The sequence below is a fragment of the Schistocerca cancellata genome, chromosome 3, assembly GCF_023864275.1.
Source record: "Schistocerca cancellata isolate TAMUIC-IGC-003103 chromosome 3, iqSchCanc2.1, whole genome shotgun sequence".
Classification (NCBI taxonomy): domain Eukaryota; kingdom Metazoa; phylum Arthropoda; class Insecta; order Orthoptera; family Acrididae; genus Schistocerca; species Schistocerca cancellata.
The window spans coordinates 80,920,613-80,992,701 of NC_064628.1; positions in this window are offsets into that span (position 1 = coordinate 80,920,613).

Below are 72,089 nucleotides of genomic sequence, written 5' to 3' on the forward strand. Positions count from 1 at the left end.
GGCTTCCCATCGCTTTCGTGTAACACACAGAAGTAGGGTAGTGGTAACGAGTTTAAGCGGTCTACGAAACTCTGCGGGCTCTTGTTTATACACTGTGCTTCCTTGTTTTTATCATACTTAATAGATCTAAGTGTATCGTTATTCTTTAATCACAATCTCTGTCTTCCCGTCTGGCGGCGCCACCAACTACGTTGTCGGTGACTTTGATTCATAGCTCTGTAGTAGGAGCCGCAAACGTGTGCGATAAGGACACGCAGTACATGTACACCTGGCCTATGTTGTAAACGTGCCTTGCGTTGTTTTAGGAGTTAATACGCGTAGCACGGGTGCCGTGTGGCTCTTGCTCGATTTAATTCTTTATACAGGGTGAGTCACCTAACATTACCGCTGGATATATTTCGTAAACCACATCAAATACTGACGAATCGATTCCACAGACCGAACGTGAGGAGAGGGGCTAGTGTAATTGGTTAATACAAACCATACAAAAATGCACGGAAGTATGTTTTTTAACACAAACCTACGTTTTTTTTAATGGAACCCCGTTAGTTTTTTAGCAAATCTGAACATATAAACAAATACGTAATCAGTGCCGTTTGTTGCATTGTAAAATCTTAATTACATCCGGAGATATTGTAACCTAAAGTTGACGCTTGAGTACCACTCCTCCGCTGTTCGATCGTGTGTATCGGAGAGTACCGGATTACGTAGGGATCCAAAGGGAACGGTGATGGACCTTAGGTACAGAAGAGACTGGAACAGCACATTACGTCCACATGCTAACACCTTTTTATTGGTCTTTTTCACTGACGCACATGTAAATTACCATGAGGGGTGAGGTACACGTTCGACGGGCGTTTCATAGGACGTGGAGGACGCATACATTGGCCAGCCCGTTCTCCTGATCTTACACCTCTGGACTTCTTTCTGTGGGGTACGTTAAAGGAGAATGTGTACCGTGATGTGCTTACAACCCCAGAAGATATGAAACAACGTATTGTGGCAGCCTGCGGCAACATTACACCAGATGTACTGCGGCGTGTACGACATTCATTACGCCAGAGATTGCAATTGTGTGCAGCAAATGATGGCCACCACATTGAACATCTATTGGCCTGACATGTCGGGACACACTCTATTCCACTCCGTCATTGAAAACGGAAACCACGTGTGTACGTGTACCTCACCCCTCATGGTAATGTACATGTGCGTCAGTGAAAAAGACCAATAAAAAGGTGTTAGCATGTCGACGTAATGTGCTGTTCCAGTCTCTTCTTTACCTAAGGTCCATCACCGTTCCCTTTGGATCCCGACGTAATTCGGTGCTCTCCGATACACACGATCGAACAGCGGAGGAGTGGTACTCAAGCGTCAACTTTAGGTTACAATATCTCCGGATGTAATTAACATTTTACAATGCAACAAACGGCACTGATTACGTATTTGTTTATATGTTCAGATGTGCTAACAAAACTAACGGGGTTCTGTTTAAAAAAACGTAGGTTTGTGTTAAAAAACATACTTCCGTGCATTTTTTTATGGTTTGTATTAACTAATTACACTAGCCCCTCTCCTCACGTTCGGTCTGTGGAATCGATTCGTCAGTATTTGATGTGGTTTACGAAATATATCCAGCGGTAAAGTTAGGTGACTCACCCTGTATTACTCATATACTCCGTGAGCCAAGGCCTCTTAGCCCTCAATATTTGTTCTTTTATCTCCACCCTTATTTAATGGTTTCTTATGTTTGCTCCGCCTACTACTCTTCACCTTGAAACATATGCTTATTTATTTCAGTGGGTGGATGTCTCTGGTATGTTTTTTGTATGTTTTATTGGACGACGTGCCATTTTTGGCGACTGCGGCACGTTCTGTACTCTTGCCAGTAATCCTAGAGTGGTTTTACCCGGTGTATGTAATGTGTAAATTTAATTCTGTGAAATGTCAGTTTTAGTGACTGCAGGACTTTTTGTACACTTATCAGTGGTCCTCGAGTGTTTTTGCCTGGTGGGTTTGTCTTTGTTTACGCTCTTTCCACAACTCAGATCGTGGTTTCGCAGTGTTTAATTCCACAGGCAATGTAGCTTTGTAGCTAATTCCTGGCCCGTAAATTTGTACCAGGCAACCTGTTTTCTCCCAGATGTCTGATGATGCTCCTGTGAGAGTGAAACCTCGTCAGAAATTAAATAAATAAAAAACCATTTTGCATCTGAGACTTCCTATTCTTTCTTAAAATGAGGTACAGCCGTAGACAATTTATGTCCAAGTTCTCAAATATCAGATTTACAAGTTCGCATATCATATATGTAGCTAAAAACATGTTCTTTAGATGTTGTTTCATGTCAGGTTCTCTGATATCGAGGAATGATCGATCGCTGAATGTTGGAGTAATTTCGCCGCGCGGGATTAGCCGATCGGTCTAGGGCGCTGCAGTCATGGATTGTGCGGCTGGTCTCGGTGGAGGTTCGAGTCCTCCCTCGGGCATGGGTGTGTGTGTTTGTCCTTAGGATAATTTAGGTTAAGTAGTGTACAAGCTTAGGGACTGATGACCTTAGCAGTTAAGTCACATAAGGTTTCACATACATTTGGAGTAATTTCAACTATTGATATCATATCTAACACAGACTGACGAATGCTTAGAATATAGTTCCCTACATAATACACCACTCATACTGCCCTGCACATCTTGTTTCACGAATGTTTAATTCTCCAAAGAGTGCTGAAAGTCATTAGTGCCGTACTTGGATGCAGAGACTGTGTCAAGATTAATAATTTTCGATTCATGTCAACTCTGCTGCTCACGTCCCAGAAGGATCCGTTTCGTGGTTTTCGAGAGGCAGCTAATGAAGCAACTTTGAAAGGCAGTGGCGAGGATCGCGCAGCGCAAGAGACCCGCCGGTAACGAGATCGTTAGTATTACGGCAAGCCTCAGACTCTACAAGAGCCACGTGAAGAAGAAACGGATAGCCGCTCATCACCAGACAGGATACTGCTGCAAGTATGCGTTGTGGCTTCCTGAATCACATCTACGCTGTTTGCATCCGGTAGCAATAGTTTTCTAGTTTCTTCTCGTGTGTAAGACCTTATTAAAGGTATGTAGACGGTATCGACTACAGAAGCTAATATACGAGGTGCATTCAAGTTCTAAGGCCTCCGATTTTTTTTCTCCGGACTGGAAAGAGATAGAAACATGCACATTGTTTTAAAATGAGGCCGCGTTAATTGTCAATACGTCCCAGAGATGGCAGCACCGTACGGCAGATGGAATTTTACCGCCAGCGGCGACAATGAGAACTGTTTTAAATACTTAAAATGGCGACGTTTTCCTTACTTGAACAGCGTGCAATCATTCGTTTTCTGAATTTGCGTGGTGTGAAACCAATTGAAATTCATCGACAGTTGAAGGAGACATGTGGTGATGGAGTTATGGGTGTGTCGAAAGTGCGTTCGCGGGTGCGACAGTTTAATGAAGGCAGAACGTCGTGTGACAACAAACCAAAACAACCTCGGGCTCGCACAAGCCAGTCTGACGACATGATCGAGAATGTGGAGAGAATTGTTTTGGGGGATCGCCGAATGACTGTTGAACAGATCGCCTCCAGAGTTGGCATTTCTGTGGTTTCTGTGCACACAATCCTGCATGACGACCTGAAAATGCGAAAAGTGTCATCCAGGTGGTTGCCAAGAATGCTGACGGACGACCACATGGCTGCCTGTGTGGCATGTTGCCAAGCAATGTTGACGCGCAACAACAGCATGAATGGGACTTTCTTGTCGTCAGTTGTGACAATGGTTGAGACGTGGATTCCATTTTTCAATCCAGAAACAAAGCGCCAGTCAGCTCAATGGAAGCACACAGATTCACCGCCACCAAAAAAATTTCGGGTAACCGCCGGTGCTGAAAAAATGATGGTGTTCATGTTCTGGGACAGCGAGGGCTTAATCCTTACCCATTGCGTTCCAAAGGGCTCTACGGTAACAGGTGCATCCTACGAAAATGTTTTGACGAACAAATTCTTTCCTGCACTGCAACAAAAGCGCCCGGGAAGGGCTGCGCGTGTTCTGTTTCACCAAGTAACGCACCCGCACATCGAGCTAACGTTACACAACAGTTTCTTCGTGATAATAACTTTGAAGTGATTCCTCACGCTCCCTACTCACCTGATCTGGCTCCTAGTGACTTTTGGCTTTTTACAACAATGAAAGACACTCTCCGTGGCCGCACATTCACCAGCCATGCTGCTATTGCCTCAGCGATTGTTCAGTGGTCAAAACAGACTCCTAAAGAAGCCTTCGCCGCTGCCATGGGATCATGGCGTCAGCGTTATGAAAAATGTGTACGTCTGCAGGGCGATTACGTCGAGAAGTAACGCCAGTTTCATCGATTTCGAGTAAGTAGTTAATTAGAAAAAAAATCGGAGGCCTTAGAACTTGAATGCAACTCGTATGTACTACATAATATTATGTAGCGTGTTAGCTTCTTGTGAATTCAGTTGCACTACTCATTGGCATAAAACAGAATTTTGGAAATTATTTACTATTCTGAAAATATCACGATCTACTAATCAGTTCTCAAATCGATATGACTTACAGCGCACAGATAGCACAGTTCCTGCTAAGTTACAAAAGACGTCTCTTTGATTGCGGATCACTAGTATCAGTATTATGCAACACCATGCTAAATACATACACACACACATATAAACACACAACACGTATGAACGTTTTTTAGTTTTTCATTGAGGTGAGATTGATTTCCACTGTATTTAACCCTTCCGCTACGAAGTCTTTCCGACATTTTTACGAGTGGAGGATATTAATGTGTGGTCATTTTAATTAATATCGTAGTCAGAATTAAGAATATGAAAAAAAACTACTTCCCCCCGTTTCGTTTTCGAACTTGAGGAGAGGTAGGACATACAAAGTTATTCTTAAATATCGCCAGAGTTTCAGAAGACAACTGCGTAAAAACTACAGGACACACAAAAACAGACATACGTCGGTGGTCAGGGCTCCTCTCAAAGTTTTTAACTCACGTTATAGGTTCTCAGTATGGGCATCGTTTTTAAGTCGGAAACCGCCAGTACATGCACGCGATTCACTGACAGGAATTAGTCTGAGAAGGCGTGACAGCGACCCACTTTGCTCGTGTGTGCAATGTATTACCTACCTATAGGCGCCATCTAATTAAATGCGACAATACGGAGCAGAGTGTCAACAATGAAGCTGGGAGACAGTAAAACGCACTGTCGCTGACTGTAACTATTCTAAGTAGGCTGTTTATGTTTTCTCATTGGTAACGCCACGTAGCGCTCTGCATGAAAATCACTAGCTGTGCTGTGTGTAGTCTGCGGCTAGTTTGCATTGTTGTCTGCCATTGTAGTGTTGGGCAGCTGGATGTGAACAGCGCGTAGCGTTGCGCAGTTGGTGATCCGCCAGTAGTGGTGGATGTGGGGAAGTGAGATGGCGGATTTTTGAGAGCGGATGATCTGGACGTGTGTCCAAAAGAAACAGTACATTTGTAATAATGGAGCCGGCCGCGGTGGTCTAGCGGTTCTGGAGCTGCAGTCCGGAACCGCGGGACTGCTACGGTCGCAGGTTAGAATCCTGCCTCGGGCATGGGTGTGTGTGATGTCCTTAGGTTAGTTAGGTTTAAGTAGTTCTAAGTTCTAGGGGACTTATGACCTAAGATGTTGAGTCCCATAGTGCTCAGAGCCATTTGAACCATTTTTTTGTAAGAATGGATGTCATGAACTGCTATATATATTATGACTTTTGAACACTATTAAGGCAAATACATTGTTTGTTCTCTATCAAAATCTTTCATTGGCTAACTATGCCTATCAGTAGTTAGTGCCTTCAGTAATTGGAATCTTTTATTTAGCTGGCAGTAGTGGCGCTCGCTGTATTGCAGTAGTTCGAGTAATGAAGATTTTTGTAAGGTAAGTGATTTGTGAAACGTATAGGTTAATTTAGTCAGGGCCATTCTCTTGTATGGATTATTGAAAGTCAGATTGCGTTGCGCTAAAAAATATTGTGTGTCAGTTTAGTGTTGATCAGAATAGGTAAAGAGCGAAATGTCTGGTTACGTTCAGTTTTGCTCAGCTGTTTGAAAATCAAATAATGTAAGAGATTTATCAGCACAGTAATTCAATAATTTTTCTAAGGGGACGTTTCATACTATAACAGTTCTGTATACAATTAGAGGCTTCCCTTTATCAGTGAGACACTGTCACACAGCAATAACACGCAGAAAATCACCACTGATTCTCTGATAATCATTCGTGAGGCACATACATCACTGTGGCAGTGCAAGGGTTAAGACAACTTATCATATTTTAATAATGGTTACTGTAAAAGAATAAATTATCCAAAATAATCTTAAAAATTCCTTTAAAAAGTATAGAAAATGAATGAAAATATTTCAAGGCCCCATTATCTGTATTCACTTTCCTTTATCAGGGAACACAAGCAGTTTCTCACCAATGTAGGTAGAGCTGAAAAAAGAAATGATTTTATAAAATGCTGTTAATATATATTGTGCAGACACTAGAAAAAGGAACATGCTCTTAGTTGCAAATTTCCATTTCATAAGGCTTGAGGGAATGTACTATGTCCCAAAGTTCAAGCTGTAAACCGACGAATTGCGTAATATCTTAAAAGATTGATCATGGAATGGCTAACCTTGGAAGGCGGACGTCGAAAGGGTCAAAACATATGCTCCAAAAAATGCGAAAGCTGTGTTATATCATATTTAGTGCTTAAATAATTGACCCCTTATGAAACGTAACTCTAAAATGCAGTCCACATTAACAGAGGAGTGCAATTACGCAGGATCCCTGCCCAATGGATAAAACCACAGTTCATCTAAATCACCAATAAAACTTCAATAAGACAGTGGTGAAGCAGTTATGAATGCTATACAGATAATGCAGCCTTCGAATATTTTCATTTACTTTCAAAAGCTTTTTAAACAATTTTTAAGATTATTTCCGAAAATTTATGAATTTCTTTGCAGTAAAAATGTATAATCTAAGATGTAGTTGGCCTAACTACAAAATAGTCTACATTTTTAACAGTTGTTACATAATCAAATGCTTCAAATGGCTCTAAGCACTATGGATCTGAGGACGTCCCCTAGACTTAGAACTACTTAAACCTGACCAACATAAGGACGTCACACACATCCATGCTACCGCAGAAGCAGCGCCGTGCCGTCCAGAGTGGCCGAGCGGTTCTAGGCGCTACAGTCTGGACCCCGCGACCGCTACCGTCGCAGGTTCGAATCCTGCCTCGGGCATGGTTGTGTGTGATGTTCTTAGGTTAGTTAGGTTTAAGTAGTTCTAAGTTCTAGGGGAGTGATGACCTCAGAAGTTAAGTCCCATAGTGCTCAGAGCCATTTGAACCATTTTTTGAAGCAGCGCCGTTCCGGACTGAAGCGCCTACAACCGCTCGGCCACAGCGGCCGGCAGCAGTTCTTCTTTCACGAATAGTAAATACATAGAGTGAACATCAATAAAACGGACAAATTGCAATGACGGTTTCCTGACTGGAAATGGAGGAAGAAAGGCATATGAACTAGTGTCCGGAAATGCATCGTTACCATGACAGACGGCGTTGACGAACAACAGATTCTCCAACCACGTACCGTGTGTTCCTTATGTGTTGTTGGCTGATTGACGCAGCGCACTGTTAGCAGCAGAACGGCCTGGTATTCAAGTCGGTAAAGAAGCCGAGATGGTGTTTGCGTACGTCCAGGCAGATGGAAACAGCAGAGAGACAGTACCAAAATAAGTACCCTCACAGACAATAACCACATCGCACAACATTTGAAGCCCTTTTTGGGTGATTCTGTGATTATGTGTCCTTTCAGACAGACTAACATGCAGGAAGGTGGCGGATTGTGCATACAACAGATTTGAGGACCGGCTTCTACAGTACACTGAGATGAACCCTAGTACAAGTTCCAGGCAAGATAACCGCCAGCACAGTATAAGACAAAGTATGATTATTCGTATCATGCTTGACCACCGCTACCATCCGTATCACTCACAATCTCATGAAATGTTACCATGCATATAGAGTACTTTCATAAATATGTGAGTGGTTGGTTGGTTGACTGGTTTGGGGGAGGGGGCCAAACAGCGAGGTCATCGGATCCATCGGATTAGAGAAGGATGGGGAAAGGCAGTCGGCCGTGCCCTATCAAGTGAACCATCCCAGCATTTGTCTGAAGCGATTTAGGGAAAGCACAGAAAACCTAAATGAGGATGCCCTGAGACGGTTCACGTCATCCACCCGAATACGAGTCCAACGTTATGTGAGAGGCTCGAAGACTTATTAAGTAACAAATATTCACCAGAGACATGGGTATCGTAAGGAGGACCGCAGGGAAGTATGATAGTACCACTGTTGTTGTCTATATACACAAATGACTTATCGCACAGGGGGGCAACTATCTGCCGTTGTTTGCTGATGATGCCGTGGTGTACGGTAAGGCGTCGAAATTGAGTGACTATAGGAAGATACCAGTCGACGTAGACAAAATTTCTAGTTGGTGTGATGAATGGCAGCTAGCTGTAAATGTGGAAAAATATAAGTTAATGTGGACGAGTGGGAAGAACGTACCTGTAATGTTCGGTTACAGTGTTACTAGTGGCCTGCATCAGACAGTTAAGTCGTTTAAATATCAGGACGTAACGTTGCAAAGCGATATGAAATGAAACGAGAATGGCTGGGAACGCGAATGGTTGACTTCGGTTAATCGGTAGCTGAGTGGTCAGCGCGACAGAATGTCAGTCCTAGGGGCCCAGGTTCGATTCCCGGCTGGGTCGGAGATTTTTCTCCGCTCAGCGACTGGGTGCTGTGTTTTCCTGTTGTTGTTGTGGTCTTCAGTCCTGAGACTGGTTTGATGAAGCTCTCCATGCTGTGTTTTCCTAATCATCATCATTTCATCTCCATCGACGCACAGGTAACCGAAGTGGTGTCAACTCGAAAGACTTGCACCCGGTGAACCGTCTACCCAACGGGAGGCCCTAGTCACACGACCTACTACTACTACTTCGCTTAAGTCGGTGAATTTTAGGAAAGAGTCATGGACCTGTAAAGAAGACCGCATATAGGACGCTGGTGCGACAAATTCTTGCATGTCCATCGAGTAGTTGGTTTGCGTACCAGGTCGGATTCAAGGAAGATATCGAAGCAGTATAGGGACAGGTCGCTATGTTTATTACCGGTGGGTTTGAACAACATGTAAGTGTTCCGGAGATGCTTCGGAAACTCAAAAGGGAAGAGCACGTTCTTTTCGAGAAATACTACTGAGAAAACTTAACGAACCGATGCTTGAATCTGACTGTCCAACGATTCTACTGCTGCCAACATACATTATGTGTAAGGACAACGAAGACAGCCGGCCGGAGTGGCCGAGCGGTTCTAGGCGCTACAGTCTGGAACCGCGCAACCGCTACGGTCACAGGCTCGTATCCTGCCTCGGGCATGGATGTTTATGATGTCCATAGGTTAGTTAGGTTTAAGTAGTTCTAAGTTCTAGGGGACTGATGACCTCAGAAGTTAAGTCCCATAGCACACAGAGCCATTGAACCATTTTGTGAAGTCTGCCCAGGTTGGCGACCCTGAAATTGATGGTGCGCTGTTCTCTGACACCCTGACATATGACGAAGCGACGACCTTCCCATCGCACAGTCAATCGTTTCTTCCTCGCGCTGTTTGAGAGTGGAATAGGAAAGGAGCGAACTAGTAGTGGTACAGGGTACCCTCCGCCTGCACCGTATAGTGGCTTGAGGAGTATCTACGTAGATGTAGATTTCCATTTGTTTCGCGCAGTGTTGATTACCTGTTAACAGTGACACCACCACGCAAACGTCGCTTGGTCGTTACGTGCAGGTCGTCGGCCACTGCGTTGTCTGTATTCAGAGACAACGCCTGAAATTTGGTATTCTCACAAGGGAACCTCCCCATCGCACCCTCCTCAGATTTAGTTATAAGGTGGCACAGTGGATAGGCCTTGGAAAACTGAACACAGATCAATCGAGAAAACTGGAAGAAGTTGTGTGGAACTATGAAAAAAATAAACAAAATATACAAACTGAGTAGTCCATGCGCAAGATAGGCAAATCACGGACAATGTGAGCTCAGGAGCGCCGTGGTCCCGTGGTTAGCGTGAGCAGCTGCGGAATGAAAAGTCCTAGGTTCAAGTCTTCCCTCCATTGAAAATTTTAATTTTTTATTTTCAGTTTATGTGAAAAACTCTTATGTTTTCATCACTTTCTTGGGAGTGTTATCACATCCACAATAAAACCTAAATCGGACAAGGTAGATGAATCTTTTTACCCATTCGCTAAGTGTACAAGTTAGGTGGGTTGACAACATATTCCTGTCATGTGACGCACATGCCGTCACCAGTGGCGTATAGAATATATGAGACGTGTTTTCCTGTGGAGGAATCGGTTGACTTTGCGATCAAATGTTTTCGGTTTCCATTGGAGAGGAACGTCCTTTCGTCTACTAATCGCACGGTTTTGCGGTGCGGTCGCAAAACACAGACACTAAACTTATTGCAGTGAACAGAGACGTCAATGAACGAACGGACGGATCAAAACTTTGCGAAAATAAAGAAAGTAAAATTTTCAGTCGAGGGAAGACTTGAACCAAGGACTTCTTGTTTCGCAGCTACTCATGCTAAGCACGGGACCACGACGCTGCTGAGGTTACATTCTCCTTGATGTTGCCTATGTTGCGCATGGACTACTCAATTTATATATTTTACTAAGTTTTTTCATAGTTCCACATAACTTCTTCCTGTTTTTTGATTGATCTGTGTTCAGTTTTTCAAGGCCTGTCCACTGTGCCAACTTATAACTAAATCTGAGGGAGGTGCAATGGGGAGGTTCCCTTGTCAGTAGGCTCGTTATATAGTGTGGATCTCGGAATACTGGATTCCCTAGAGATTTCCGAAATGGAAATGCTTCAGCTACCACCCCTCGTTAAAAACGGTTAAATCCCGTCGTGCGGCCAAAATCATTTCCCAAATGGAATGCCCTACACATCTGTCTACAACTATAGCCCCTCGTTCAAAGTCTGTTAAGTCGTGTGGCCAAAACCACGTCGGAAAGCTTTTCACATGAACCACAGTTCAAATGACAACTCCACCAGTGCAGTGCCTTTTGACACCTCGTGTTTGCAATACTACCACCAATTGTATACGTGGATATCGCTACCCAACGACATTTTTCACCTCAGAGTACACTTCTCGAACAGAAATCTAGCTTTAAATCTTCATAACGCCGTTTTAAGTTTTCCAGCAATAAGGTATCGCTTGCATATTTGACACATTCTGTCACAAGTTCCAATGTTCATCAATCACGCTGGTTGCGTTTCAGATCCATGCACCACAGTCTAGGCCTGTGACCTTACTGACAATTGACAGTCTCTCGCCACAGTACTGGCCACCACGCCTCCTGTCGCAGAGTACCCACCCTGTCTTCTGTCTGTGAGTGTAGAGGGAGGACTAGTCTTACAGTGGCATGCTCTCTCTGGATGACCCCAGTCACATCCAAAGCTTCACTTCTTCCTGACTACCGGTCTCTACCTCACTCTGTGACTGTCCTTCCGCTCTACTCTGTCTAGCGATTATGTACACCCCCTTCCCAACAGACGAGGGTTATTCGGAAAGTAAGGAACTATCGGATGCGAAATGGAAACCACAGTGAAAGTTTTGCACAGGTGTGTTGGCAAGTGTCTCCAGTATGCCCGTCGATCGCATTACGTCGTTCTTTTTAGTTCTGAGCACACAGGGCCTGGTGCGAAATTTCGCCTGAAGCTACGCAGCCAACATTACATGAGTGTCGTGCGTTTTCTTCTTCGAGACAATTCTCAGCCACATTCTGCAGGGTCAATGAAGATGCTCCTGCATCGTTTTTAATTGGAAATGTTTGATTACCCACAATACAGCCAGTAATTGTCTCCCTCTGAGTTTCATCTCTGCTCACATGAACCACTGGCTATGAAGACAACATTTTGGCACAGACAACGAGCTGTAGGCCAGAGCAGAGAATTGGCGGAAAGCACTGGCGGCTGCCTTCTATAACGAGGGTATTGGAAAGTTGGTACAATACTAGGACAAACGTCTAGTCGGATCGGCAACAATGCAGATAAGTAGCTGGAAGTTGTAGCTAACTGCTGCAAATAAAACAGTTTTGATTTTCACTGTGGTTTCCATTTCGCGACCTATCGTTCCTTACTTTCCGAATAGCCCTCGTAGTTCAGTTCTTTGATAACAGCCGAATGATAGTTCGATGAGAACCTATCATAATCGATATTGTGACAGGTCTCAGACACCTCGGTTTGTGGTCTTCCTTTCAGACTCTTTCTCCCACAAGTAAATTTTAAATTGAATGTCAGTTGCTAATAATTTTAAAAAATTTCAGCCTTTATTGAAGCCCACCTATTCAAAGATAGTCAAGCAAAAGGCAACGCTCTACTCTCTATCCCTGACGGACAATTAGGACCAACTCACCTCCAATCGTCCCATTCTATTTGCTTCATCCGATGTACTGTGGAGAAGTGTGGGTTCAACACATCACTTCCAGCTATTGTCAGCAACTGCTCGTTGTACTAGCTACTTAAATGGCATCAAGATGACGAGTGACACCAGTTCAGTCGTCCTGCCAAGGAAAATTCCTTGACAGTACCAGGAATCGAAACCTGGTCCTCCGCATAGCAGCCAGACACGCTGAACAGTGTGCTGCAGACACGGGCCACAGAAAAACTCTCTGAAAACTTTCTAAATTATCCGTATTTCTAAAATGTTAAGTATTTATTTCAAGTTCTTCGAATGTCCAAATTGGTAAATTTATGTTACTAAAATTATGATGCAAAAAAAAGTTCGGAAACGGTTCACCAACAGCGTTTGCTCACAATAGAACCCAGTCTTCCATTCCCCATCATCACTAGTTTCTCTGTTAAATACTGCTAAATATTTTGGGTAATGCTATCAGCTCGTAGCACGAAACACCAGCTATATTGTGGGATTCATTACCCTTTGAAAACAGCAGTGTCACCTCAGACTACCTCCCACTACTTCCAGGCTGGAGAATTGTTCTCGTGCCCCAGGAAACCAGAAAAACGGCGCTGGAGTCCACAATTCACGACAGCGGCACCACTAGCCGGCGGGAACAGCCAGGAACTGGCAAGCTACAAGCTGTAAGAGAAATACAATCGTACTTACTGTGTAGCGTCGAAATACGTTTTTACCCTAGCCTCAAAGGACACGATGTTTCCTTCTTTAAAGGGTAAGTAGCTTCGATCTGGGAGCGCTGTCGTGCTGAGGAAAGAGTGTAATAATGTGTACTTGTCGAAAAGACAGTTTACCATTGACAAGTGAATAAGTGAAAACAGGCGTTATAACAGCTACTCATTAATAATTTCAAGAATGAAAATGGCCCAACATTTCTCAAAAACTTTAAGGCCTTTACACATGACTGTCTGGTGTCATAACAATAACAGAATCAATGTTAACAACTTAAGAAGTTTCAAAATAATAAACCACGAAAGCTCTGCAAACAAAGTCATTTGATTGCCAATGATGCGTTAGCATAAGGTGCCAAATTCAAGTAGCTCAGATATCGTTCGGTACATTCAAATATAAAACACATAAACAGTAAAAATTAAGAACACGTCACCATAAATCGCACGCCGAAGATCTTACGGGGCCCTGACAGCTTTAGTTATACAGTAGAAGTTTGCGTACCACAACGTAGTAGCGTTGATTCAACAAATAATTTCTGTAACAATTTATAGGTAAGCAAACACCGTAAAATCATTGCCGATTTTAATAAATGTGCCGTTATAGGAAGAGACTTATCTTAAAAAGTTACTTTCTTGTAAATGAATCGATACAAAAATTAAACCTCCTCAAGGCAAACAATATTAAAACACAATAATGGAGAAAAAAATCGCAACAGCAAAAACGGCCTGCTCGACATAAACGGAAATTGGTAGGCTTGTTTCTACGGTAGATCATGTCTGAATAATTAAAAAAAGAAATTCTTCATCAAATTTGAGAATTTGTGTACCTAGAGGAATTGAGCCGCGCGTGGTTAGAATCGATTTCTGCCGCTCATGAAACTTCTCGGTGTTTCCAAGCCCTGGAAAGGTCGGTGTCTCGCAAGATGGTGCAGAAGGGCACCCCCAGCTCACTTAACCGCCTGTGCGCTCATGGCTTGTCTCAGCGTTTGTCTGGCGTCGTGCTTGGCAACTGGGATCGTTCACCAACGGCGGAGGTCCAGTTCGTCGCGTTATGGTGGATGTCAAAATAGTGTGTACACGACAATTGGAGAATTATTTCTTCTCTATGCCTGGGTGGCAGTTTTTGCCTTCCGAATCGGGATGTTTCTGCTTTCTTGCTGTCTCGGTTGTCGATGCTCTGCGTCGGTATTTATTTTGAACGAAACAGGGGCGTTCCATGAGATTGGTGACCACTTTTTGTTACGTGTAATTTAAAGTCAAAAGGGCTGTTGGCATTCGTGACATCCCTCGTTCGAAGAGCGAAATTCAGTTTGGGTCCTCACTTATAACGCTGCTTAGCTTTGGACGGTGGCAGTTGTCTTAGGCCTCTATGTGAAGAGGCATTCCGTATTAATAGTAGTAGTCCGAATTAATTTACATCACTTGTTAAAGGCATAAAGAGTATTATACACTGACGGAAAAAAACTGCTACACCAATATGTCATTAACGTAGAGTAATGAAATTTCTCGAATACATTTGTCTAGGAAATGTATTTAAGTAATTAACATTGCAAAACCAGAGGTTAATGTCCGCACGAGATAAGCAATTCCAACTGTGAAATGCTGGTTCATTAATAAACGGTGTAACCACCAATATTTTGAACGCATGCATGCAAACGTGCATGCTTTCAGTCGTACGGGTGGCGGATGTCAGTTTGTGGGACGGAGTTTCGTGCCTCTGGCACTCCGTCGATCAATACCTGGGCGGTTATGCTGTTTGTGGATTTGCTGACGTTGTCGGCAGATGATGTCCCATATGTGCTCGTCTGGAGACAGGCGTAGTGATCGAGAAGATGAAGGCAATATGTTGACACTACGTAAAGCATGTTGCGTTACAGCAGTGATATGAGGTCAAGCGTTATCCTGTTGGAAAATAACACGCTGAATGCTGATCATAATCGCAGCACACAACAAGTGGAATCACAAGAATGCCTTAAAAATTTGCCTTCAGGGTGTGTGGGATAACGACAAGACTGATCCTGCTGTCATACGAAATCGCACCTTGGACTACAGGTGGATGTCCATTGTATGTAAAACGCAGACATGCATGCAGGCCCTCAATTAGCCTCCTCCTACTCCTGCCAACACACGGCCATTCCTGAAACTGAGGCAGAACCCGTTTTCATCAGAAAACACAAGTTACCTCCACCCTGCCTCCAAAGAACTCTCGAATGACACCACTAAAGCCGCAAATAACGACGATTTGGGATAGTGAAATCCACACTACAGGGCATCTGACTCGCTGCTGTCACTGTCACTATGGTGCCAACAGCTGCTCAAATTGCTGCTGCAGAAGCAATATGATGCACCGGAGCCGTACACCGATCACAATGGTCTACTCTCACAGTGGTACCATGTGACCGTCTGGAGCCTGGTGCTATTGGGACCGTACAGTCTCGTAACGACCGCTGCCAGCAGTCATCTACAGCGGCTAAATTCCTCGCAAATCTTTCAGTAGTATCGCAGAAGGAAAATTTAGCTTCTCGTAGCCATATTACACGACCTCGTACTACATCAGTCAGACGTCTATAATGAAGTATGCTTGAAATGCAACTCTAGTCTCGAAGATAACTAATGCTCACGACCGTTACGGAGTGAATTTGAAGCAAATCTGATTTACATGCATATAGCGGCGCTTCGAACGTACTCTTATGCGACGAGTACAAAATTTGGATAGACATCATCTTTCAGATGTAGTAACAGACCGATCAGCTTTCATTTATGTCACACAACTCCTTGCTGTTGCGATTATTTTCCGTCAGTGTGTTTTAATGTTGTTTGTAGTGTGGAAGTCCCATTTCTATACTTATATACAGGAAATTATTTTTTTAAAAGAAGTCGCTTCGTTTAAGGGAACATTTATTAAAACCGGCAAAGATATTCCAGTGTTTCCTTTCCTTTAAATTGTTAAAGAAATTATTTGTTAATTCAAGGCTACTGTGGTGAGGGGTACCAATTCGTACTGTTTAGTTAAAGTTCTCAGAGTCCCTTACGATCTTCGGGGTGCGATTTACGGTTGTGTTTTTTAACTTATACTGTTTATGTGTTTTATATTTCAATGGACAGAACGATCTCTGAGCTAGTTCAATCTGGCACCTGATGCTAACGTACCATTTGTAATCAAATAACTTTGTTCTCATAGCTTTCGTGGTTTATTATTTTGAAGCTTCTTAAATTGTTAACATTGATTCTGTTATTGTCATGATACTTGAAAGTCATGTGTATAGACCTTAGAGTTTTTGGGAAATGTGCCATTTTCATTCTTGAAATAATTAATGAGTAGCTAGTATAACGCCTGTTTTGACTTATTCACTTGTCTATGGTAAACTGCCTTTTCGACATGTATATGTTATTACGATGTGACAGACGAGAAAATTACTGAACTCTCAGTTTAATAAATCACGGCTGCAAAATACTAACGCAAATTCTTTACAGACGAATGGAAAAACTAGTAGAAGCCGACCTCGGGGAAGATCAGTTTGGATTCCTTAGAAATATTGGAACACGAGAGGCAATATTGACCCTACGACTGATCTTGGAAGCTAGATTAAGGAAAGGCAAACCTACGTTTCTAGCATTTGTAGACTTAGAGAAAGTTTTTGACAATGTTGACTGGAATACTCTCTTTCAGATTCTGAAGGTGGCAGGGGTAAAATACAGGGAACGAAAGGCTATTTGCAATTTGTATAGAAACCAAATGGCAGTTATAAGAGTTGAGGGGCATGAAAGGGAAGCAGTGGTGGGGAAGGAAGTGAGACAGGTTTGTAGCCCCAATGTTATTCAATCTGTATACTGAGCTAGCAGTAAGCGAAACAAAAGAAATCTTTGGAGTAGAAATTAAAATCCATGGTGAAGAAATAAAAACTTTGAGGTTCGCCGATGACATTGTAATTCTGTCAGAGACGTTGAACAAAATGGGCAGCGCCTGGAAAGGAGGACGTAAAATGATCAGCAACAAAAGCAAAATGAGGATAATGGAATGTAGTCGAAATAAAGCAGGTGACGCTTAGGGAATTAGATTAGGAAATGAGACACTTAAGACAGTAGATGAGTTTTGCTATTTGGGCAGCAAAATAACTGATGATCGTCAGAGTAGAGAGGATATAAAACGTAGACACGCAATGACAAGGAAAGCGTTTCTGAAGAAGAGAAATTTATTAACATCGAGTATAGATTAAGTATCAGGAACTCCTTCCTGAAAGTATTTGTGTAGAGTGTAGCCATGTATGGAAGCGAAACATGGGCGATAAATAGTTTGGATAAGAAGAGAATAGAAACTTTCGAAAGGTGGTGCTACAGAAGAATGATGAAGATCACATGGATAGATCACGTACCTAATGAGGTGGCACTGAATAGAATTGGGGAGAAGAGGAATTTGTGGCACAACTTGACTAGAAGAAAGGATCGGTTGGTGAAAAAGGTTCTGAGGTATCAAGGGATTGCCGATTTTGTACTGGAGGTAAGCGTGGAGGGCCGGCCGGTGTGGCCTAGCGGTTCTAGGCGCTTCAGTCTGGAACCGCGCGACCGCTACGGTCGCAGGTTCGAATCCTGCCTCGGTCATGGATGTGTGTGATGTTCTTCGGTTAGTTAGGTTTAAGTAGTTCTAAGTTCTAGGGGGCTGACTACCACAGATGTTAAGTCCCATAGTGCTCAGAACCATTTGAAACATTTGAAGCGTTGAGGGTAAAAATCGTAGAGTAGGACGTACGGATGAATACACTAAGCAGATTCAGAAGAATGTGGGTTGCAGTAGTTACCCGTAGATGAAGAGGCTTGCACAGAATAGCGTAGTGTGGAAAGTTGCATCAAACCAGTCTCTCGACTGAAGTTTATACAACAACAATCATCTTCGATGTCGTTTTGGTATTGTAATAATATCCACCAGTCCACAGTCGAAGATTCCAGCTCAGGAAAGAATAGTTTATCACTCAAGTTGTATTATCCTCCTGCAATAAATCTAAGTATTCTTTTGTTTTCTTTATAATCGCCTAGCTCTGATGGAGCTAATTCACTTTGCCCTATATAAATTGAATTCAGGATAGTTAGTGGATTTTAACTCCACTTTCAATATAGAAGTTACCATTTTTTCAATATAGAAGTTACCATTCGCGTTCGTACACAAGAGGTGAAACAATCATTTATAATTTTCTGTACCACTTAATGGAAATGGTTTTCTTTAGCTAGAATATAGCTTTCAGTAATACTTTGAGGTTAATGCAGCAAAATAATTAGTTAAGATAGAACTGAATACCAAAGCGACCAGTTAACTCGACTAAAATCTCCATTCTCCCTGAGTGAATTTGCACAATTACTTCAGCTGTCTTAATTTTATTGTTTTCGTTTCTTTTAAATTATGGAACACTATATTTTAAAAGAAACATTTCAATTAGTTACAAAAGTGACTTGGATTCAGGAGAGTGAAGTGATTTATACTGAATTTAACACTGTGTTTAAGAATTTTAAATATATAATTTGCCGTACATTACATAATCGAAAATTCTTCCAAGCTGCCATACAGTTCTAATCTCTGAGGGAATTAATTGCAGAGTCTCGCCTGATCATGTCGTGGCATTCGTTGCTGTCGTGTGCATTGTTAGACGGGCAAACGAAGACTTCACTTCTTCTTCGCGCGTCTGATTCGTTAGTTACTCTTCACCAACATGAACCCATTTAGAGCCACTGTTACTTTGGCAGAAATAGCTCCAAAACTTCACAGCGTCGCGAGTGTAGAAGTTCTTTACTAATTTCTGAGGTAATAGCGATCACATTAACACAACACCACTTTACAGGTATTAAAACACACTTTTTACCACAAAACGAACACTTCCATTACCAGGCATAGGCAACATGCGTGCTCACTTCGAAGCCTCGCTATCGCCTCTCTCCTAGCTACTGTGCACGACACCACTGTTCCCCCTCCCAGCAGCTCTGCATCCAATCACGACTACATTCACCCTCGAATTATCGCAATACATTACATTTACAGAATTAATTCTTATAACTCTTTCTCCCCATTAAATAATACATATACATAAGTTTGTTACCTCCCTAAGTTACAAAGTTATTTCCTTCACTTTACTTATTGGTATGTATCGAAATTTATCAGCTGGCCAAAAGACATCGAAAACATTAATGAAAACAATTTAATATCTTTTTCTTTTGGAGTTAAGTGTAGTTGTTCCATTATACATGCCCCATTTCTCTTGTGTTATCCCAGAAAGGATAATCACAAGAAAATGTTATCTCATGACAACTCTACTTATGTGTGATAGTTATGACGCCATTTGCATTACTTACTATTTCACATAACCGCATAAACCGAAACCCCCTTCATCACATATTTACAAAGACACACATTAAACTTTGGTCAGAAAAGCTTTTCATTTAAATACACTCCTGGAAATGGAAAAAAGAACACATTGACACCGGTGTGTCAGACCCACCATACTTGCTCCGGACACTGCGAGAGGGCTGTACAAGCAATGATCACACGCACGGCACAGCGGACACACCAGGAACCGCGGTGTTGGCCGTCGAATGGCGCTAGCTGCGCAGCATTTGTGCACCGCCGCCGTCAGTGTCAGCCAGTTTGCCGTGGCATACGGAGCTCCATCGCAGTCTTTAACACTGGTAGCATGCCGCGACAGCGTGGACGTGAACCGTATGTGCAGTTGACGGACTTTGAGCGAGGGCGTATAGTGGGCATGCGGGAGGCCGGGTGGACGTACCGCCGAATTGCTCAACACGTGGGGCATGAGGTCTCCACAGTACATCGATGTTGTCGCCAGTGGTCGGCGCAAGGTGTACGTGCCCGTCGACCTGGGACCGGACCGTAGCGACGCACGGATGCACGCCAAGACCGTAGGATCCTACGCAGTGCCGTAGGGGACCGCACCGCCACTTCCCAGCAAATTATGGACACTGTTGCTCCTGGGGTATCGGCGAGGACCATTCGCAACCGTCTCCATGAAGCTGGGCTACGGTCCCGCACACCGTTAGGCCGTCTTCCGCTCACGCCCCAACATCGTGCAGCCCGCCTCCAGTGGTGTCGCGACAGGCGTGAATGGAGGGACGAATGGAGACGTGTCGTCTTCAGCGATGAGAGTCGCTTCTGCCTTGGTGCCAATGATGGTCGTATGCGTGTTTGGCGCCGTGCAGGTGAGCGCCACAATCAGGACTGCATACGACCGAGGTACACAGGGCCAACACCCGGCATCATGGTGTGGGGAGCGATCTCCTACACTGGCCGTACACCACTGGTGATCGTCGAGGGGACACTGAATAGTGCACGGTACATCCAAACCGTCATCGAACCCATCGTTCTACCATTCCTAGACCGGCAAGGGAACTTCCTGTTCCAACAGGACAATGCACGTCCGCATGTATCCCGTGCCACCCAACGTGCTCTAGAAGGTGTAAGTCAACTACCCTGGCCAGCAAGATCTCCGGATCTGTCCCCCATTGAGCATGTTTGGGACTGGATGAAGCGTCGTCTCACGCGGTCTGCACGTCCAGCACGAACGCTGGTCCAACTGAGGCGCCAGGTGGAAATGGCATGGCAAGCCGTTCCACAGGACTACATCCAGCATCTCTACGATCGTCTCCATGGGAGAATAGCAGCCTGCATTGCTGCGAAAGGTGGATATACACTGTACTAGTGCCGACATTGTGCATGCTCTGTTGCCTGTGTCTATGTGCCTGTGGTTCTGTCAGTGTGATCATGTGATGTATCTGACCCCAGGAATGTGTCAATAAAGTTTCCCCTTCCTGGGACAATGAATTCAAGGTGTTCTTATTTCAATTTCCAGGAGTGTATGTACGCAGGTATTTGCGCTCTTTTTTTGGAAAGTGTCTCCATTTTCTGCTTAATTTAATCTTACTTACTGCAATTTGATGTCTACTTCTACATCTACATTTATACTCCGCAAGCCACCCAACGGTGTGTGGCGGAGGGCACTTTACGTGCCACCGTCATTACCTCCCTTTTCTGTTCCAGTCGCGTATGGTTCGCGGGAAGAACGACTGTCTGAAAGCCTCCGTGCGCGCTCGAATCTCTCTAATTTTACATTCGTGATCTCCTCGGGAGGTATAAGTAGGGCGAAGCAATATATTCGATACCTCATCCAGAAACGCACCCTTTCGAAACCTGGCGAGCAAGCTACACCGCGATGCAGAGCGCCTCTCTTGCAGAGTCTGCCACTTGAGTGTGCTAAACATCTCCGTAACGCTGTCACGGTTACTAAATAACCCTGTGACGAAACGCGCCGCTCTTCTTTGGATCTTCTCTATCTCCTCCGTCAACCCGATCTGGTGCGGATCCCACACTGATGAGCAATACTCAAGTATAGGTCGAACGAATGTTTCGTAAGCCACCTCCTTTGTTGATGGACTACATTTCCTAAGGACTCTCCCAATGAATCTCTACCTGGTACCCGCCTTACCAACAATTTATTTTATATGATCATTCCACTTCAAATCGTTCCGCACACCTACTCCCAGATAATTTACAGAAATAACTGCCATCAGTGTTTGTTCCCCTATCATATAATCATACAATAATCCTTCTTTCTACGTATTCGCAATACATTACATTTGTCTATGTTAAGGGTCAGTGGCCACTCCCTGCACCAAGTGCCTATCCGCTGCAGATCTTCCTGCATTTCGCTACAATTTTCTAATGCTGCAACTTCTCTGTATACTACAGCATCATCCGCGAAAAGCCGCATGGAACTTCCGACACTATCTACAAGGTCATTTATATGTACTGTGAAAAGCAATGGTCCCATAACACTCCCCTTTTCTATTTACAGAAACACTTAAACTTATATTATACTACATCAACATTTTTCATTATGGCAATGCATCTTTCAGTTTTCTCTTCACTCATTTGTTCTGTAACATTCTTTTAACTTCAAGTTTATTTAACGAGTGCATTTTCGTATTTCCTTTACACCACATAACATTTTGTACTCAGTTTTACATACAACTTATGCACAAAAAACTTTTATGTTACTTGAGTGCCAATTTATGCATTTTCGTTTTGAATAAGCTCCTTCCGTCTTTCCTTCATTAGCTTTTATCTATGAAACTACCTGAAACGTGCAAGAGTCACTTTAGAAACTTAACAGCTACAATATTTACAAACATATTTATAATAACATTCCCACATTTTTTACACACTGTTCTATGTCAAGTCAGAATTACTTCTTTTGTTCATTCTTACATTGGTTTTTCTTCTATCTTTGTTTCTTATCAGTAACTCTTGGTTCATATTTCCATAAATCTGTGATATTTCTTACTCATAAAAGTTTTTCAGAGATCAGAAACTGTATTCGTGTTGGAGTCTCATAATTACTAATGGACCATTATACACAAATTTGAACTTACTTCATGGTCATCTCACTTTGTTTTTCATAGTTCTTAACCAAAGTCGCCAATACTACATTGTGTATCTTTAATTTTTCATGATGCCTACGAATGATTACTTCTGCCTGTTTCATCAGATTTAAACATCTGTTTATTTTCAGCAATAGCACCGGGTGATCAAAAAGTCAGTATAAATTTGTAAACTGAATAAATAACGGAAGATTGTAGATAGTGAGGTACAAATTGACACACATGCTTGGAATTACATGGGGTTTTATTAGAACCACAAAAATACAAAAGTTCAAAAAATGTCCGACAGATGGCGCTTCATCTGATCAGAATAGCAATAACTAGCATAACAAAGTAAGACCAAGCAAAGATGATGTTCAATATGTCCATCATCATTCCTCAACAATAGCTGTAATCGAGGAATAATGTCGGTTCAAATGGCTCTGAGCACTATGCGACTTAACTTCTGAGGTCATTAGTCGCCTAGAATTTAGAACTAATTAAACCTAACTAACCTAAGGACATCACACACATCCATGCCCGAGGCAGGATTCGAACCTGCAACCGTAGCGGTCGCTCGGCTCCAGACTGTAGCGCCTAGAACCGCACGGCCACTCCGGCCGGCAATAATGTTGTGAACAGCACTGTAAAGCATGTCCGGAGTTATGGTGAGGCACTGGCGTCGGACGTTGTCTTTCAGCATCCCTAGAGATGTCGGTCGATCACGATACACTTGCGACTTCAGGTAACCCCACAGCCAATGAACACACGGACTGAGGTCTGGGGACCTAGGAGGCCAAACATGATGAAAGTGGCGGCTGAGCACACGATCATCACGAAACAACGCGCAAGAGATCTTTCATGCGTCTAGCAATATGGGGTGGAGCGCCATCCTGCATAAACATCGTACGTTCCAGCAGGTATTTATCAGCCAGGCTGGGGATGATGCGATTCTGTAACATATCGGGGTACCTTTCACCCGTCACGGTAGCAGTTACAAAGCCAGAATCAAGCATTTCCTGGAAGAAAAAGGCCCGATAACTGCAGATGTGGTAAATCCAACCCATACCGTGACTTTCTCGTCGTGCAATGGAGTTTCCACGACAGTTCTAGGATTTTCGGTAGCCCAAGTTCTGCAGTTGTGGGCACTGACGGACCCTCGGAGCGTGAAATGAGCTTCGTCGGTCCACAACACGTTACTCAACCAATCGTCAACTTCCGCCATCTTTTGAAACGCCCACACCGCAAATGCCCTCTGCTTCACTAAATCACCAGGTAACAGTTCATGATGCCAATGGATTTTGTACGGATAGCATCGGAGGGTACGCCTCAGTGCCAACCAAACAGAAGTCAAGTAATGTATGGAATGCCGGTGCCACGTGCGACTGCACGAGCGCTGACTTCCCCGTGCATAGACGAACCTGCTACAGTCTCCATTTCTTCCTGAACTGTCTCTGCAGCATTACACCTTCTGCTCGGTCGGTCACTACGGGCTCTATCGTCTAAACAACCCGTGGCTTCCAGCTTCGAAATCATTCTCGTCACAGCTGCATTTGTCAACGGATCTTTAACCGTTCGAATCCCCTTCCAATGGCGATAGGATCGTAACGCTGAACTGGCACATTCCCCATTCTGATAATACATCTTCACTAAAAGCACCTTTTGAGGTAACGTCAACATGCTGAGACTGCTGGTGCATCTGATTCTCTCTCTCATTACAGCTCTTTTTATACACGATTTTCATGCGCAGTCACTGACGTTTTGCTGTCCAGCGCCATCTGTCAGACATTTTGTGAACAAACAATTTCTTTGGTTCTGATAAAACCCCATGTCATTTCAAGAATGTGTGTCAATTTTTACCTCTTTTTCTACATTATTCCGTGGTTTATTAAGTTTTCAGATTTATACTGGCTTTTTGATCAACCGGTACATTACATGGAGTGAATTCCATTAACTCTCCTACTAAAGATTTGGATTTTCTCTCTTTCAAAATCTCTTCAGGTGAGAATCCTATGCTCAGATGTTCTAAATTTCGGTTGATCTTTATCTGGAGGTTTCTACTTCCTCCTATCCTCTTCATCTTTCACTGTCTTGACTCTTTATTGAAAATTATCCTTATCCCGACTTTTGATTTCATCAGTTTTAATCTGTATATCTTCTGGGTCTTCATGAGCGGCGATAACTTTTGCAAATTCGTCTTGTACTAGAAACCTTTCTCCTTTGTTCTCACTGGACTCATTATAGCTGTTCTCATTATAGCTGGCTTAACTCTCCCTATTCCGACAAGATAACACAATATCTTTCGTGAAGTTGTACGCTCTTTTCTCAAATACACTCTCTTCTACAGCAAAGCAACCAGAATAGTAAATGACGCCATCTTTATCTACCCACGTAGTCGTTACACCTTCTTGCATCCCATTAACACTCCATTTTCCGACACCTCACCTTTTTCGCTTTCACTGTTCTCTGAATCGCATTCGCTGTTGCCAGTTTCATTATACTTGTCTTGTTCAGGAAATATAAATTCATCATCACTGCTTATAGCTGTATCGCATGTATAAATATAACATTCTTGTACCGATGCCATCGAACTTCACTAATTCCCAGTATATCTAACTTTAACCTATCCATTTCCCTTTACTTCAAATACATCAAAATATGCTTGGTTTATCTCTAATCTCTTCCACGCCACTTTATAGTTGTTAAAACTCACTTTTGACTACAAAATAAATATTTACAGCACCAGCCATAGGCAACTTGACTGGTCAGTTCAGAGCATCACTGTCATCTCCCCCATAGCTGCTGTGCATGATACCGCTGCGCACCCCAATGGGCAGCCAACAACCACTCTCGTCTCCTGTTATTATGACTTTTATATTCAAGTATTTGTTTAGTAAAAATTTTGACTAGTGCAATAAATTACATTTGCAAAATTTATTATTACAGTTACTTCTCCCTATAAACTAATACATATTCATAAACTTGTTACTTTCCTCAGTTTCAAAGACACCTGCTTTCCATTTGCTGACGGGCACGTATCGAAATTTATCGACTGACCACAACATGCTGAAAACATTTGTGTAAACTATTACTACCTTTTGGTGTCAGGTATAGTTGTTCCGTTACAATGGGGAACTGGTGGGGTTCTGCAATTGATTCAGAAAACCAACGACCCAATGTGTTCATCTTCTAATGACAATCAAACTGTTGTTTATCTTTTACTTGGATACTGTAACTTACTATTATCGCAAAGTAGCACCACACTACACGTAGAAACTAACGCAGTTCAAGAAAGTTGCAGAGTAAATAAACATTACATCACACAACAGGACTCGAAAGGTATGAAGCTAAAAGGTAGATTCAGTTTGCACCGAAAGTCTTTAATCGAAATTAATGATGTGCCCATGTATGAAAGCCCTACCTGTAAATTACTTAGGGAGCAGCAGTATGAGAAGTCAATTAAGGTAGCATATTCACAAAATCTGACAATTACAAAAGATCTTTTAAAAATTGTATCACGATAGATTTGGTCTAAATCAAACTTTTTCGCCTCCATCGTGTTGCGAATCTAGCGGCCACAGCAGGTTATGGTGCGAGCGTATGTATGGATTGATTGAAGTTGGCAACAGAGAAAGTGTCTACGGTGTGATGTGGAATGTATTTCGAAGTCGTTGATCGACTACATTTGGCACAACATTATCTGTCGCATTGCAAATGGAGTTTGGGGGTCTTTCCTCTCGATCTGTGTGCCGAAAAGGAGCTGTCGTCTACAGGATGAATATGCGACCAGATAAGACAAATGGAATACATTGGACTGCCTGAAGTTCAACGAATCTCCGTCAGAACGAGTATATAGGGTCTGTGGAAACTGGACGGTGCACGTACACTGCCTGATAAAAATGCGAAGCATCCGGAAGACATGATCGGATATTAATGTCACTTTGTGCACATACGCCTACACATATAATAATGAAAGAGAGTATCAGTTCTCTCTGAGAGGTAGAAAGGCTAGCAGAGTGTCGGAGGTGGAGGATATAATTACAAAAGAGAATTAAAATTCTCTGTGCCAGGTAGTACTGCCACCGGAATGTCTTAGGGTTGTTTGTGTTTAGTGTTGTTACTAGACATCGTGGACTATTCAAGGGGAGGGGGGGGGGGTGAATAGTGTGATACCGAGCGCCGCGGGTTTCGAATCCGCGCCAGACAACATGGACCTCGATTACCATTAGAAGTCTCTCCAACCGTCGCGCCATAAGCCGTGGCTGCGCGCGCGCTCCTGGCCTGTGTATAATGTCAGGGCGCTACGGTGGAGCACGTGGTCCTAGCGGCCAATAGCAACGTACTCTATCATGTATTTAAGCGCCTGCCCCTCGCTCAACAGGCCTCTCCCCCCATTCCATCTTCTTTCTTTCCCACCTCCCCTCTCTTTGCCCCCTTCTCTCCCCCGAGTCGTTTTACATTTCCCTCCTCTGCCTCCTCTCATTCCCTCTCGCGTCTGCCCTTCTCCCCCTTTATTAGTCCTCTCCCTCCATGGTTCCCCCCCCCCTTTTCGTTTTTTCCTCTCCTCCCTCCTTGTTTTCCCCCTCCTCCAGGTCCCCCCCCCATCTGCCTTTGGATCGGGAGTGCCATATTTGTGCCGCCATTTTCGTGCAGTGTTTTACAGTGTGTTTTTCCAGTGCGTGTTCCGTGTTGTGTCTTTTGGGAAATGTAGCGAACAGTCATCATACTGTCGCTGGGTGTGTTTTTTTTTTAATCTCTTGCGAACAGAAACCAGACTGTCGCCATGTTTTTTTTAATTGTGTGTCTACTATGTTACTTGTCTGATTCCTGTGTATTTTATCAACATTGCCAACCCCTTTTGCTTTCTGTTTTAACTTTCCGCATTTTTACGCCATTTTACACTTTAAATCACCATTTTATCGCCTGTTTTTCCTTGTTTCTTTCTCCTTCTTTTTTTTTAAAAAAATCTGTAAGCTGTAGAGCAGCGTAGTAAGCTGCTGCCAGCCCGCCCCCTTCTGGGGGAATTGAAAATCAATAAAGAAACAAAAAATTCAACAGGCAGTCTGACATTCGCGTTGGTCTATCGACATCTCGCCTACAGACAGTGTGTTTCCATTCTTTTGTATCCGTGTACAATTGGACGTTGTGGATTCGTGAGGCTTCGCTTGTGACCCCGTTGCTATTTGCGTGTTGTTGTTCGTTAGGTCTTGCTCGGTCGTCCGTCGTTGTTCGTGTCTGTCCTTTGCCGTTCGTTTTGTTTGTTCACGGGCCCCTCCCATTCGGTCCAGCTGCGCTTTCGTTCTCAGTAACTCCGCGACCAGAATGATCGCGGTTGCAACAAACAGCGTCGGATATGGCGTGATTATAGTGAAGGATACGGAGACGCTTATTAACATGTGACACAGGGTTAGCAGCATCTGACAGGGTTTGCAAGAGGCTCATTATTGATCTCTATTTGGAAGGCTGATGGAATCGTGTAATACTCAGATTTGTGGAGCACTGAGATCTGACGACTGCCCAGTGTTGGGCTGCTTGGGAATTTGAGGGCAGATATACTCAAGAGAGGAGAGAGCAGATAGGTGGAAAGAATACATTGAAAGCCTCCATGAGGGTGAAGATTTGTCTGATGTGATAGAAGAAGAAACAGGAGTTTATTTAGAAGAGATAGGGGATCCAGTATTAGAATCGGAATTTAAAAGAGCTTTGGAAGACTTACGGTCAAATAAGGCAGAAGGGGTAGATAACATTCCATCAGAATTTCTAAATTCATTGGGGGAAGTGGCAACAAAACGACTATTCACGTTGGTGTGTAGAATATATGAGTCTGGCGATATACCATCTGACTTTCGGAAAAACATCATCCACACAATTCCGAAGACGGCAACAGTTGACAAGTGCGAGAATTATCGCACAATCAGCTTAACAGCTCATGCATTGAAGCTGCGTACAAGAATAATATACAGATGAATGGAAAAGAAAATTGAGAGTGCGCTAGGTGACGATCAGTTTGGCTTTAGGAAAAGTAAAGGGACGAGAGAGGCAATTCTGACGTTACGGCTAATAATGGAAGCAAGGCTAAAGAAAAATCAAGACACTTTCATAGGATTTGTCGACCTGGAAAAAGCGTTCGACAATATGAAATGGTGCAAGGTGTTCGAGATTCTGAAAAAAGTAGGGGTAAGCTATAGGGAGAGATGGTTCATATACAATATGTACAACAACCAAGAGGGAATAATAAGAGTGGACGATCAAGAACGAAGTGCTCGTATTAAGAGGGGTGCAAGACAAGGCTGTAGCCTTTCGCCCCTACTCTTCAATCTGTACATCGAGGAAGCAATGATGGAAATAAAAGAAAGGTTCAGGAGTGGAATTAAAATACAAGGTGAAAGGATATCAATGATACGATTTGCTGATGACATTGCTGTCCTGAGTGAAAGTGAAGGAGAATTAAATGATCTGCTGAACGGAATGAACAGTCTAAAGACTACACAGTATGGTTTGAGAGTAAATCGGAGAAAGACGAAGGTAATGAGAAGTAGTAGAAATGAGAACAGCGAGAAACTTAACATCAGGATTGATGGTCACGAAGTCAATGAAGTTAAGGAATTCTGCTACCTAGGCAGTAAAATAACCAATGACGGACGGAGCAAGGAGGACATCAAAAGCAGACTCGCTATGGCAAAAAAGGCATTTCTGGCCAAGAGAAGTCTACTAATATCAAATACTGCCCTTAATTTGAGGAAGAAATTTCTGAGTATGTACGTCTGGAGTACAGCATTGTATGGTAGTGAAACATGGACTGTGGGAAAACCGGAACAGAAGAGAATCGAAGCATTTGAGATGTGGTGCTATAGACGAATGTTGAAAATTAAGTGGACTGATAAGGTACGAAATGAGGAGGTTCTACGCAGAATCAGAGAGGAAAGGAATATGTGGAAAATACTGATAAGGAGAAGGGACAGGATGATAGGACATCTGCTAAGACATGAGGGAATGACTATGGTACTAGAGGGAGCTGTAGAGGGCAAAAACTGCAGAGGAAGACAGAGATTGGAATACGTCAAGCAAATAATTGAGGACATAGGTTTCAAGTGCTACTCTGGGATGAAGAGGTTAGCACAGGAAAGGAATTCGTGGCGGGCCGCATCAAACCAATCAGTAGACTGATGACCAAAAAAAAAAATACTCAAGAATCTGGTTCACCGCTTTTGACCACAACCAGAGAGTGTAACAACACTAACGTTTTACTATTGTATATGTAATAAATTTTTTTCTTCTGAATTTCGATAAATTAGTATAATCGATATTCTGGTTTCATTTCTTTTTTGTTTCATGACATTATGTTGAAAAAGCTATAAACAATTTTCGATGAAAATTTTAATATTTATGTCAAATTTCAAGTAATGTTGTAATCGAAGGGAAGTGTACCTAATGTTGAAACTATTGTAAGATGTGCAAGTTGTATTTGTATGCCTGGTCCATACGTAGACAATGTATTAGAATATGTGGAATGTAAAACCTTTGGTGAATACCCTGTCTGTAGGGGAGAGGTAAAAGGTGGAGGCAGGCGAGCGCGGGAAAATGCACACGGGCACGGTACGGCATAACGGGCTCAGCAGTAGTAGTCGGAGTTGGGCATCGATGTGAGAAACACGTGCTGGATCGAGGAGGCTCTCCTGGAAAAAGTGGTTTCGTTGAGCCTCGGATGCGCTGTTTCCGACAATATTCCATAGGCACTAAATGGAAAAGCATTGCGACGCCATGAAGAAGTAAAGTGCCGATATATCATGAGCCTTGCTGTAATTGCACGTGTGCTTTGTGCCTCGCCATCTCGCCGCCAGCCGACCGCCTCATCGATACGAACAGGTTGAAACTTTCAGTACTGTATTCGTGTGGACCAGTGTCACTTTTGCTACATACTGTTCAATAACAACTTAAATTTTACCAGAACTGTCCTATCAATTAATTATCCTCACAACTAACCTAGACAGGGTCCTTTCCACATGTTGTGCAATCCGAGTATCCCAAGATGAAGATTTAAAGTTTATGTTAATAATAATTTCCTGCAGGCCTATCAATGTTAAAATGATGTTTAAAGAACTTTGTTGTTAATGAATACTGGACGAATATTATAGATCTGACAAAGTTGGAAGATAATGTTGAAATTGGTTTAGTAATGAAGTTTATTTAAATTGATACAAAAATAACGGTAGTTAAATGAGCAGGAAATAAGACAAGAAGAGTGGTAAATCATATTTTGAAAATCTTGAATGCTTAATGCTCTCAATAATCAAACTTTCACTACAGTGATCATAATAGTTTCAGGGTCCCCCCCCCTTTTTTTCTTTTCTATTCATTTGAATTCTGAAGTATATTGAACTGATTTGACCAGCAAAGTTAAAGTCAATATAAAATCTAAATTTATCAGTGTTTTACCCTTCTTAAAATTGACATTGTATGTGTGTTTCAAAAGTGCTATTTCTAGGGTAACCTATGCCCGATTTCAGTCGGATCAATAGACAAAACGCAGTTTGTAGTAATCATTATAGTGTAATGCTGTGTATTTATAGCTTGTCCAAATTAGTACAGAAAGTGAAAATATTAGTTCGGTAGATTTTTCTGGTTCTAAAATTTACCATATAATGCAGTATTACTACGTGTTGTTATGCTTGAACGTACTTCCTCTTGTACAGGGAAGAAACTCAGTTAATGCCTAATTAGGCTGGCGACCGTATTATTAACAATTGGTAGCATCTGCTGTGTATGTTTCTTGTCCATTCTGACGTGTAGTTGCACTTTAGACTTGCTTGACGTATCATTGTTGTTACTGAGTGGGTGTAAGTCTGATTTTGCCTCCATTCAGGTACGCGCGGTCAACATATTTACTAAAATCCTTTCTTATAAGGTGAAGCCCGTCAACTTACCATAGTACAGGCTTTAAAGAGTTAACGTACGCGAGAGCGTAGTCGTTACAAGAGGATCGCTGTATTGTACGCCAAGCACTTCGTAGCTCCTTTACCTCTACCACTGCCATCCGAGGGAACGAACTACCTACAAGACTCTGTGTCATGTCATACCAATGGTCGGGGACAAACAGCAGCTGGACTATGCAGTTACCGTCCTATGCGTAGGTCCCCGTTAACGCCACAACAAAAGCTTCTGCATTTGGGATGGAGTTGTGACTGGGAAGCAAGACTGATGATGAATGTGGTCGCATTGAGTTCAGCGATGAATGGTGGTGCTGATGGGCCAGAATGAGCACCGTCAGTGACAAAGGCTGCGATCTTTGGGGAGATCCCATTCTTCCAATGTTCTGCGGAGGTACAGCGGTATTACCCGTGGCACCATGGTACGGAAAGCCATTGGGTATCGCTTCAGGTCACGGTAGGTAGTGATTGAAGGAGCACTGACGGCATAACGATACGACAGGGACGTTCTGCACCCACATGTTACCTCTCATGCAACGATCCTGTAGTGTCGTATTTCAACAGGATAATGCTCGACCACGTATGACACGTGCCTCTGCAGACTATTTGCGTGATATCGAGATACTCCCGTGACCAGGTAGATTCTATAATCGGTCCCAGGGACCAGCTCGGAAGTCAACTCAGTACTAGTGCCAAAATCTAGGATATCAATGGCAAGTTACAACTGTGGGCCAGCTTACATCAGTGGGGGATACAATGGTTAAACGGCACACTTCCCAACCGAATGAGTCCATACATCCAGACCATAGGAAGGTCGAACGTCATATTGATTAGTGGACTCAAACTGAAATTTTGTTTCTAAATGTTTCTTGAGTTTGTAATCACTGAAGTACGAGTAATATCAGATATCCTCTCAAGCCGCGAAGTTTTATTTTGTTTCCCCCTACTAATGCCGATGCTTCCATTTTTTTGTCAAACAGAGCACAACGTCTTGCTGAATGTCGAATGTCAAAACTGCTGTAGTGCATACTGGAATTACCTATATAGAACCTAGGGAAAAGAGCAACCCAACTGTGATTGCAGAGTCATAGATACACCAGACACATCCTGCTAGAACGTCGAGTTTACGAGTCCTTGTTGGCACAGGGAAGACATTAGCTTCATGTCATTCTTAAATGAAATATTTTCGTTCTTCCTAAGGACAACATAAAAAGATCATTTAGGCCAACTAACCTGTCCCATGGCAAAAGGATGGGATGTACCGTGGAGGAGGAGAACGGCACGATGTTAAGACGGGAATGAAGGAAAAAAGGTACAGCAGATCGGTTTGTGTGTTTCTGATGCTGAATTTTCTTTGGATCAGAAGACGAATCTGAAACCTTCAAAGGGTTGAAATTGTAAATACTCCCGTGTACTCTAGTCCTACGTTACGATTAAAGGTACGAAATACGTGGAAGAGCACAAGGGAAATACACTCCTGGAAATGGAAAAACGAATGCGATTTGAGGGCGTTAGCAACTACACCACTTCGCTCAGTCCCGTGGAGACATTGCTGAATTGCTATATACTGGGACACTTGCAGGACTTTTCGATTAACTTCAAACGTGAACGAGTCTTCTCAACATTTCTTTGAAAAGTAAATACAGAAAGAGAATGAATGTACACTCCTGGAAATGGAAAAAAGAACACATTGACACCGGTGTGTCAGACCCACCATACTTGCTCCGGACACTGCGAGAGGGCTGTACAAGCAATGATCACACGCACGGCATAGCTGACACACCAGGAACCGCGGTGTTGGCCGTCGAATGGCGCTAGCTGCGCAGCATTTGTGCACCGCCGCCGTCAGTGTCAGCCAGTTTGCCGTGGCATACGGAGCTCCATCGCAGTCTTTAACACTGGTAGCATGCCGCGACAGCGTGGACGTGAACCGTATGTGCAGTTGACGGACTTTGAGCGAGGGCGTATAGTGGGCATGCGGGAGGCCGGGTGCACGTACCCCCGAATTGCTCAACACGTGGGGCGTGAGGTCTCCACAGTACATCGATGTTGTCGCCAGTGGTCGGCGGAAGGTGCACGTGCCCGTCGACCTGGGACCGGACCGCAGCGACTCACGGATGCACGCCAAGACCGTAGGATCCTACGCAGTGCCGTAGGGGACCGCACCGCCACTTCCCAGCAAATTAGGGACACTGTTGCTCCTGGGGTATCGGCGAGGACCATTCGCAACCGTCTCCATGAAGCTGGGCTACGGTCCCGCACACCGTTAGGCCGTCTTCCGCTCACGCCCCAACATCGTGCAGCCCGCCTGCAGTGGTGTCGCGACAGACGTGAATGGAGGGACGAATGGAGACGTGTCGTCTTCAGCGATGAGAGTCGCATCTGCCTTGGTGCCAATGATGGTCGTATGCGTGTTTGGCGCCGTGCAGGTGAGCGCCACAATCAGGACTGCATACGACCGAGGCACACAGGGCCAACACCCGGCATCATGGTGTGGGGAGCGATCTCCTACGCTGGCCGTACACCACTGGTGATCGTCGAGGGGACACTGAATAGTGCACGGTACATCCAAACCGTCATCGAACCCATCGTTCTACCATTCCTAGACCGGCAAGGGAACTTGCTGTTCCAACAGGACAATGCACGTCCGCATGTAACCCGTGCCACCCAACGTGCTCTAGAAGGTGTAAGTCAACTACCCTGGCCAGCAAGATCTCCGGATCTGTCCCCCATTGAGCATGTTTGGGACTGGATGAAGCGTCGTCTCACGCGGTCTGCACGTCCAGCACGAACGCTGGTCCAACTGAGGCGCCAGGTGGAAATGGCATGGCAAGCCGTTCCACAGGACTACATCCAACATCTCTACGATCGTCTCCATGGGAGAATAGCAGCCTGCATTGCTGCGAAAGGTGGATATACACTGTACTAGCGCCGACATTGTGCATGCTCTGTTGCCTGTGTCTATGTGCCTGTGGTTCTGTCAGTGTGATCATGTGATGTATCTGACCCCAGGAATGTGTCAATAAAGTTTCCCCTTCCTGGGACAATGAATTCACGGTGTTCTTATTTCAATTTCCAGGAGTGTAGAATGGAAGAGTATATCACTGTGAGATGGGAGACAGGATACAGAGAGAAGCATTTGACTGAGAACTGAGATACCTAAGTCAAACGTAGGTCCCCCCGGCAGACGACACTCCGGCACAGTTATTCAGATCCTTGAGACAGCCAGCCACGACGAAACTACTCAATCTCGTGTGCAAGGTATCTGAGACAGGGAAATATTCTCACTTTTGAAGAAGAATATATTACAACCCATTACAAAAAAATGAGGTGCTGACAACTGCGTTTCTTACCGGTCTGTCACTTTACTTATTCATGGTTGTAAACACCTGGTGCGATTTGTTTAAAGAAAAATGTGACAGCTGGTGGACACCGCCCTTAGAGTCGATCAGATTGTATTCCAGAGACATGCAGGAATATGTTCGGAATAGAATGGGCTTATCTTACAGCAAAGGTAAAAAAATTCAAACTTTTATAACATTTGTAGTTTAAGAGAGAGCCAACGACTTTGCCGCAGTGGTACATCTACATCTACATCTACATTTATACTCCGCAAGCCACCCAACGGTGTGTGGCGGAGGGCACTTTACGTGCCACTGTCATTACCTCCCTTTCCTGTTCCAGTCGCGTACGGTTCGCGGGAAGAACGACTGTCTGAAAGCCTCCGTGCGCGCTCGAATCTCTCTAATTTTACATTCGTGATCTCCTCGGGAGGTATAAGTAGGGGGAAGCAATATATTCCATACCTCATCCAGAAACGCACTCTCTCGAAACCTGGCGAGCAAGCTACACCGCGATGCAGAGCGCCTCTCTTGCAGATTCTGCCACTTGAGTTTGTTAAACATCTCCGTAACGCTATCACGGTTACCAAATAACCCTGTGACGAAACGCGCTGCTCTTCTTTGGATCTTCTCTATCTCCTCCGTCAACCCGATCTGGTACGGATCCCACACTGATGAGCAATACTCAAGTATAGGTCGAACGAGTGTTTTGTAAGCCACCTCCTTTGTTGATGGACTACATTTTCTAAGGACTCTCCCAATGAATCTCAACCTGGTACCCGCCTTACCAACAATTAATTTTATATGATCATTCCACTTCAAATCGTTCCGCACGCATACTCCCAGATATTTTACAGAAGTAGCTGCTACCAGTGTTTGTTCCGCTATCATATAACCATACAATAAAGGATCCTTCTTTCTATGTATTCGCAATACAATACATTTGTCTATGTTAAGGGTCAGTTGCCACTCCCTGCACCAAGTGCCTATCCGCTGCAGATCTTCCTGCATTTCGCTACAATTTTCTAATGCTGCAACTTCTCTGTATACTACAGCATCGTCCGCGAAAAGCCGCATGGAACTTCCGACACTATCTACTAGGTCATTTATATATATTGTGAAAAGCAATGGTCCCATAACACTCCCCTGTGGCACGCCAGAGGTTACTTTAACGTCTGTAGACGTCTCTCCATTGATGACAACATGCTGTGTTCTGTTTGCTAAAAACTCTTCAATCCAGCCACACAGCTGGTCTGATATTCCGTAGGCTCTTACTTTGTTTATCAGGCGACAGTGCGGAACTGTATCGAACGCCTTCCGGAAGTCAAGAAAAATAGCATCTACCTGGGAGCCTGTATCTAATATTTTCTGGGTCCCATGAACAAATAAAGCGAGTTGGGTCTCACTCCGGAATCCATGTTGATTCCTACATAGTAGATTCTGGGTTTCCAAAAACGACATGATACTCGAGCAAAAAACATGTTCTAAAATTCTACAACAGATCGACGTCAGACATATAGGTCTATAGTTTTGCGCATCTGCTCGACGACCCTTCTTGAAGACTGGGACTACCTGTGCTCTTTTCCAATCATTTGGAACCTTCCGTTCCTCTAGAGACTTGCGGTGCACGGCTGTTAGAAAGGAGGTAACTCCGGTTCCCGGTTCCCGTCAGATCACCCAAATTAAGCGCTGTCGAGCTGGGCTAGAGCTTGGATGGGTGCCCATCTGGTCTGCCGAGCGCTGTTGGCAAGCGGGTTGCACTAAGTCCTTGTGAAGCAAGCTGAGGAGCTACTTGATTGAGAAGTTGCGGCTCCGGTCTCGGAAACTGACATACGGCCGGGAGAGCGGTGTGCTGACCACATATACCTCCATATCCGCATCCAGTGACGCCTGTGGGCTAAGGATGACACGGCGGCCGGTCGGTACCGTGGGGCCTTCCAAGGCCTGTTCAGATGGAGTTAAGATTTTATTTCTGTTTAGGAGAAAATGTTTGGTAATGACTGAACTACACTTTTCGAATTCCTGAAGATAGTAGGGAAAAAACAGAGTGAGCTAAAGGTTATTTACAACTACTACAGAAATCAGCCAACAGTTACAAGAGCCGAAGTACATGAGAGAGAGCAGTAGTTGGAAAGGTAATGAGAGAATGTGGAACGTCCCCTTTAGAACAATTTATACAAGACTATGCTTAAACTGACCCACAATGTTTTTAGCGCAACGCAATCTGACTATCAAAGATCCCTGCAAAGGAATGGCCCTGACTAACATTAACCTATACCTTTCACAAATAACTTACCTCACAAAAATCTTCATTACTGGAACTACTACAATACAGCGAGCGCCACTACTGCCAGCTAAATAAAAGATTCAAACTACTGAAGGGACTAACTATTAATAGGGATAGTTAGCAAATGAAAGATTTTAATAGAGAACAAACACTTTATTTACCTTAATATCATCAAAAGTCATAATATACGTAATTTCAAAACTCCGCCATCTCTCTCCTCACATCCACCACTGCTGGCGGCTCACCTCTAACTGCGCAACGCTACGCGCTGTTCACATCCAGCTGCCGCTGCCCAACACTACAATGGCAGACAACAATGCAAACTAGCCACAGACTGCACACACCACAGCCAGTGATTTTCATATAGAGCGCTACGTAACTTTGCCAATAAGAAAACATAAACAGCCTACTTACAAATGTTGTGTTCCCTCCCAGATATGTCTTGGAAAGAGACTATAACATGATCAACAAAAGTAAATCAAGAGTAATGGGGTGTAATCTAATTAAATGAGGCAATGCTGAAGGAATTAAATTTGTAAATGAGGTGGACTGATAAGGTAAGGAATGAGGTGGTTCTACGCAGAATCGGAGAGGAAAGGAATATGTGGAAAACACTGATAAGGAGAAGGGACAGGATGATAGGACATCTGCTAAGACATGAGGGAATGACTTCCATGGTACTAGAGGGAGCTGTAGAGGGCAAAAGCTGTAGAGGAAGACAGAGATTGGAATACGTCAAGCAAATAATTGAGGACGTAGGTTACAAGTGCTACTCTGAGATGAAGAGGTTAGTACAGGAAATGAATTCGTGGCGGGCCGCATCGAACCAGTCAGTAGACCGATGACCAAAAAAAAAAAGAGGTAATAAGAGTAATAGATGCGTTTTTTCTATTTGAGCCACAAAAACTATGATGACCAAAGTAGAGAGGATGCAAGTTTCGTACTGAAGATTAAGCGTGTACTTCACATAATTAATGAGGAGGTACTGAACAGAAATGGAGAGACAAGAGAATTGGGGCAAAGCTCAACTAAACGAAAGAATCGGTTGCTAGCACACATTCTGAGACCTGAAGGGATCACCAATTTAATATTGGAGTTATGTGTGGCGGTTAATAATTGTTGAGGGATACCAAGAGATGAATAGAGTAAGGAAATTCAGAAGGATATATTTTGCAGTGGTTATTCGGAGATGAAGATGCTTGCACAGGATAGAGTGGCATGGAGAGTTGCATCAAACCAATCCTCGAATTTGAGACCAAAACATACAACACTGATAATATCAAGAAAAACATAAATGAGAAGTATATTAATATCGAATATAAATTTGAATATGAGGAAATGTTTTATGTGGAGGACTCTGTCTGTAGTGTAGCCTTGTTCTAAATTGATACGTGAAAAATAAACAGTTGAGACAAGAAGAAAATAGAAGCTTTTGAAGACCTCGGCTCGAATGCTATTAGTACAGGGTGTTTCAAAAATGACCGGTATATTTGAAACGGCAATAAAAACTAAACGAGCAGCGATAGAAATACACCGTTTGTTGCAATATGCTTGGGACAACAGTACATTTTCAGGCAGACAAACTTTCGAAATTACAGTAGTTACAATTTTCAACAACAGATGGCGCTGCGGTCTGGGGAACTCTATAGTACGATATTTTCCACATATCCACCATGCGTAGCAATAATATGGCGTAGTCTCTGAATGAAATTACCCGAAACCTTTGACAACGTGTCTGGCGGAATGGCTTTACATGCAGATGAGATGTACTGCTTCAGCTGTTCAATTGTTTCTGGATTCTGGCGGTACACCTGGTCTTTCAAGTGTCCCCACAGAAAGAAGTCACAGGGGTTCATGTCTGACGAATAGGGAGGCCAATCCACGCCACCTCCTGTATGTTTCGGATAGCCCAAAGCAATCACACGATCATCGAAATATTCATTCAGGAAATTAAAGACGTCGGCCATGCGATGTGGCCGGGCACCATCTTGCATAAAACACGAGGTGTTCGCAGTGTCGTCTAAGGCAGTTTGTACTGCCACAAATTCACGAAGAATGTCCAGATAGCGTGATGCAGTAATCGTTTCGGACCTGAAAAATGGGCCAATGATTCCTTTGGAAGAAATGGCGGCCCAGACCAGTACTTTTTGAGGATGCAGGGACGATGGGACTGCAACATGGGGCTTTTCGGTTCCCCAATTGCGCCAGTTCTGTTTATTGACGAGGCCGTCCAGGTAAAAATAAGCTTCGTCAGTAAACCAAATGCTGCCCACATGCATATCGCCGTCATCAATCCTGTGCACTATATCGTTAGCGAATGTCCCTCGTGCAGCAATGGTAGCGGCGCTGAGGGGTTGCCGCGTTTGAATTTTCTATGGATAGAGGTATAAACTCTGGCGCATGAGACGATACGTGGACGTTGGCGTCATTTGGACCGCAGCTGCAACACGGCGAACGGAAACCCGAGGCCGCTGTTGGATCACCTGCTGCACTAGCTGCGCGTTGCCCTCTGTGGTTACCGTACGCGGTCGCCCTACCTTTCCAGCACGTTCATCCGTCACGTTCCCAGTCCGTTGAAATTTTTCAAACAGATCCTTTATTCTATCGCTTTTCGGTCCTTTGGTTACATTAAACCTCCGTTGAAAACTTCGTCTTGTTGCAACAACACTGTGTTCTAGGCGGTGGAATTCCGACACCAGAAAAATCCTCTGTTCTAAGGAATAAACCATGTTGTCTACAGCACACTTGCACGTTGTGAACAGCACACGCTTACAGCAGAAAGACGACGTACAGAATGGCGCATCCACAGACTGCGTTATCTTCTATATCTTTCACATCACTTGCAGCGCCATCTGTTGTTGAAAATTGTGACTACTGTAATTTCGACAGTTTGTCCGCCTGAAAATGTACTGTTGTCCCAAGCATATTGCAACAAACGGTGTAGTTCTATCGCTGCTCGTTTAGTTTTTATTGCCGTTTCAAATATACCGGTAATTTTTGAAACACCCTGTATGTTCAAATAAATTTTCAGTTCAGGAACAATGCAACGGTGAAAAGACTTGCACGAGATTGAGTAGCATCAAACCGGTCTTCGGACTGAACATCGCCGAATAACTAATCCCCTTTTTTTTTTTTTTTTTTTTTTTTTGTAACTTTAGGCGGAGGACGAAATTAATAGATCGTTTTAATAGCTTGCTTAGTAATGGCTTGTAACTAGTTGTGCGAAGGAATTCCCACTGCGGAATGGTTGTAGGCCGGTGGGTACTGACGTCATCAGCGTACACTGGACATTTTAGGAAATAACGATAAATGTGTGTGTGTGTCGTGGGGGGGGGGGGGGGGTGTTTGTGGGAGAGCTGTAGAAGTTGTTTCAGAATGTAATGTAAAAGATGTCCATGTGGTGAGCTACATTATGGACCGTCGATAAAGATATAAAATAAATTTTAAAAGAATGTGTCAACTAGGAGACGGACATATTATGAAAAATGTAATGATGAAAGACAGAAAAGAGACCAGTTAGCCCTAATGTACTGCTACCCCTTTTTACATTTACTTCTATAGTTCTGTAATTCACTGGAATTTTAAATGTATGAGCCTCTGACGCCATCAGCAAAACAAACTCTGAACTAATTTTAGACTTGTCCCCACTGAGGTTCGAGTCCTCCCTCGAGCATGTGTGTGTGTGTTTGTCCTTAGGATAATTAAGGTTAAGTAGTGTGTAAGCTTAGGTATTGATGACCTTAGCTGTTAAGTCCCACAAGATTTCATGAACCATGTAACATTCAAAATCTCTGCTCTATACCTTCAATAACTACTTCATTCTAATTAAGTAAACTAGCACGTGTAGTGTTACTTTCTGTATTCAAGCATTTTACTCAGTTTGTTTTCCAAGTTACGGGTGCAAATTAATATGTTAATATGTATGTGTATATCCTTCGTCTCCGAGCAGCTCTATAACACCTGTACTGAGCAACATTTGTCACTCACAGTATATGAGGGTGCTAGTGTGTACTAGCTGGGAAGGGACCTGTCGTTCAGTGTAGCTTTAACGTCGCAGCAAAGCTCCAGGAGGATTTAGGGACTCTTCCTGGCTATGAAGTTTAATAGCAGCCAAGAGCTTCGTAAGCCTGTGGCAACGTGCCAGCAGTCAGGGGTGGAGGGGGAGGAGGTACGGGTAGTGTTGGGGAGGGAGGAGGAGGGGGGGGGAGGCTGTGCCTGGTGGCAGGCGTCTTGTTGCCGGTCCCCTGCCACTCGCACAATGGTGCAATCAGCCTCTGGCTACCAGTACGCCACGCCTCTGAGCTCCCTGGGGACACACCACGCTAGACACTGCTGCCTGCATCCCGCATCCTGCCGTCCCGTCAACACTAAGGACCTCGCGGTCCACGTCCCGAGTACTGAACTACTGTGTGGAGGAGGACTGGTATCTGACCATGAAGAACTGCTGTCGAAACTGACGAACGCTCAGTTTAAGACTGCTGGAAGGCACTGTGGAGTCCTTTGTCGTCCTGAAGACCACTTGTACTGCTAGCCGTTTACCTGTCTGTCGCTATTGTAGCCACCATATGCCACCATATCAAGAGTAGCCGCAGACCACTTAGTAACGCGGAATTAACCACTAGATGCGACGAGAGAGTAGATTAATTGTTCATTCCATAGACCCACAAAAGAAGGGATCCTCCTGGGTGTGGAACATGTCAGATAAAGACATTACAAAAACGTAATTAGAAAAATTTTAGTTTCATTAATTTTAACGATCCTCAGTCAATAAACACTAAAATTATGTACATGAATTAAAATTAAACTTCTAATATTTACAGGTTTAATGCTTACATCCGCTTTCATTAAATCCATCATTCACACAGTAGCTAGTTACTTGCCTATTACAAGCAAGTATTGTCAAAAGTTAAAGTAAATTATTCGTTTCACTGATCCTCAATTAAGAACAGTCAAATTATGTACAAGATTTAAAATTAAACTTCCACTATTTACAGACTTATATCTGCTTTCCATACATCCATCATTCACACAATAGGTACTTACCAAGTATTGTCAAAAATTAAAGTATAATAAATTTTCAATAAAATGGTCTACTGAAATGGTTGAGAAATTCATGGATGGAATAGAAGGAGTTCGCCACCAAACATTCTTTTAAATTATGTTTAAATTGTGCCTTGTCTGAAACTAAACTCTTAATGGTTGCTAGTAACTTATTGAAAATATGTGCTGCTCAATGCTGGACTCTTTTTTGGCCAAGAGTGATTTTAAATCTTTACGTATATTGTTCTTATTCCTAGTATTGATGTTGTGTACTAAGCAGTTAGTTGGAAAAACAGAGATGTATTATTTACAACAAACTTCATTAAGGAATAAATATACTGAGAAGCTGTAGTTAATATGCCCAATTCTTTGAATAGGTTTCGACCTGATGTCCTTAGGTTTACATTACTAATTACTCTTATTATACGCTTCTGTACTCTAAAAATTTTTTCTCTGTTTGTGGGGTTACCCCAAAATATGATACCATATGACATAATGGAGTGAAAATAAGCAAAATATACCAGTTTTTTATGTTTATATCTCCTACATCTGACATCATTAACATTGCAAACACAAACTTGTTTAGACGCTTTAGCAGTTTGTTAGTATGTTGCTCCCAACTGAATATATTACCAAGGTGTACTCCCAAGAATTTTACACTCTCAGATTCTCCTATTTCCATGTCATCGTATTTCATACACACACTAGAAGGAAATCTGTTGGAAGTTCTGAACTGCACATAGCACGTCTTTTCAAAGTTTAATGACAGTGAATTGGCTATGACCACTTATTAATGTCAGTAAAATTTGATTAGCTGCTCTTTCTATTTCATTTACTATTTATTGAAATGTTTGTAACATCTGCAAATAAGACAAACTTGGAATCTGGTAATGTAACAGATGAGAGGTCATTAATATACACAAGAAAAAGTAGTGTACCTAGTATGGAACCTTGGGGAACAGGTAATTTCTTCCCAGTCAGATGATGTCTGATTGCCTACTGCTAAAGTGTTATGTAATGACACCCTTTGTTTTCTGTTAGTAAGATATGACTGTAACCACTTTGCAGCACTACTAATGACGCCATAATACAGGGCTATTACAAATGGTTGAAGCGATTTCATAAATTCACTGTAGTTCCATTCATTGACATATGGTCACGACACACTACAGATACGTAGAAAAACTCATAAAGTTTTGTTCGGCTGAAGCCGCACTTCAGGTTTCTGCCGCCAGAGCGCTCGAGAGCGCAGTGAGACAAAATGGCGACAGGAGCCGAGAAAGCGTACGTCAAGCTAGAAATGCACTCACATCAGTCATAACAGTGCAACGACACTTCAGGACGAAGTTCAACAAAGATCTACCAACTGCTAACTCCATTCGGCGATGGTATGCGCAGTTTAAAGCTTCTGGATGCCTCTGTAAGGGGAAATCAACGGGTCGGCCTGCAGTGAGCGATGAAACGGTTGAACGCGTGCGGGCAAGTTTCACGCTTAGCCCGCGGAAGTCGACGAATAAAGCAAGCAGGGAGCTAAACGTACCACAGCCGACGGTTTGGAAAATCTTACGGAAAAGGCTAAAGCAGAAGCTTTACCGTTTACAATTGCTACAAGCCCTGACACCCGATGACAAAGTCAAACGCTTTGAATTTTCGGTGCGGTTGCAACAGCTCATGGAAGAGGATGCGTTCAGTGCGAAACTTGTTTTCAGTGATGAAGCAACAGTTTTTCTTAATGGTGAAGTGAACAGACACAATGTGTGAATCTGGGCGGTACAGAATCCTCACGCATTCGTGCAGAAAATTCGCAATTCACCAAAAGTTAACGTGTTTTGTGCAATCTCACGGTTTAAAGTTTACGGCCCCTTTTTCTTCAGCGAAAAAAACGTTACAGGACACCTGTATCTGGACATGCTGGAAAATTGGCTCATGCCACAACTGGAGACCGACAGTGCCGACTTCATCTTTCAACAGGATGGTGCTCCGCCGCACTTCCATCATGATGTTCGGCATTTCTTAAACAAGAGATTGGAAAACCGATGGATCGGTCGTGGTGGAGATCATGATCAGCGATTCATGTCACGGCCTCCACGCTCTCCCGACTTAACCCCATGCGATTTTTTTCTATGGGGTTATGTGAAAGATTCAGTGTTTAAACCTCATCTACCAAGAAACGTGCCAGAACTGCGAGCTCGCATCAACGATGCTTTCGAACTCATTGATGGGGACATGCTGCGCCGAGTGTGGGAGGAACTTGATTATCGGCTTGATGTCTGCCGAATCACTAAAGTGGCACATATCGAACATTTGTGAATGCCTAAAAAAACTTTTTGAGTTTTTGTATGTGTGTGCAAAGCATTGTGAAAATATCTCAAATAATAAAGTTATTGTAGAGCTGTGAAATCGCTTCAATCTTCTGTAATAACCCTGTATTTCAATTTAGTTAAAAGAAGACGAGAGAGTTGACACACCACACAAAAGGAGAAAGGGTGTATTGTGTTTTCAGCAGAGAAACACTAACTGCAAAATGGACACTCAGGCGAGCTCAGTAACTTCGAACGTCGACTAGTCGTTGTAAGTCACCTCAATAAGAAATCCGTCAGGGACTCTTGGTGATGTGATTGTGGAATGGAAACGCCTATGGTGTAACCACAGCTTAACCGAGAACACGGAGACCCCATGTACTGAATGAAAGGTGCCGTCGAGCGTTTCGGATGTAAAACCTCGCACGAAATAAGCGGGAGGGATCGTTCGTGAGCACTACCAGACGTTCTGGTAGCACAGCCTTTCTGCGTAGGGAATTAAAAAGACCTACAACTGTAGAGGAGCTCCTCACAACCGAAACGTTTCTGAGGTTACCGCTAAGCGGTGTAAAGAGCAAGGCCTCTGAGCAGTGAATGACTGGAAACGAATGACTTTGAATGATCAATTAAGTTATATTCTGTAGGAAGCCAATGGGGGAGTTTTGGTTTGGCGAATACGTGAAAACGTTACCTGCCATCATGTGTAGTGGCAATAATGAAGTACAGAGCAGGTGTTGATGTTGCGTGGTAGTGTTTACAACTTTATGTACTTTGTAAAGTAGAGGAACGGTTCTGAGATGATTATTTATATCAGCATGACGACGCAGCCTGCCAAAAAACAGGCTCTGTGAGACAATTTGTTAAGGACAATAGTATTCCTGAAATGGACTAACCCGCCTTTGTATCCTGACCTGACAGTAACGAAACACCTTTGCGATGATATGCGCACTGGGTACCTACAACTGTTGTATACGTACTGACGCCATTACAGTCTGATTCTTCCTTGTTTACGTTGTGTACTGAGTGTTTAAGATGCCTCCGATAATCGTGAGCCCCTCTGACTGTGAAGTACGGGCTGTTCTTAATGATAAAGGCCTAAAAGCGATCGATATTCATGGTGAGATCTGTGCAGTTTACTGAGAAAACATTATGAGTAATGGAATGGTAAGAAAGTGGGTGAGAACATTTAAAGGTGGCCGTCCAAATGTGCATGATGAACAACAGAGTGGGCGTCCTTCGGTCGTTAATGCAAGTTTGGTGCGGCGAGTGGACAATAAGGTGAGAGAAAGCAGATGCTTTACGATTTCCTCCTTGCGAGATGACTTTCCTAATATTTCTCGTAGTGTTTTGAATGGCATGGTGACCGAGCACATGAATTAACGAAAATAGTGCGCACGTTGGGTACCGAAAATGTTGACGGATGTGCACAAAACCAAACGTTTAGACAGTGCATTGACTTTCCTTGAGCGGTACCACAACGACGGTGATGATTTCCTAAGCCAAACTGTTATGGGCGATGAGACATGGGTGGCCTACGTCACACCAGAACCAAAGCAACAGTCCATGGAATGGCGGCATTCAGATTCACCCAGAAAAGTGAAGTTGAAGCAAACAATTTCTGCCCAGAAAATCATGTGCACTTTTTTTTGGGACAGAAAAGGAGTATTTCTGCCTTGTAATGAGAAAATCAATCCAGCAGCTTACTGTAAGACATTGCACAATCTGCGACGTTCTACGCTGAACAAAAGACGTGGCAAGTTGAGCAAGGTCATCGTTTTGCTGCAAGACAATGCCCGTCCGCATGTGGGGAATCAGACCAAAGATCTCATCACATCTTTTCGATGGGAAACTCTAGATCATCCTCCGTACAGCCTCGATCTTGCGCACTTGAAGAAACACCTGGGCGGTCAGCGTCTTCAAGACGATGACGAAGTCAAAACAGTGGTGATGCAGTGGTTAACAAGTCAGGCGGCAGACTTCTACGAGGAGGGTATTCAAAAACTGGTACAACGTTATGACAAGTGCCTCAATATTGACGAAAATTATGTAGAAAAGTAGATTAAGGTACAGGTTTTCATGTAAAAATAAAATTATTGAGATATTTTAGCACGTCCTTTATGAATTTCAAAACGGTACTTACGTAATAAACACGCCTCGTACAATGTCGACTTTGCTCCGGACTCCGGCGTCCAACATGACTGTGTCTCTGGTTGCGGTTCCAGTGGAAGAAAGATTTCCCATCCCCCCCCCCCCCCCCCCAGTCACACACCTCATAGCAGAGTTCAAACCATTACAAAGTAGACCACTATCAGGTGTAAGGATACTTTTGATTGGTTAGTGTAATCGTAGCGGAGAAACAGATGATGGAACGACTACATTCATGACTTTGGTGGCGATTATTAGAATGAAGTAAAGAAAAACAACTTTTCATAATAGTTAACCGGAATCGTTGCCCGTTTCAAAAGACTATAATATTAGATGTCAGCGACAGTTAAAATAATTAAAAGCCCAAATCAAACTTTACAATTTAATTTCTTCAAATTGCGAAAGACACATATTAGCACACTTCAAAAGACCCTCGCAAGCTGCTGGTATCTATTTCGGAACTACAGGTGACATACCTATGTCGTCGGGGCCACATCAAATTCCCAATCACGTTCTGCTTGAACAGCAGTCAATGTCGATGCCCTTGCCAAACTGCAATCACCAAACCTTCCCCGTGTTCAATGTCGTTCCCGGTCGCCCCTGCCTAAGATAATGCTTTCGCTCGAACAGGCACATGGCATCTAACGGCATTGTCGTTCGATGCGGCTACCTGGAATTTCAAATGCAATTCAGCCATCAGCAGAACAGTGCCATGTTCATCATAGCGTAGTATGTATACCAAATGACAGTTACGCGTTATTATATAGGCTGTTTAGGACAATTGTGTGTATGACGTGGGTACGTAGGCTTTACGTTACAGAACCCGTTTAGCATTGTACGTTTTTAAAGATGTTGAGTGTAATGCTAAATGCAATGACAGTTTCAATTGGAAACGATATTTTTCTATAAAGAGAGACATATGAACATGACGGCGACGTGACCTGCATTACTCTGTGCAGTGAACGGAATATCTTAACTGCATTTCATGATCTGCGTTCAGATGGATGTTGTGCTTCCGTAAGCAAATTCCTCGCTCTGGCATTTTCTACTGGTTGTTTTGTAGTCATATCAGGAATAGTTCTTCATCTTCAAGTGAATCTGTGTAGATATTTCTTTTATTGTGTGTGTGCGTGCGTGTGTGTGTGTGTGTGAGTGTGTGTGTGTTTGTGTGTGTGCGTCACAGAGATAGAGAGAGAGGTGGGAGGAGGAGAGGGAGGAGAGGTTTATGGAGACTTATCGCATTTGTCGAAGGCTGCAAACGGCCGGTCACGAGCTTCCATACAACTTGTCGGTTTAATGCGTGACTGCGTCTGGACATTTCGGTAACCAGAACGCTCCAATGTGTTCAGATACGTAACATAAAATTTTCGCACAATGGCTAACACAGAAAGGCCCTCATAAATGAGCCGTGAGTTCAGGTCTTCCACAAACTATTACATGGCATATTTGTACAGTTTATTGGGTCTCATGATCTCATTTGAGGAAACAAATATAAATAATACTATATGTGAAAAAGGGCATTCTTAAAGATGGAAAGAATTAGTTCATTTATACGTTAAGCTCTAGTGAGTGAACTGCAGGGATTTGGTAAAACAAAATGAAAATTATCATCTCCAAAGATTTCGCTCATATTTACATTCACGCATGGTAGACTGAATGGATCATTTTATATGGATGGGAGAGTTACTGAGACATGCAAGAAGTTGTTGATACATACATGGCACCGTATGAGCAATCTTGCCAAAGCGTGTAGCCATGATTTATTACCATAATGTCCAATTGTGAATCGCAGAAACGAAGTAGGGAAATCTTTGGCGTGGAACTGCGTAAATTCACATCCACAAACTAATTCCTTTCTTTCTTCAGTCATCAACCTCTTGACTTGTTTGATCTGTCCCACCACAAATTCTTCGCTAACCTCTTTATGCCTGAGTAGAACTTGCACACCAAGCACTCCAATATCTGTCTTTACTTACAGGACCTTAAGTGGTAACCACATAAAGGAAATTGTAGGAAAAGCAGATGCCAGACTGATTTATAGGTATAATCTTAAGGAAATGTAATTCACCCCTTACAGGAGTGGCTTATAACGCGATTGTTCCACCGATTCTTGAGTATTGTTCGTCTATCTATAATCCCTAACAGGTAGGACTGATAAAAAGGAAGAATTCAACGAAGAGCGTGGCGTTTCATCACGGGTTCGTTTAGTCGGCACGAGAGCATTGTGGAAATAATTATGAAACTCCATTGGCAGACGTTACGAGAGAGGCGTGGTGCATCACGGAGAGATTTAGTATTGAAATTTCTAGAGAGCAATTGTAGAGAAGAGTCGGACAACATACTTCCCCCCCACCCCTCCACATGCGTTTCGCGTAGTGACAACGAGGAGAAAAGTATCTCAGTAAAGAGGCTTACCCACAACCATTCTTCCCACGCGCTGTCCACGAGTGGAACGGGGTTGAAGGGCTCAGTTAAAGTACATTCGAGCACACACCGTTAGGTGGCTTGTAAAGTATGACGTATACATAGATGAATATTTTCTGCCTGTAATTGACACCTGGGGTATCGCATTGTGTGTCGGTTAGAATCCTATTATATGTGAGTTACTGTGGAGTTTAGCTTTTGTTAGATTGTAGTTATGAAGACTTTCTGCGTTTTCCAGCTATTTTCGTTTATTATTTGTATATATTGTGCTCGTTAGACGGTACTTTTGGGGCTTGAGCTATTTACAAATCAGTTAATCGTGCAGTTGCTTTCACCAGCCTATGAATTAATATGTGAATTTCAAAGACGATATGCAATCTTAGTTAAAAGTTAAACGTTATTGTGTGGCTACGTTAATTAATGTACGTTTTAGCGAAGTCCGTGATACTAATTATTTGTCTGATTAATTATTTTAAAAGTGCACAGTAATTTGGCGAAAACGATATCCCATCCTGGTAATGACAACGAGAGCGGTTTAAACTACCGCACGTTTCACCTTGAATTTTAATACCAATGTTGAAACTTTCTTTCATTTCCATCATTGCTTCTTCGTTATCATGATTCATAATGCCCATTCGAATCTACACTCCATCCACTTCCGATCTACATCCACCACCTGAGCGAAGCAGTAATTACCAGGCGAAGAGCCACCGTCAGTGTCTCAAGGCAACGTCTGTGGCCCTCGGAATCTGTTGCCGCGGTGTTTGCAGTGCTGGCCGATCACCAATGAATGGCCCGCGAGGTTCAGAGCACGGAGATTAATAATGGAAATGATAAAAAAAAAGAAACATGTTGTACACTCCTAGGATTCCTGATCGTGCTTGGAGTGCTTTGTAACATTACGCATATCTAAGTGAGTTAATTTGTCGCCTAGACTTCGTACCGAGTGACGTGAAATTGCTTGTACAAGTAAATGTTAAATGCTAAGGGCGCGACCAGTACGGGACAGCCAGGTACAAAGACGAGTAGTGTGGTCGGAAATGCGGGACATTTCATAAGAGGGTAGCTGGATAGTGGCAGCTCGCTTAGCAGAATGTGAAATGCATCAGGACTAAAAGATGGCTAAATTATATGTCTTATAAATTCAAAATGGTTCAAATGGCTCTGAACACTATGGGACTTAACATCTATGGTCATCAGTCCCCTAGAACTTAGAACTACTTAAACCTAACTAACCTAAGGACATCACACAACACCCGGTCATCACGAGGCAGAGAAAATCTCTGACCCCGCCGGGAATCGAACCCGGGAACCCCGGCGCGGGAAGCGAGAACGCTACCGCATGACCACGAGCTGCGGACTTATAAATTCAACAAAAATCACAGTTGCATAATAAAGCAAATCTGAGTACGTCTGCGATCTCATGTTATCTCAGATAAATGAGGCACATCCAACGACATAACAATAATGTTCATTATCTATAAAACTACCGCAATTAGTATTCAACAGTGGCTAAACATTTTCGCAATGAACCTCTTAACACCTTTTAAATGCTTTCAATGATTTCAGCGAACGTTATCTCAGATGATATCATTCCATTGTAGCTATCATGTCTGAAAGCTACTTACCTGTAGCTATTTTATATCTTGTTTTAATGCGTTTTCTGTATCTTTTCATTACGCAAGTGTTTCTTAGAATATCGTATCTTCCACAATAACACAGAAATTAAATGCAGCATGAATACCTCATAACTTATTATTGTGCATTTATTTAATGTTTCCATTTTTGCCAGGTATTCAGTTGACTATTAATTACAATTGATAACCTAAAATCGTCGTAATTTAAGAATACGTCAACTGCATGTGCCAGCTGACACGACTATTGAAAAGACGACCAAAAGACGCTTCATCAAGCAAACGTACATAATAATTTAAACAACATTTATTGGCAGTTTGTCGTCATTTAACGTGAGAGCATTGCCGCAAGAATGCTGGTTCAGTAATTTATGGACAATCTGTTATTTATATTTATTGTAAATGATCTGAGTTTGACCGACTGTTTATAACATTTTTGTATTTAAATATTTTTTCGGTGTATTACTTCAGTGCAAATAGTGGTTAAGGCGAGTCAAATCACGTCTGTAGACCTTAAGAACAGTGTATTTTTGGTGAAAATGGTTCAAGCAATGTGAACGCCGTGTGGCTAGGACCTCCTGTCGGGTAGACCGTTCGCCTGGAGAAATTCTTTCGAGTTGAGGCCACTTCGTCGACTTGCGTGTCGATGGGGATGAAAGGATGATCAGGAAAACACAACACCCAGTCCCTGAGCGGAGAAAATCTCTGACCCAGCCGGGAATCGAATCCGGAAAGTCAGGTATGACGTTCCATCACGCTGACCAATCAGCTACCAGGGGGCGGACTTCAGCCAATGGAATATCAGGCAGTGGCGGGATAGCACTGGAGTCAAGAGGAGACAGACTTTTTTTTCGAGTGAAGAGCCCAAGGAAGGGATTCTGGACACTTCTACGTTTATGCTGGAAGAAGGCACTTGCTTGAAGCGACGTCAGTTATTCGGTCGTGTAGGTGATTGATTCCAGCCGTTGAACGGCTGCTACAATACTCTAACATTTTTAGATTGCGTTGCGGATTTGAGAATATACAGAGTATCAGTTTCTACTAACTATCTTGCTTGTGTCAATTTCCAAGTCATCATGTTGAACTTTGTATTATTTTGAGCTGGTGAATATTTCGTGTATTGTGATCACGAAATGGACTTAACTGTGGGATTCTGCTACAAACACTCCCAATGCAGCTCTACTGTATTTGATAAGGTTATTTTCTGTCTGTATTTGAACTAAATATTGTAGGACCACTTTCACTTTATCTGACGTGCACTTTTTTGAATAAACGTTATTCAGCATATTTCTCCATCATCTACATAAATTACAGACATTAGAATAGAAACCTTTTTATGAAATTATTTGTTTTCCTTTTCTTTTATAGTTCTGTGTATTCGATTAATTCACAGTGCTGGCCAATGCACACACTATTTGACTACAGGACCCCAACTACATATTATTATTTGTAGCGAGTTAGCAGCTGGGCATGATAGCAGATGTGCGCAGCTCGAACCTCGCTGATAACATCGCTGTTGAGCGCCTATAAGCTCCTAGCTCGACCCTGTGACCACATCGAGTAATTGTTTTTAAACAGAGCCGTGCATAGCCCAATTACCTGAGCTAAAAGCAACATCAGATGAAGCCTCAACTGGTTTGCTCGTATGGAATGCTGGTTAGAGAGCTACTACTCAGCAGCAAATAAAACTGTTAGGTAACATCGCAGCTTCTCAGACAGATTCTGAAGGAAAGTGATTAATATGTAATAATTATGTTCAGTTTCATCTCCGTGCCTTGGCATCTGATGACGTAAAAGAATGGAACAACTATTTTCTGTAGCCTCTGCAGTAAACATACTGAAAAAAAGTGATTAGTATGTAATAATCTTCTCTCTGGTAATTTGTTCGAAATGACTGCAGCCAGTAAAAGAGGTCTACACTGCGACATAGGATTGTTATACGAGTTCCTATTGATTGTTACTAGCCAATATTATTGTCCGTGGAGATCGCTTCTTTTATTTTTTTAAACTATATACGTTACTCGTTCCGGCCACAATCATAATCAGAATCACATTTAAAAACTCGATGAGTTTGTGGTAGAAATGTGTATGAGAGCTGACAAGATATAGTGTATCGAGATTTCAGTATGATTCTGATGATGGCTATGGCCGAAATGTGTTACGGTTTACAGTTTAAGAGAAAATAAAATTTACCATCTAGACGAACGTTTATACTGACCAGTTCAAGGAAACTTCTATTCGTTCGTCGACTACAGAATGGAGGGCAGCAACGTCCTCATTATTGTAATAAAGGCTTTTATTTCACGGGAGCTGCCTGACTCAAGATTTCTTTCACTGGATGGTACGAGTCACTGCCAAAGGGGAAGAAATCATTTGTCACTGTCGACTGGGAATTCTGCCATGTACTGTTGTCAGAATGTGAATGAATGATACTATCATAAAGTTTTTTCAAAGTTTCTTTCATGTCTGATCTCTAGTTATTGAATGACGATACATAGTTTCTGAGAAAATTATAAGCTGTAACTACTGTATTTAGCGTAAACTGAGTACGTACATTCTGTTCAGAGTGGAAAATGAAATCGATCAAGGGCCTTTGGAAGTTAATGTAGCAAAATCACTGACATTATTTTCGGTTAAAATACGTTGTGAGAGTCAAATACTTTCACATATTCTGAGGTTGTTCAGAAGATGTATTTATACTCCATATTAGGTAGCTTTTACTGGCAAATTAAGATTGAGTGCTGCGCAATAATGAAACTTGTATCATAGTCGTTCTCTGGTTACTTCCTGCCATCTGTAGCTTCCTATCAGAGATGATCTATTAATTACTTACCTTAATGCTCAATATGTGATGCTGCTATTCCGATGGAAAAATTCGGAACTATCGCAGTGCCACGGTTTTTATTTATAACTGACAATACACATAAACACCGTCCGAACAGGTCTTGGAAAGCCCAACGGTACCGACCGGCCGCCGTGTCATCATCAGACCACAGGCATCACAGGATACGGAGATGGAGGGGCATGTGATCAGTGCTCCGCTCTCCCGGACGTATGTCAGTTTACGAGATCGGAGCCGCCACTCCTCAATCAAGTAGGTCCTCAGTTTGCCTCACAGGGGCTGAGTGCAACCCGCTTGCCAACAGCGCTCTGAAAACCGGATGGTCGCTGTAACATCCACGAGATAAATTGTAGCTACAGCGCGACGAGAGGAAATTATGCCTCTAACAGTTATAAAAATTATCTATCCGACATATGAAAAAAACAGTGAAATAAAACGATGATAAGTATTAATTATTTATATAATATTTTATGATTTAATTGGACATATCCATGTGTATGATACAAATACAATGATAATTGCAATTTCTTTTTATGATCTGCGTTTGACTTCCTTTGTTTTCACCTTTTGTTTGTTGGCTTTTGTAGGTTGCGGACGCAAGACGCATATGAAACTGAGGTCCGTTAAGAAATTGTAATTATTTGCTAATTATTACTTGACAGTAGAATTCATTATTATTATAAATCATCATCATCATCATCATCATCATCATCAGCCAATTCAATCATTAGATGATGTGGCCTCTTCGAGTCGTGGATTCAGGTTGGCTTTCAGAAGTCTTCTCCAAGTGGGACGGTCTTGGGCAGTTCTCTGCCAGGTGTTACCAGCGATCTTCTTGATGTCTTTGTCCCATCTGTCTGGTGGTCTTCCTCTAGGCCTCCGGTGCTCTCTCGGACTCCACTCCAGTACTAGCTTCGTCCATCTGTTGTCTTTAACCTTCGTCACAGACCGGATGTAATCTGCCCTTTTCCTGTCCTTTCTTGTATATCCCAGCATTGATCTCTCCATGGCTCTCTGTACTGTCCTAAGTTTCCCTTTTGTGAATGAGTTCAGTGTCCATGTCTCGCATCCGTACGTCATCACAGGAAGAGTGCATTGATCAAATACTGCTTTCTTCAGATTTACTGGCATTTTTGATCGGAATACTTTTGAATTCTTCCCAAATGCTTGCCAGCCAAACTTGATGCGTCGATAGATTTCTGGTCTTATGTCTCCCTTCATATTTATAATCTGGCCAAGGTATAAATATGAATGAATAATTATTTGTAACTTTAATACCTCTCTCAATAAGCATTATCTGTGTTAATTATTTCTTTCTGCGGCAAGGAGCGCAGCTATTGATGTTAGCGATTTGTATCGCGTTTTTATCTGTGTTTCTTGCGAAAGTATCAAAGGTTGTTTGATGAAAATTAGTCTAAATAGTGCACAATATGAAAGTAAAGTTTAATAAGCATTTCAAATACTTATCCTGTTAAAAGGAAATTTTCTCTAACAATAGAAAGTCTCTATCAATTGTCTGCCGCCATCTTAACAATTATCTCAGTGGCAAATTCAAATTACGCAACTCTGCAAACATAAAAGCCGAAGGTAATTCAAATGTGTAAAAATAAATGTGCACCGGTGGTCCCGAACTCATTTTAATGAAAATAATTCGAATCAGATTGGTTCTTTAAAAACAGTGCTCATAGCACCATGCTTATAACAAACTTTTCTAGCTGATGTATGGAGCCGAAATTAATTAAGCACGAGTTGCGAAGAATATTGTTTCAGGTAACATACGTCAGTGTTGTGCGCGGCTGATATTCGGTGGTTTTGATGACCATTTTGCTGAAGACATCTGTTTCCATCATAATCAATAGTTGTATAGAATCTGTTGTATGAACTGTGATTTAGTGGCACAGACGACACTTTAACACAACGTTAACTTGGAGTTCCTTAGCAACTTGACCAAATCTTTAGCCGGGAGAAAAAATTATTTAGTAATTACTCACTGTAACGAAATAAGATTATCATTTTCATTCACAAATTAGTTAAATACCAAACCACTGAATAACACAACGAACGTCAAATCACCCATCCAAGTACTATCCCAGCCCGACAGCGCTTAACTTCGGTGATCTGACGGGAACCGGTGACAGAATACATAGCGAGATAGGATGTTTTGAATATAAGCAGCAGAAGTATTAGAAGACGATCATACTGGAAATTATACTGGCTCTGAATGGACATAAGCTATGTATTAATTAACAGATGGAACCAGCTAACGAAAGAAACTGTTGTCAGGATGTAATGGAAATAGAATAGTTTCAAGTGGTTCAAATGGTTCTGAGCAGTATGGAACTTAACATCTGAGGTCATCAGTGCCCGAGAACTTAGAACTACTTAAACCTAACTAACCTAAGGACATGACACACATCCATGCCCGAGGCAGGATGAAACAGAATTAGTGAAAGCTCTTGAGAAGGACTGACAAATTGTAAAGGAAATACGCGAACCTCCGTCTACTTACTATAGCGTTAAGAAATTATTCTTAAATACTGTTTAGGTTAACAGCACAGCTCTTATTGCTGTGATTGCTCTTATTTTACACCGTGGATCAGTATCCTTTAAATAACCACACTATCTGATCTAAAGTGTGAGGACACTCTTCGCCTACATGAGTGCTGGAAAGTAATTTCGGACCTTCTGTTACGTAGCACCATTTTTGTGTTGGGCATTTACTAGTCTGTTACAGTTGTATTTTTTATATGTATACCACACACCATTTAAGTGTATCTGCAAGCTGTCCGTAATAGTTGTGTAGACGACATGTAAGCTGTACGTTACACACCATTTGAGCAAGAGTTCCCAGACATCAATTAGTTAACATTCTTATGGTGTGTATTCGCCCATCCCCTTTATGACATCTTGAATTCCGAAGGGGATACTTTCAGTGAGTTATCTGAATGTCGGTGGAGGAAATGCAGCTTATGCCTCCTCAAGAGCCGGAACCAGAGAAAGTAGCGATGTTCGGTGCTGCGGTTTAGAGTGAAATCAATGTTGGAACTCATAGCAAAGTTGTTGGACTGGATTCAGCTATGACCTCTGAGCAGGCCAGTCCACTTAAACGATGTTCCTGTGCACAGATCATTGTTTCACAGTTGCTGCTTTATGAGAGGTTGCATTCTCATACTAAAATAACCATCTTCTCCTGATCCTTCCTCTACTGTACGCAGCACACTGTGCTTAAAATTTAGTTCATATCCTTCCGTATTTAGTGTTTCCTTAGGTCCAGTTAGGAGAACGAATCTTAACCAAGTAAAACGCGCGCATGCCGAAACACCGCCTCCACCTTACTTCACTGTTGCCACTGCATATGGTGGCAGGTAACATGCTCCAGGTATTCGCCAGACAAAACCATTCCTTCGGACTGCAACAGGTATAGCAAGATTCGTCACACGTAATCACTTGTTTCCAGTTATCCACTGACCAGTGGCATTGCTTTTTACACAGTCCCAGGCGTCGCTTAGCACTGATTGCTGAAATGTGTGGCTTGAAAGTAACTCCTCGACCACCGTACTAAATCGCTAGGCACATTCATTGTGGTAGCTGGACTCAGCAGTGATTCTCTCCGCTGATTTCACGCGGTTTGTTTTATAAACACCCTTCCTGTCCGTCAATACATGACCTTTCTGGTATTTGTTTAGCTGTGGTTGTTTCTTCGCGTCTCCACTTCACAATCACGTCACCAAGAGCCGACTGGGGCAGCTACAGAAGGATAGAACTGCTTCTGACGTCTTTGTTACTCAGGTGACGTGCGGTGGCTAGATCACTTTAGAAGTGATTGAGCTCTCCTGGCCGACCAGTTCTGTTACCGATTCTCTACTCACAGCACACAATGCTCACCGTCTTCTTTTATACATACGGGTCCGCCCCTGGTCAATTCGGCGTTACATGGGCGTAGCCGGATACCTTGGATGAGATATACCGTAAAAACTTCTACCGGCTTTCTTTAACTTAACATTTCTGTCATTACAATGAAAGTTCCAGTGGAGTTCGTCGTAGAAACTCACTAACTGTTGAATGTATAAATTCTTCACGCTTAGCACCCCAAATCATTCAGCTGCATAAATGTAACGACGCTCATATTTGGTGCTTGCCATTATTCCACTTCCAAGAACCTTGTCCGTGTGTACAACAATTTGTTTCATATGATAGTGTTGGGTTGTTTGGGAGAAGAGACCAAAAGTGTCATAAGTAGACGATTGAGAGGAAGTGCAAAATGGCTAAGCAAACATAGCTATCGGAAAAATGTTATGATTTAGAAGCATGTATGACTAGGGGAAAGATAGATACTACCTACATGAAAATTAAAGAGGCTTTTGAAGGAAAGAGAACCAGCTGTATGTATATCAAGAGCTCAGATGGAAGACTAGTCCTAAGAAAAGAAGAGAAAGTTGAAAGATGGAGGAAGTACACAAAGGATCCATACAAGGAGACTTACTTGGGGGCAATATTATAGAAATGTAGGAGGACGCAGATGAAGATGAGTTGAGAGATTTGATACTGTGAGAAGAATTTGACACATCACTGAAATACATATTTCAAAACACGGCCCCAGAAGTTCGCAGGAGAGCTTCTGTAAAGTTTGGAAGGCAGGTGACGAGGTACTGGCAGAAGTAAAGCTGTGAGGACGGGGCGTGAGTCGTGCTTGGGTAGCTCAATTGGTAGAGCACGTGCCCGCGAAAGGCAAAGGTCCAGAGTTCGAGTCTCTGTCCGGCACACAGCTTTAATCTCCCAGGAAGTTTCATATCAGCGCACACTACGCTGCAGAGTGTAAATCACTTTCTGGCCCCAGAAGTAGATGACAAAACTCTCCATGTGGTGTTCAACACATATGAGAAAGGTGAAATATCCTCATTTTTCAACAAAATGTAAAGGAAAAGGGGACCCACGGACACCATGGCTTAAACGTGTCTGTCTTACCTCCCGCACAACACTGTTACTTGCCGCGACAGGAGTTCACGGCTGAACTGTGACGCTAGGGACCCAATAAGGGACAGTACATAGCTACATGAGTGCAGTTCACTAAGTACTCGAATTACACTATCTAATCAAAAGTTAGACCACAGGAGTAGACGACATTCGGTCAGAATTACTGAGTCTTGTGAGAGCCACCCATGAAAAAACTCTTCCATCTTGTGTGCAAGATTTATTAGACAGACGAAATACCGTCAGACTTCAAGACGAATGTAATAATTTCAATTCCAAATAAAGCAGCTTTTGACAGGTGTGGATATTACCAAACTATCACTTAAATAACTCATGGCTGCAAACTACTAACACGAATTCCTTGCAGAAGGTTGAACAATCTGGTAGAACCCGACTTCTGGGAAGACCATTTCGGATTCCGGAGAAAAGTAGGAAGACGCAATGTAATGCTGACCCTACAATTTATCTTGGAAGACACGTTAAGGAAAGGCAAACCTAATTTTATACCATTTTTAAACTGGAAGAAAGCTTAATGTTGACTGGAATACTCTCTTTCATACCCTAAAAGTAGCAGTGGTACAATATAGGGAGCAAAGGCCATTTACAACTTGCACCGAAACTAGACGGCAGTTACAACAGTCGCGGGGCATGAGAGGAAAGCTGCTGCTGAGAAGGGAGTGAGACACGATTGTACCTTATCCCCGATCTTTTTCAACCTATACATTGAGCAGCTAAAAGTGAGAATTCTCCTGTTATTTATGTAGCACATCAGTACATTATTCGAAACATGTAGTATTTGTGGAGCATCACCTACAATAATCATCCACTTTCCGTAACGTTTCGTGTGACATGATCACTGAGTCTGAAGTTTTCAATTTTTCCTCTCCTGCGGACTTCCTAACCACGTTTCACGTAAACTTGATATAAACAGCTCTAGTTCCGGTGCATCATTTCTGTTGCCGCAACCAGATAACGCTCATGGCCGTAGCTTCAAAGTCAGAGCAGATATCGTGGTTGAGTAACTGATACCATTGAAGCTAGTACTGTTAGGGAGGGTGACGCATGATCGCACGCAGAGATCAAGTGTCAAGCGTGTCCAGTTTCAGAATGGCGTAGGTATCACTGTACGACTTCGGGTTCTGTGTGGACTGCATCAATTAGCTGCAAATTTTCCACTGCATATTTCCAAACTTTGAAGTGGAGTTGGGTAAAGATGATCCGCGGCAGCTGGCAGCGCTGTTGCCAGCTTTCAACTGCAGGCGAGATCTACTGTCGTTTATATAACTACGACAACACTGAGGCGTTAGCTAAAGACCCCCGTACAAGACCAAGGAATTTGTCAAACTTTGTTTGCCAAATATTTGACCATTTACAGAACTGTTTGACGTGTTTGTCAAGCATAAGTCGTGTTTGACATGTCTGAGAGAAATATTGACAGACGGTAACCTTGACAAGATGGTAGACGTTGTTTATGTCGATGGTTAGCTGCATATGTTTAGTCAAAACTTCTCTTATTACAATTCATCTCACTGCATCGTGAATTTTCATAATTATGGTAACTATGATCGAGAATGAAAGTAAAATAGCACTGACAATTACCAAAACTGTGGAGACACCACATTGTTCCCAGCCATGTATTACACTGGAAGAAAACGGTCTATTGACACACAGTCAACATGGGTTTAGAAAACATCGTTCGTGTGAAACACAACTAGCTCTTTATGCACATGAAGGGCTGAGTGTCATTCACAAGGGATTTCAGATCGATTCAGTAGTTTTGGATTTCCGGAAGGCTTTTGACACTGCACCACACAAGTGGCTCGTTGTGATATTGCGTGCTTATGGAGTATCGTCTCAGTTATGTGACTGGATCTGTGATTTCCTGTCAGAGAGGTCACAGTTCGTAGTAATTGACGGAAAGTCATCGAGTAAAACAGAAGTGATTTCTGGCGTTCCACAAGGTAGTATTACTGGCCTTTTGCTGTTCCTTATCTATATAAACGGTTTGGGAGACAATATGAGCAGCCGTCTTCGGTTGTTTGCAGATGACGCTGTCGTTTATCGACTAATAAAGTCATCAGAAGATCAAAACAAACTGCAAAACGATTTAGAGGAAATATCGAAATGGTGCGAAAAGTGGCAGTTGACCTTAAATAACGAAAAGTGTGAGGTCATCCACATGAGTGCTAAAAAGAACACGTTAAACTTCAGTTACACGATAAATCAGTCTAATCTAAAAGCCGTAAATTCAACTAAATGCCTAGGAATTACAATTACGAACAATTTAAATTGGAAGTAACACACAGAAAATGTTGTGGGGAAGGCAAACCAAAGACTGCGTTTCTTTGGTAGGAAACTTAGAAATGTAACGGACCTACTAAGGAGACTGCCTACACTACGCTTGTCCGTCCTCTTTTAGAATACTGCTGCGCGGTGTGGGATCCTTACCAGATAGGACTGACGGAGTACGTTGAAAAAGTTCAGAGAAAGGCAGCACGTTTTGGATTATCACGAAATATGGGAGAGAGTGTCACAGAAATCATACAGGATTTGGGATGGACATCATAAAAAGAAAGGTGTTTTTCGTTCCGACGGAATCTTCTCACGAAATTCCAATCACCAACTTTCTCCTCCGAATGTGAAAATATTTTGTTGACACCGACTTACATAGGGAGGAATGATCACCAAGATAAAATAAGGGAAATCAGAGCTCGTACGGAAAGATATAGGTGTTCATTCTTCCCACGCGCTCTACGAGATTGGAATAATAGAGAATTGTGAAGGTGGTTCGATGAACCCTCTGCAAGGCACTTAAATGTGATTTGCACAGTATCCATGTAGATGTAGATGTAGATGAACGGACATGTCAACGACAATGGTACATTTATTACATATTTCCCTGTCATATTTTACCCCGGAAATGGTTATGAAAAAAATCAATAGTTTACACATAACATACAAGCGGGGAAGCAATGAAATAAAATGAACCGTAGTTCTCTCGATTTTGCATGGGCGATGGGGGCTATATGTTGGCAAGTTGTGGAAATTTAAGGATTTGTCATTAGAGGGCCAAGTAGAAAACAATAACTTTTAGCATACTTGTATTTTATTTTTCAGTGTGAAGGCAAAGTAACTCTAAACAGGTTACAAAATGTTTGACTGTCCATTCACAGAAAACTGATGTAATCATTAAGTTTTTGAGTGTATCATTTCCATTAACATTTTTTCATGTGTATATTTCTTAGTCATTTTAAACCGTTTCATGTACCAGCGTCTTGTTTTCTTCTTCTTCTTTAAACACAGCACCAGAGTCAATTTTAGAAATGCTGTATCCGCATTTGTAGCCACTCCAACTAACACCAAAATACAGAGGACACAGAAGCCTCTGCTCCAAAATCAATATTAAATTGATCAGCTCTCTTTGTAGGTTTATGGGCTTGTCTGACACCTTTGTGGCTAGATAAGAGCGAATTTGACAGACAGTTAGCTCTTTTACAATGACCTTAGAGGGCTTTTAAAAGTTTCATTGTCCATTCTAAGACATTTAACGTAATCGTCGGGTTCTGAGACTAGTACTTCTTTAGCAGATTTTCTGGAGCAAATCTGTTTAAGCTGTTCCGTGACCCAGCGTGCTGTCTTTCTTCTTCCTTCAACAAAGAGCCCAAGTCAATGGCAGGACTGCTTTGTCTGCATTTGTGGCCATTCCCACTGCTGTCGAAATACTCATGAATACGATCAGCATCTGCTTGAAAGTAAGAGTTAAAGTGACAAACTTTGTTTGCACCTGCACGAGCTTGTTTGAAAAATGTGCCGATAGTAAGGACACATTTGATAAACAAGTTTTACTCGTTTATGGAGGCCCCTACAGACGTGTACAAAATGGCGTTCCGGGTTTGATTGAAACAGACAATGAAGTAGCAGCTATAAGCCAACTGCAGCTCTCAGGGATCGTCTTCCTCGGAATCTACTGTTCTTTCATTGAACATTGTTGTTGTTGTTGTCTTCAGTCCTGAGATTGGTTGATGCAGCTCTCCATGCTGCTCTATCCTGTGCAAGCTTCTTCAACTCCCAGTACCTGCTGCAACCTACATCCTTCAGAATCAGCTCACTATATTCATCTCTTGCTCTCCCTCTACGATTTTTACCCTCCATGCTGCCCTCCAATACTAAATAGGTGAGTCCTTGATGCCTCAGAACATGTCCTACCAACCAATCCCTTCTTCTAGTGAAGTCGTGAAACAAACTCCTCTTCTCCCCAGTTATATTCAATACCTCCTCATTAGTTATGTGATGTACCCATCTAATCTTCGGCATTCTTCTGTAGCACCACATGTCAAAATGTCCAATTCTCTTCTTGTCCAAACTATTTATCGCTCATTTTCACTTCCATACATGGCTACACTCCGTACAAATATCCAAAACGACTTCCTGACACTACTATCTATACTCGATGTTAACAAATTTCTCTTCTTCAGAAACGCTTTCCTTGACATTGCTAGTCTCCATTTTATATCCTCTCTACTTCTACCATCTTCAGTTATTTTGCTCCCCAAATAGCAAGGCTCCTTTACTACTTTAAGTGTCTCATTTACTAATCTAATTCCCTCAGCATCACCCGACTTAATTCGACTACATTCCATTATCTTCGTTTTGCTTTTGTTGATGTTCATCTTATATCCTCCCTTCAAGACACTGTACATTCCGTTCAACTACTCTTCCAAGTTCTTTGCTGTCTCTGACAGAATTACGATGTCATCGGCAAACCTCGAGGTTTTTATTTCTTCTCCATCGATTTTAATACCTACTCCGAATTTTTCTTTCGTTTCCTTTACTGCTTGCTCAATATACAGATTGAATAACATCGGGGAGAGGCTACAACCCTGTCTCACTCCCTTCCCATCAGCTGCTTCCCTGTAATGCCCCTCGACTCTTACAACTGCCATCTGGTCTCTGTACAAATTGTAGATTGCCTTTCGTTCCCTGTATTTTACCCCTGCCACCTTCAGAATTTGAAACAGAGTATTCCAGTCCATATTGTCAAAAGCCTTCTCTAAGTCTACAAATGTTAGAAACGTAGGCTTGCATTTCCTTAATCTATCTTCTAAGATAAGTCATAGGGTCAGTATTGCCTCTCGAGTTCCAATATTCCTACGGAATCCAAACTGATCTTCCCCGAGGTCGGCTCCTACCAGTTTTTCCATTCGTATGTAAAAAATTCGTGTTAGCAGTTTGCAGCCGTGACTTATTAAACTGATAGTTCGGTAATTTACACATCTGTCAACACCTGCTTTCTTTTGGATTGGAATTATTATATTCTTCTTGAAGTCTGAGAGTATTTCGCCTGTCTTATACATCTTGCTACCAAGATGTATGAGATGTAGAGTTTTGTCATGACTGGCTCTCCCAAGGCTGTCAGTAGTCGTATTGGAATGTTGTCTACCCCTGGGGCCTTGTTTCGAGTTAGGTCTTTCAGTGCTCTGTCAAACTCCTCACGCAGTATCGTACGTCCCATTTCATCTTCATCTATATCCTCTTCCATTTCCATAATATTGTCCTCAAGTACATCGCCCTTGTATAGACCCTCTATATACTGCTTCCACCTTTCAGCTTTCCCTTCTTTGCTTAGAACTGGGTTTCCATCTGAGCTCTTGATACTCATACAAGTGGTTCTCTTTTCTCCAAAATTCTCTTTAATTTTCCGGTAGGCAGTATTTATCTTACTCCTAGTGAGATAAGCCTCTACATCCTTACATTTGTCCTCTAGTCATCCCTGCTTAGCCATTTTGCACTTCCTGTCGATCTCATTTTTGAGACGTTTGTATTCCTTTTTGCCTGCTTCATTTACTGCATTTTTATGTTTTCTCCTTTCATCAATTAAATTCAATATTTCTTCTGTTACCCAAGGATTTCTACTAGCCCTCCACTTTTTACCTACCTGATCCTCTGCTGCCTTCACTACTTCGTCCCTCAAAGCTACCCATTCTTCTCCTAATATATTTATTTACCCCATTCCTGTCAATTGTTCCTTTATGCTCTCCCTGAAACTCTGTACAACCTCTGGATTAGACACTTTATCCAGGTCCCATCTCCTTAAATTTCCACCTTTTTGTGGTTCCTTCAGTTTTAATCTACAGTGCATAACCAATTGTGGTCAGAGACCACATCTGCACCTGGAAATGTCTTACAATTTGGAACCTGGTTCCTCAATCTCTGTCTTACCCTTACATAATGTATCTGATACCTTTCGTCTCAAGTGCTTCATGGGTGCATATCCTAAACAGTGGCTCACGTACCACATTCCACGTTGAGTTCTTAAAATGCAAATCTGTTTGGCCTTTCCAGTTCCTCCAACTTTCCGCTGGTCCTAGTCACCCCCAGCCCCTTTTTCTGCACTCTTGTTTTCTTTTCTGTGCACGGTACGCTTCTTCCCACTGTGGTGCTGCTGCTGCGTGAATTAGCTCGTCCCGGGCTCCACCGCCTCCACCTACATGCTTTCTGTTAGCGGAACCGCGAAGCGCACTCTGCCGGTGCCGGCATCCGCGCCGTGTCGACCCCTGCAATCTGTGTCGCCCACCTCTCCCCCTCCCCTCCCCGCACCTCCCATCTTCCCACTCTCCCCCTCTCCCTCCCCGTTTCTCCCGCGAACCCAGTGGCTCTCTCCGGCGCTAACCGCCGCATCTTAATTTTCCTGCCGGCGTTTTTGTCAGAAAGGGCAGAGGCGTGCCAGCGACCGGGCCACCGTCATTAAATTTCCTCGTTACGTTGCCTCTGTACCCTCATTTGAAAAATGTTCTCGCTAATTGATTGCTGTGTAATAAAAGCCTTTCGATCAGCCGCCAGCTTAACGGCTGAAAGTGGATTCCAGTGTGGCATTAGCGCTCGCGCGAGAAAATGTTAAAAGCGTCATAATACCTTCTGCGCTAGTTTCTGGCCTCAGTACGTTTAACACGCCTTACGTCTTGTGTTTTTGTTTCTTCAGATCGAAAACAGAGGTTCTATATTGGGACGCATATAAAGATTTCATCCCTTTTCTCCTCTTTCAATTATGGTGAAAAGTATGGCTACATCAATATCAAGCCTTCACAAAAATTAAAATTTTCAAGTAAACTGACACGATGGATTTCAGCATATGTCTTATTACACAATGTAAATAGTCACTTTAAAGTTTGATATCTGTATTCAATTTCTAGAAATGGCTCAGTCACAGCGTTCATTTGATTTGTAAAAAAGTGGTAAAGCATATGTAGTCCCCTATCATGAAATACTGCTTGGAAAAAACTGCATACTTATTTAGTCAGAATGTCAAGTTGTGTGATGACTGCCAACATGGTTGAACTCAGGTATGTAAAAACTTTTCGCTTCACGAAATGTTGCAACGTAGTCTTCTGTGACTACAATATCTATGAATCACGAGTGGAATTAAAAAAAGAAAATGGCTCTGAGCACTATGGGACTTAACTTCTGAGGTCATCAGTCCCCTAGAACTTGTTGTTGTTGTTGTTGTTGTCTTCAGTCCTGAGACCGGTTTGATGCAGCTCTCCATGCAACTGTATCCTGTGCAAGCTTCTTCATCTCCCAGTACTTACTGCAACCTACATCCTTCTGAATCTGCTTACTGTATTCATCTCTTGGTCTCCCTCTACGATTTTTACCCTCCACGATGCCCTCCAATGCTAAATTCGTGATCCCTTGATGCCTCACAACATGTCCTACCAACCGGTCCCTTCTTCTTGTTAAGTTTTGCCACAAACTCCTCTTCTCCCCAATTCTATTCAATACCTCCTCATTAGTTATGTGATCTACGCATATAATCTTCAGCATTCTTCTGTAGCACCACATTTCTAAAGCTTCTATTCTCTTCTTGTCTAAACTATTTATCGTCCATGTTTCACTTCCATACATGGCTACACTCCATATAAATACTTGCAGAAACGACTTCGTGACACTTAAATCCATACTCGATGTTATCAAATTTCTCTTCTTCATAAATGCTTTCCTTGCCATTGCCAGTCTACATTTTATATCCTCTCTACTTCGACCATCATCAACTTAGAACTACTTAAACCTAACTAACCTAAGGACGTCACACAGCCGGCCAGAGTGGCCGTGCGGTTCTAGACGCTACAATCTGGAACCGAGCGATCGCTACGGTCGCAGGTTCGAATCCTGCCTCGGGAATGGGTGTGTGTGATGTCCTTAGGTTAGTCAGGTTTAATTAGTTCTAAGTTCTAGGCGACTTGTGACCTCGCAAGTTAAGTCGCATAGTGCTCAGAGCCATTTTAACATCACACATGAGTGTAATTAACTCATACATTCGGATGTAAAAATGTGTAGGGATATAAACATTACATTACATGCTTTTACATTGGCAGAATGCAATCGGTCTACAAATTTCTAGAAAACGTCTGTAGTAAGTGCGTATCATATCAAAAAGGATAAGAAGGTTATACCGTGCTTATTGATATGGGGGGGAGGAGGGGTGGTGTTGCAAGTGGCAAGTTCTTATTAACTTATTCATCTACTAAATGGGAAATTTAAAATTTAACTGCAAACATTTTCTCATATTTCATCATAAAAGAGCATTTACTGAATTCAAATGTAAAAGAAATATACATGAAATTAATTACAAGTACAATGTTCAGCTAGCTGAACTCATTAACAATTTTTATCTCAAACACCAGTGAAATCGTTAAACGATGAAAACAACAGAAAATTTCAAATGAATGTATTAATTAAACCAACTTGTTTCAAAATAATGAATCAAGTACCTATACTTCTTATTCACTGGCGTTGGTATATCTAGCCAACTGGCGAATTGCAATGGTAATAACAAAGGGACAAGATAACACATAGCAGATTACTTTAACAGGCAGAAAGCCTCAAAATTAGAAACGCAATTAGAACGTTAACAACACCAACTTAAACACAAATAGTGTCTGCCCATAAATGCACGGGACATGCTCAAACGTACTTGACTAAAACTTTTCAGCATTTACAAATTACAGCAAAATTCAAACACGGATAGTTATGGCTGAATGTAGTTACCTACATACTGCTTTACCACTCTATAAATCAACGTAGGGTAAGAACAATGAACAATACTTCTGTTAAAAGGATTCCACAGTTGAGATAATGATAATAATAATGACAATAATAATAATAATACTAATAATAATGAACGTGAAGGTGACGCTGGGAACATAAACACAAATTGTCTATCATGGCTGACCGCAACAAGTTAAAGTCCAATACCAATCTACTGTGGCATCCGAAAGGACGATGTTTAACATAACGATCTCACGAAAACAATTTTCCTCTTTGGCAGTCCTGTAACGACGACTTCACAACCGTTGTTGTTAACGCATTCGAGCTGACTTCCTTCTTAAGGCGCTTCTCGAACAGCAAAGCCTGGACTGCAGTATATGCACATTAAACTAGCGTCCGAAATAGAAGCCACAACAGGAAACGGTTCGACCATCTATGCAGTAGGCATAGTCTACTGCGCAGCGAACTGGGTTAGTCACGTGATTTTGGGACAACGCTGCTAGTCTAGAATATGAGATAATAGCAGAACTGGAATACCAGACGTATTTACATTGTTTTGTATACGTTTCTGCACATCTGAGTTTTAATAACAGCTATGGTGCTACGGATGTAAAGAGAAGTGTGTGAAAGGAGCGACAATTACTTTTCATAGGCAACCACAACCATTGTATAACTGTAAATGTCATGTTCGTGTGAGCACTTTATATGTTGAAAAATATCGAGATATGGTATTGTAAAGTATTGTATTGTAGGGATAATTTCTGCAACATTATGGCCATGTGTTTAGGAGAGAAGTGCTAGTTAAATCTGCAGGTGTATCTGAGTAAACTACCAGTCAGTGTGTACGTACTGCTGCTGTGTTCATATACAGATAAAATTTATACGTGGCAGTCTGATTAATTTCCTCCATTTTACGCAGATTCTCAAACCATGGGATGTATCTAAGTATTTCTGCATGATACAGTTTCTTATACAGTGTCGTTGTAACGTAATTAATTAGAACAGATTCGACAATATGAATTAGTGCAACAGAAAAACCAAAGAAAATATTTTGGCTGTTACTTCTTTTATTACTCCAAAATTCGAGCACTGAGCTTGTATTTTTTCTTACTTTTTGTGTGTAGTGTGTGGTTTCAGTTTTCTGATGAGATGGCAAAAAAATGTTACAGACATTTTATTTGTCTATAAAAACCAAAAGGGTAAATAAAGAACATGGAAAATAAAAATGGACAAGCAGATGTTGCAAATCTCTTACAGTATTTACTGTAACAGTTTCATAGCTGCCAATGCGTTTTTTTTTTTTTTTTCGTGACACTTAGGCGCCGTCTACGATGTCATTGTGACGTAATTAATGAGAACACATATTCGACTATATGAATAAGTGCAACATAAAACTTTAAAAAAATTGTCGGCTATCACTTCTTATCCCATTACCAAAAAAACTATATGAAGTGGAAACTGAGGCGTGATACTGTGACGAAGAAGCACAATACCACTGCTGTTAACAACTTCAAGCCACCTGGTATCAAATTGTTGTCTGTAAAAAACATTAACAACGTTGATGTTATTGCTGAAGTGATCTAACTGCAGCAGCGAAATAAGGTACGCTAAGCCCTATACCAGCTAAACTGCATCGTCCCAGAATCACGTGGTTTGAGTTTCAGGAGATAACGCAAACAGAATTCCTTATCTGCACATCCGAATTCTCACTCCGTTGCTACTTTTTACTCCACCCCGCCGAGTACGAATGCCGCGCTAAAGTCTGCATATGCAGATTGTCCACCCTGCACAAGGAAGGAAACACGTACTCGCGAGTCTTTTTCTTTTTCTCTAAGGACTATGGTATTTAACATCTGAGGTTATTAGTCCCCTAGACTTAGAACTACATAAACCTAACTAACCTAAGGAGATCACGCACACCCACGCCCGAGGCAGGAACCGAACCTGCGACAGTAGCAGCAGCGCGGTTCCGTACTGAAGCGCCTAGAGCCGCTCTGTCACAGCGGCCGGCTCTCGCGAGTCTAGCAGAGACACGGTGACACACATTATTGATCCCATGCACTTGCACGGGTCACGCATAGCAACGACGTCAGAACGAATGGTCACAGGTGTATTTAACCCATGGGAGACGTTAGACTGATTACAATGAGCACCGAGGCATTTAAGCAATCACTGCCCTCGCTCTCTGTACGTGAATGGAATGGAAATAACCCTCAATAGTTAATACAATGGGAAGTAAAGTCTACCATGCGAATCACAGGGCGATGTAGCCCACATGTAGGCTTACAACATATCGGAAGAAGGCCTTCACACAAAATTGTTTTTTCTTACGCTTGGGCCCACAGTTACCTTCAGTTTTAAGTTTCAAACATTGCTGAAGCCGTGCTTGTTTATGTTTAAAGACATACTCAGAACTATTTTAAAGTACTATCAGTGCTTTTTTTTGTTCTTCTATCAGTATTCTGATTGGTCTGTTGCGGCCTGCCACGAATTCGTCTTCTGCGCCATCCTTTTCCTCTCCTCTAATCTAATCTCTAATCTCTTCTTTGAAGGATATATCTCAATATCTGTTTTCTGCTACCATTTTGTGTCTTCTGTACCCTCCACAGCTCTCTCAAGTACCCTGGAGGTTATTCTTTGATGTTTTAACACATCCCCTACCATATACTACGTCTTCTTGTCAATGATTCCGCATGTTTCTCTCCTCGTCGATTAGACGGAGAATATTCTCATCTTTTCATCTCATCAGTCCATCAAATTTTCAGCATTCTCCTATGGCACGGCATATCAAACTCTTCAATTCTTTTCTTTTCCGCTTTCCTTACAATTCATGATTCACTTGCTTACAATCCTGTGCTACAAACGAACATTCTGAGATACTTCTTCATTATACACTCCTGGAAATTGAAATAAGAACACCGTGAATTCATTGTCCCAGGAAGGGGAAACTTTATTGACACATTCCTGGGGTCAGATACATCACATGATCACACTGACAGAACCACAGGCACATAGGGACAGGCAACAGAGCATGCACAATGTCGGCACTAGTACAGTGTATATCCACCTTTCGCAGCAATGCAGGCTGCTATTCTCCCATGGAGACGATCGTAGAGATGCTGGATGTAGTCCTGTGGAACGGCTTGCCATGCCATTTCCACCTGGCGCCTCGGTTGGACCAGTGTTCGTGCTGGACGTGCAGACCACGTGAGACGACGCTTCATCCAGTCCCAAACATGCTCAATGGGGGACAGATCCGGAGATCTTGCTGGCCAGGGTAGTTGACTTACACCTTCTAGAGCACGTTGGGTGGCACGGGATACATGCGGACGTGCATTGTCCTGTTGGAACAGCAAGTTCCCTTGCCGGTCTAGGAATGGTAGAACGATGGGTTCGATGACGGTTCGGATGTACCGTGCACTATTCAGTGTCCCCTCGACGATCACCAGTGGTGTACGGCCAGTGTAGGAGATCGCTCCCCACACCATGATGCCGGGTGTTGGCCCTGTGTGCCTCGGTCGTATGCAGTCCTGATTGTGGCGCTCACCTGCACGGCGCCAAACACGCATACGACCATCATTGGCACCAAGGCAGAAGCGACTCTCATCGCTGAAGACGACACGTCTCCATTCGTCCCTCCATTCACGCCTGTCGCGACACCACTGGAGGCGGGCTGCACGATGTTGGGGCGTGAGCGGAAGACGGCCTAACGGTGTGCGGGACCGTAGCCCAGCTTCATGGAGACGGTTGCGAATGGTCCTCGCCGATACCCCAGGAGCAACAGTGTCCCTAATTTGCTGGGAAGTGGCGGTGCGGTCCCCTACGGCACTGCGTAGGATCCTACGGTCTTGGCGTGCATCCGTGTGTCGCTGCGGTCCGGTCCCAGGTCGACGGGCACGTGCACCTTCCGCCGACCACTGGCGACAACATCGATGTACTGTGGAGACCTCACGCCCCACGTGTTGAGCAATTCGGCGGTACGTCCACCCGGCCTCCCGCATGCCCACTATACGCCCTCGCTCAAAGTCCGTCAACTGCACATACGGTTCACGTCCACGCTGTCGCGGCATGCTACCAGTGTTAAAGACTGCGATGGAGCTCCGTATGCCACGGCAAACTGGCTGACACTGACGGCGGCGGTGCACAAATGCTGCGCAGCTAGCGCCATTCGACGGCCTACACCGCGGTTCCTGGTGTGTCCGCTGTGCCGTGCGTGTGATCATTGCTTGTACAGCCCTCTCGCAGTGTCCGGAGCAAGTATGGTGGGTCTGACACACCGGTGTCAATGTGTTCTTTTTTCCATTTCCAGGAGTGTATTAAATCCAACGTTTGAGACCAGTTGACATCTTTCGCTAAGGACTGCACTCTTTGTCTGTAATAGTTCATTATTTGCGTGTTCTTTGTCTTGTCTGTCATGTGTGATTTCGCTTCCAAGGTAGCAGAATTCTTTCAC